A 72,089-nucleotide genomic window follows, 5' to 3' on the forward strand; every position below is an offset into this window, starting at 1 on the left:
TATGGGAAAAACGCAAATATGGGAAAAACGCAAATATGGCTAAAACGTAAATATGGCAAAGACGCAAATATGGCAAAGACGCAAATATAGCAAAGACGCAAATATGGCAAAGACGCAAATATGGCAAAGACGCAAATATGGGAAAGACGCAAAAATAGGAAAGACGCAAATGTGGGAAACACGCAAAAATAGGAAAGACGCAAATATGAGAAGGCCGCAAATATGGGAAAAACGCAAATATGGGGAAAACGCAAAGATGAGGAAAACGAAAAATGGGGAAATGCAAATATGGGGAAAACGCAAATATGGGGAAAATGCAAATATGGGGAAAACGCAAATATGGGAAAAACGCAAATTTGGGAAAAACGCAAATATGGGAAAAATGCAAATATGGGAAGAACCCAAATATCGCAAAAACGCAAATATCGGAAAAACGCAAATATCGGAAGAACACATATATCGGAAAACCGCAAATATTGGAAAATCGCAAAAATGGGAAAAACGCAAATATGGAAAAAACGCAAATATGGCAAAAACGCAAATATGGCAGAAACGCAAATATGGCAAAAGCGCAACTATGGGAAAAAGGAAAATATGGGAAAAATGAAAATATGGGAAAAACGAAAATATGGCAAAAACGCAAATATGTGAAAAACGCAATTATGGCAAAGACGCAAATATGGCAAAGACGCAAATATGGAAAGACGCAAATATTGCAAAGACGCAAATATGGCAAAGACGCAAATATGGCAAAGACGCAAATATGGGAAAGACGCAAATAAGGGAAAGACGCAAATTTTGGAAAGACGCAAATATGGGAAACACGCAAATATGGGACAAAAGGCAAATATGGGATAAACGCAAATATGGGAAAAACGCAAATATGGGAGAAACGCAAGTATGGGAAAAACGCAAATATGGGAAAAAAGCAAATATGGGAAAAAAGCAAATATGGGAAAAAAGCAAATATGGGAAAAACGCAAATATGGGAAAAACGCAAATATGGGAAAAATGCAAATATGGGAAAAACGCAAGAATGGCAAATACGCAAATATGGCAAAAACGTAAATATGGGAAAAACGAATATATGGGGAAAACGAAAATATGGGAAAAACGAAAAATGGGAGAAGATAAACTTGTGGTACAACTTGACAAGACAAAAGAATCGGTTGGTAGGACATAGTCTGAATAGTCAAAGGTTCACGAAATATATGAGAAACGCAAATATGGGAAAAACGCAAATATGGGAAGAACGCAAATATGGTTAAAACGCAAATATGGTTAAAACGCAAATATAGGAAAAACCCAAATATGGGAAAAAACCAAAATATGGAAATCGCAAATATGGCAAAATCGCAAATATGGCAAAAACGCAAATATGGCAAAAATGCAAATATGGCAAAAACGCAAATATGGCAAGGAAACAAATATGGCAAAAACGCGAAGATGGCAAAAATGCGAAAATGACAAAAACGCAAATATGGCAAAAACGCAAATACGGGAAAAACGCAAATATGGGAAGAACGCAAATATGGCAAAAACGCAAATATGGCAAAAACGGAAATATGAAAAAACGCAATTATGGGAAAAACGCAAATATGGGAAAATCGCAAAAATGGGAAAAACGCAAATATTGGAAAAACACAAATATGGGAAAAACGCAAATATGGGAAAAACGCAAATATGGGAAAAACGCAAATATGGCAAAAACGCAAATATGGCAAAAACGCAAATATGGCAAAAACGCAAATATGGGAAAAACGCAAATATTGCAAAAACCCAATTATGGCAAAAATGCAAATATGGATAAAACGCAAAATGGCAAATACGCAAATATAGCAAAAACGCAAATATAGCAATAACGGCAATATGACAAAAACGGAAATATGGCAAAAACGGAAATATGGCAAAAAAGAAAATATGGCAAAAACGAAAATATGGCAAAAACGGAAATAAAGGCAATAACGGAAATATGGCAAAAACGCAAATATGGCAAAAACGCAAATATGGCAAAAACGCAATTATGGCAGAAACGCAAATATGGCAGAAACGCAACTATGGGAAAAGATAAACTTGTGGTACAACTTGACAAGAGGAAAGAATCGGTTTGTAGGACATAGTCTGAATAGTCAAAGGTTCACGAAATATATGAGAAACGCAAATATGGGAAAAACGCAAATATGGCAAAACAGCAATATGGGAGAGACGCAAATATGGGAAAGACGCAAATATGGCAAAAACGCAAATATGGCAAAGACGCAAATATGGCAAAGACGCAAATATGGGAAAGACGCAAATAAGGGAAAGACGCAAATTTTGGAAAGACGCAAATATGGGAAACACGCAAATATGGGACAAAAGGCAAATATGGGAAAAACGCAAATATGGGAAAAACGCAAATATGGCAAAAACGCAAATATGGGAAAAACGCAAAAATGGGAAAAACACAAATATGGCAAAAACCCAAATATGGCAAAAAACCAAATATGGCAAAAACCCAAATATGGCAAAAACGCAAATATGGCAAAAATACAAATATGGATAAAACGCAAATTGGCAAAAACGCAAATAAAGCAAAAACGCAAATATAGCAAAAACGGAAATATGACAAAAACGGAAATATGGCAAAAACGGAAATATGGCAAAAAAGAAAATATGGCAAAAACGAAAATATGGAAAAAATGGAAATAAGGCAATAACGGAAATATGGCAAAAACGCAAATATGGCAAAAACGCAAATATGGCAAAAACGCAAATATGGCAGAAACGCAAATATGGCAAAAGCGCAACTATGGGAAAAAGGAAAATATGGGAAATATGAAAATATGGGAAAAACGAAAATATGGCAAAAACGCAAATATGTGAAAAACGCAATTATTGCAAAGACGCAAATATGGCAAAGACGCAAATATGGAAAGACGCAAATATTGCAAAGACGCAAATATGGCAAAGACGCAAATATGGCAAAGACGCAAATATGGGAAAGACGCAAATAAGGGAAATACGCAAATTTTGGAAAGACGCAAATATGGGAAACACGCAAATATGGGACAAAAGGCAAATATGGGAAAAACGCAAATATGGGAAAAACGCAAATATGGGAGAAATGCAAGTATGGGAAAAACGCAAATATGGGAAAAAAGCAAATATGGGAAAAAAGCAAATATAGGAAAAAAGCAAATATGGGAAAAACGCAAATATGGGAAAAACGCAAATATGGGAAAAATGCAAGTATGGGAAAAAGGTAAATATGGGAAAGACGCAAATATGGCAAAATCGCAAATATGGCAGAGAAGCAAAAATGGCAGAGACGCAAATATGGCAAAGACGCAAATATGGCAAGGACGCAAATATGGCAAAAACGCAAACAGGCAAAAACGCAAATATGGCAAAAACGCAAATATGGGAAAAAGGAAAATATGGGAAAAATGAAAATATGGGAAAAACGAAAATATGGGGAAAACGAAAATATGGGAAAAACGAAAAATGGGAGAAGATAAACTTGTGGTACAACTGCACAAGGCGAATGAATCGGTTGGTAGGACATATTCTGAATAGTCAAAGGTTCACGAAATATATGAGAAATGCAAATATGGGAAAAACGCAAATATGGGAAAAACGCAAATATGGGAAGAACGCAAATATCGGAAGAACACAATTATGGGAAAAATGCAATTATGGGAAGAACGCAAATATGGGAAGAACGCAATATGGGAAGAACGCAAATATGGGAAAAACGCAAATATGGGAAAAACGCAAAAATATGGGAAAAACGCAAATATGGGAAAAACGCAAATATGGTAAAAACGCAAATATGGCAAAGACGCAAATATGGCAAAGACGCAAATATGGCAAAGACGCAAATATGGCAAAGACGCAAATATGTCAAAGACGCAAATATGGCAAAGAGGCAAATATGGCAAAGACGCAAATATGGCAAAGACGCAAAAATGTCAAAGACGCAAATATGGGAAAGACGCAAATATGGGGAAAACGCAAATATGAGGAAAACGCAAATATGGGGAAAATGCAAATATGGGGAAAATGAAAATATGGGAAAAACGCAAATATGCGAAAATCGCAAATATGCGAAAATCGCAAATATGGGAAAAACGCAAATATTGGAAAAACGCAAATATGGGAAAAACGCAAATATGGGAAAAACGCAAATATGGGAAAAACGCAAATATGGCAAAAACGCAAATATGGCAGAAACGCAAATATGGCAAAAACGCAAATATGGGAAATACGCAAATATTGCAAAACCCAATTATGGCAAAAATGCAAATATGGATAAAACGCAAAATGGCAGAAACGCAAATATAGCAAAAACGCAAATATAGCAATAACGGCAATATGACAAAAACGGAAATATGGCAAAAACGGAAATATGGCAAAAAAGGAAATATGGCAAAAACGAAAATATGGCAAAAACGGAAATAAGGCAATAACGGAAATATGGCAAAAACGCAAATATGGCAAAAACGAAAATATGGCAAAAACGCAAATATGGCAGAAACGCAAATATGGCAAATACGCAACTATGGGAAAAGATAAACTTGTGGTACAACTTGACAAGAGGAAAGAATCGGTTTGTAGGACATAGTCTGAATAGTCAAAGGTTCACGAAATATATGAGAAACGCAAATATGGGAAAAACGCAAATATGGCAAAACAGCAATATGGGAAAGACGCAAATATGGGAAAGACGCAAATATGGCAAACACGCAAATATGGCAAAAACGCAAATATGGCAAAAACGCAAATATGGCAAAAACGCAAATATGTGTAAAACGCAATTATGGCAGAGACGCAAATATGGCAAAGACGCAAATATGTAAAGACGCAAATATTGCAAAGACGCAAATATGGCAAAGACGCAAATATGGCAAAGACGCAAATATGGGAAAGACGCAAATAAGGGAAAGACGCAAATTTTGGAAAGACGCAAATATGGGAAACACGCAAATATGGGACAAAAGGCAAATATGGGAAAAACGCAAATATGGGAAAAACGCAAATATGGCAAAAACGCAAATATGGGAAAAACGCAAATATGGGAAAAACACAAATATGGCAAAAACGCAAATATGGCAGAAACGCAAATATGGCAAAAGCGCAACTATGGGAAAAAGGAAAATATGGGAAAAATGAAAATATGGGAAAAACGAAAATATGGCAAAAACGCAAATATGTGAAAAACGCAATTATGGCAAAGACGCAAATATGGCAAAGACGCAAATATGGAAAGACGCAAATATTGCAAAGACGCAAATATGGCAAAGACGCAAATATGGGAAAGACGCAAATAAGGGAAAGACGCAAATTTTGGAAAGACGCAAATATGGGAAACACGCAAATATGGGACAAAAGGCGAATATGGGAAAAACGCAAATATGGGAAAAACGCAAATATGGGAGAAACGCAAGTATGGGAAAAACGCAAATATGGGAAAAAAGCAAATATGGGAAAAAAGCAAATATGGGAAAAAAGCAAATATGGGAAAAATGCAAATATGGGAAAAACGCAAATATGGGAAAAATGCAAATATGGGAAAAACGTAAATATGGGAAAGACGCAAATATGGCAAAATCGCAAATATGGCAGAGACGCAAAAATGGCAGAGACGCAAATATGGAAAAGACGCAAATATGGCAAAGACGCAAATATGGCAAAAACGCAAATAGGCAAAAACGCAAATATGGCAAAAACGCAAATATGGGAAAAAGGAAAATATGGGAAAAATGAAAATATGGGAAAAACGAAAATATGGGGAAAACGAAAATATGGGAAAAACGAAAAATGAGAGAAGATAAACTTGTGGTACAACTTCACAAGGCGAATGAATCGGTTGGTAGGACATATTCTGAATAGTCAAAGGTTCACGAAATATATGAGAAATGCAAATATGGGAAAAACGAAAATATGGAAAACGCAAATATGGGAAGAACGCAAATATCGGAAGAACACAATTATGGGAAAAATGCAATTATGGGAAGAACGCAAATATGGGAAGAACGCAAATATGGGAAGAACGCAAATATGGGAAAAACGCAAATATGGGAAAAACGCAAAAATATGGGAAAAACGCAAATATGGGAAAAACGCAAATATGGGAAAAACGCAAATATGGCAAAGACGCAAATATGGCAAAGACGCAAATATGGGAAAGACGCAAATATGGCAAAGACGCAAATATGTCAAAGACGCAAATATGGCAAAAACGCAAATATGGCAAAGACGCAAATATGGCAAAGACGCAAATATGGCAAAGACGCAAATATGGGAAAGACGCAAATATGGGGAAAACGCAAATATGAGGAAAACGCAAATATGGGGAAAATGCAAATATGGGGAAAATGAAAATATGGGAAAAACGCAAATATGCGAAAATCGCAAATATGCGACAATCGCAAATATCGCAAAAACGCAAATGTCGGAAAAACGAAAATATCGGAAAAACGCAAATATTGGAAAAACGCAAATATTGGAAAAACGCAAATATGGGAAAAACGCAAATATGGAAAAAACGCAAATATGGGAAAAACGCAAATATGGCAAAAACGCAAATATGGCAGAAACGCAAATATGGCAAAAACGCAAATATGGGAAAATCGCAAATATTGCAAAAACCCAATTATGGCAAAAATGCAAATATGGATAAAACGCAAAATGGCAGAAACGCAAATATAGCAAAAACGCAAATATAGCAATAACGGCAATATGACAAAAACGCAAATATGGAAAAAACGGAAATATGGCAAAAAAGGAAATATGGCAAAAACGAAAATATGGCAAAAACGGAAATAAGGCAATAACGGAAATATGGCAAAAACGCAAATATGGCAAAAACGAAAATATGGCAAAAACGCAAATATGGCAGAAACGCAAATATGGCAAATACGCAACTATGGGAAAAGATAAACTTGTGGTACAACTTGACAAGAGGAAAGAATCGGTTTGTAGGACATAGTCTGAATAGTCAAAGGTTCACGAAATATATGAGAAACGCAAATATGGGAAAAACGCAAATATGGCAAAACAGCAATATGGGAAAGACGCAAATATGGGAAAGACGCAAATATGGCAAACACGCAAATATGGCAAAAACGCAAATATGGCAAAAACGCAAATATGGCAAAAACGCAAATATGGCAAAAATTCAAATATGGATAAAACACAAAATGGCAAAAACGCAAATAAAGCAAAAACGCAAATATAGCAAAAACGGAAATATGACAAAAACGGAATATGGCAAAAACGGAAATATGGCAAAAAAAAGAAAATATGGCAAAAACGAAAATATGGCAAAAATGGAAAAAAGGCAATAACGGAAATATGGCAAAAACGCAAATATGGCAAAAACGCAAATATGGCAAAAACGCAAATATGGCAGAAACGCAAATATGGCAAAAGCGCAACTATGGGAAAAAGGAAAATATGGGAAAAATGAAAATATGGGAAAAACGAAAATATGGCAAAAACGCAAATATGTGAAAAACGCAATTATGGCAAAGACGCAAATATGGCAAAGACGCAAATATGGAAAGACGCAAATATTGCAAAGACGCAAATATGGCAAAGACGCAAATATGGGAAAGACGCAAATAAGGGAAAGACGCAAATTTTGGAAAGACGCAAATATGGGAAACACGCAAATATGGGACAAAAGGCGAATATGGGAAAAACGCAAATATGGGAAAAACGCAAATATGGGAGAAACGCAAGTATGGGAAAAACGCAAATATGGGAAAAAAGCAAATATGGGAAAAAAGCAAATATGGGAAAAAAGCAAATATGGGAAAAATGCAAATATGGGAAAAACGCAAATATGGGAAAAATGCAAATATGGGAAAAACGTAAATATGGGAAAGATGCAAATATGGCAAAATCGCAAATATGGCAGAGACGCAAAAATGGCAGAGACGCAAATATGGAAAAGACGCAAATATGGCAAAGACGCAAATATGGCAAAAACGCAAATAGGCAAAAACGCAAATATGGCATAAACGCAAATATGGGAAAAAGGAAAATATGGGAAAAATGAAAATATGGGAAAAACGAAAATATGGGGAAAACGAAAATATGGGAAAAACGAAAAATGAGAGAAGATAAACTTGTGGTACAACTTCACAAGGCGAATGAATCGGTTGGTAGGACATATTCTGAATAGTCAAAGGTTCACGAAATATATGAGAAATGCAAATATGGGAAAAACGAAAATATGGAAAACGCAAATATGGGAACAACGCAAATATCGGAAGAACACAATTATGGGAAAAATGCAATTATGGGAAGAACGCAAATATGGGAAAAACGCAAATATGGGAAAAACGCAAAAATATGGGAAAAACGCAAATATGGGAAAAACGCAAATATGGGAAAAACGCAAATATGGCAAAGACGCAAATATGGCAAAGACGCAAATATGGGAAAGACGCAAATATGGCAAAGACGCAAATATGTCAAAGACGCAAATATGGCAAAAACGCAAATATGGCAAAGACGCAAATATGGCAAAGACGCAAATATGGCAAAGACGCAAATATGGGAAAGACGCAAATATGGGGAAAACGCAAATATGGGAAAATTGCAAATATGGGAAAATTGCAAATATGGAAAAATTGCAAATATGGGAAAATCGCAAATATGGGAAAAACGCAAATATGGGAAAAACTCAAATATGGAAAAAACGCAAATATGGGAAAAACGCAAATATGGGAGAAATTAAACTTGTGGTACAACTTGACAAGACGAAAGAATCGGTTGGTAGGACATATTCTGAATAGTCAAAGGTTCACGAAATATATGAGAAACGCAAATATGGGAAAAACGCAAATATGGGAAGAACGCAAATATGGTTAAAACGCAAATATGGTTAAAACGCAAATATAGGAAAAACCCAAATATGGGAAAAACCAAAATATGGCAAAATCGCAAATATGGCAAAATCGCAAATATGGCAAAAACGCAAATATGGCAAAAATGCAAATATGGCAAAAACGCAAATATGGCAAGGAAGCAAATATAGCAAAAATGCGAATATGGTAAAAACGCGAAAATGACAAAAACGCAAATATGGCAAAAACGCAAATATGGGAAAAACGCAAATATGGGAAGAATGCAAATATGGCAAAAACGCAAATATGGCAAAAACGGAAATATGAGAAAAACGCAATTATGGGAAAAACGCAAATATGGGAAAATCGCAAATATGGGAAAAACGCAAATATTGGAAAAACGCAAATATGGGAAAAACGCAAATATGGGAAAAACGCAAATATGGGAGAAACGCAAATATGGCAAAAACGCAAATATGGCAAAAACGCAAATGTGGTAAAAACGCAAATATGGGAAAAATGCAAATATTGCAAAAACCCAATTATGGCAAAAATGCAAATATGGATAAAACGCAAAATGGCAAAAACGCAAATATAGCAAAAACGCAAATATAGCAATAACGGAAATATGACAAAAACGGAAATATGGCAAAAACGGAAATATAGCAAAAAAGAAAATATGGCAAAAACGAAAATATGGCAAAAACGGAAATAAGGTAATAATGGAAATAAGGGAAAAACGCAAATATGGCAAAAACGCAAATATGGCGAAAACGCAAATATGGAAGAAACGCAAATATGGCAAAAACGCAACTATGGGAAAAGATAAACTTGTGGTACAACTTGACAAGAGGAAAGAATCGGTTTGTAGGACATAGTCTGAATAGTCAAAGGTTCACGAAATATATGAGAAACGCAAATATGGGAAAAACGCAAATATGGCAAAACAGCAATATGGGAAAGACGCAAATATGGGAAAGACGCAAATATGGCAAAAACGCAAATATGGCAAGAACGCAAATATGGCAGAAACGCAAATATTGCAAAAACGCAAATATGTGAAAAACGCAATTATGGCAGAGACGCAAATATGGCAAAGACGCAAATATGGAAAGACGCAAATATTGCAAAGATGCAAATATGGCAAAGACGCAAATATGGCAAAGACGCAAATATGGGAAAGAAGCAAATAAGGGAAAGACGCAAATTTTGGAAAGACGCGAATATGGGAAACAGGCAAATATGGGATAAAAGGCAAATATGGGAAAAACGCAAATATGGGAAAAACGCAAATATGGCAAAAACGCAAATATGGGAAAAACGCAAATATGGGAAAAACACAAATATGGCAAAACCCCAAATATGGCTAAAAACCAAATATGGCAAAAACCCAAATATGGCAAAAACGCTAATATGGCAAAAATGCAAATATGGATAAAACGCAAAATGGCAAAAACGCAAATAAAGCAAAAACGCAAATATAGCAAAAACGGAAATATGACAAAGACGGAAATATGGCAAAAACGGAAATATGGCAAAAAAGAAAATATGGCAAAAACGAAAATATGGCAAAAATGGAAATAAGGCAATAACGGAAATATGGCAAAAACGCAAATATGGCAAAAACGCAAATATGGCAAAAACGCAAATATGGCAGAAACGCAAATATGGCAAAAGCGCAACTATGGGAAAAAGGAAAATATGGGAAAAATGAAAATATGGGAAAAACGAAAATATGACAAAAACGCAAATATGTGAAAAACGCAATTATGACAAAGACGCAAATATGGCAAAGACGCAAATATGGAAAGACGCAAATATCGCAAAGATGCAAATATGGCAAAGAAGCAAATATGGCAAAGACGAAAATATGGGAAAGACGCAAATAAGGGAAAGACGCAAATTTTCGAAAGACGCAAATATGGGAAACACGCAAATATGGGACAAAAGGCAAATATGGGAAAAACGCAAATATGCGAAAAACGCAAATATGGGAAAAACGCAAGTATGGGAAAAACGCAAATATGGCAAAAACGCAAATATGGCAAAAACGGAAATATGGCAAATACGCAAATATGGCAAAAACGCAAATATGGCAAAAACGCCATTATGGGAAAAACGCATATGTGGGAAAATCGCAAATATTGGAAAAACGCAAATATTGGAAAAACGCAAATATGGGAAATACGCAAATATGGGAAAAACGCAAATATGGGAAAAACGCAAATATGGCAAAAACGCAAATATGGCAAAAACGCAAATATGAGAAAAACGCAAATATTGCAAAAACCCAATTATGGCAAAAATGCAAATATGGCAAATACGCAAATATGGCAAAAACGCAAATATAGCAAAAATACAAATATAGCAAAAAGGGAAATATGACAAAAACGGAAATATGGCAAACACGGAAAAAAAGAAAAAAAATGCCAAAAACGAAAATATGGCAAAAACGGAAATAAGGCAATAACGGAAATATGGCAAAAACGGAAATATGGCCAATATGCAAATATGGCAGAGACGCAAATATGGCAGAAACGCAAATATGGCAACAACGCAAATATGAAAAAAACACAATTATGGCAGAAACACAATTATGGCAAATACGCAAATATGCAAAAACGCAAATATGGCAAACCGCAAATATGACAAATCGCAAATATGGGAAAAATGCAAATACGGGAAAAAAGCAAATATGGGAAAAACGCAAATATGGGAAAAATGCAAATATGGGAGAAGATAAACTTGTGGTACAACTTGACAAGAGGAAAGAATCGGTTGGTAGGACATAGTCTGAATAGTCAAAGGTTCACGAAATATATGAGAAACGCAAATATGGGAAAAACTCAAATATGGGAAAAACGCTACTACGGGAAAAACGCAAATACGGGAAAAACGGAAAAATGTGAAATACACAAATACGGCAAATACGCAAATATGGGACAAACGCAAATATGGGAAAAACGCGATTATGGGAAAAACGTGAATATGGGAAAAACGCGAATATGGGAAAAACGCGAATATGGGAAAAACTCGAATATGGCAAAAACGTGAATATGGCAAAAACGCGAATATGGCAAAAACGCGAAAATCGTAAAAACGCGAATATGGCACAAACGCGAATATGGTAAAAACGCAAATATGGCAAAAACGCGAATATGGGAAAAACGCAAATATGGGAAAAACGCAAATATATGAAAAACGCAAATATGGCAAAAACGCAAATATGGCAATAACGCAAATATGGCAAAAACGAAAATATGGCAAAAATGCAAATATAGCAAAAACGCAAATATAGCAAAAACGGAAATATGACAAAAACTTAAATATGGCAAAAACGGAAATATGGGAAAAAAGAAAAAATGGCAAAAACGGAAATAAACCAATAACGGAAATATGGCTAAAACGGAAATATGGCAAAGACGCAAATATGGCAGAAATGCAAATATGGCAAAAACGCAAATATGGGAAAAATGCAAATATGGTAAAAAGGCAAATACGGTTACATTGCACATATGGTTAAAACGCAAATATAGGAAAAACCCAAATATGGGAAAAACCATAATATGGCCAAACGCAAATATGGCAAAAACGCAAATATCGGAAAAACGCAAATATCGGAAAAACGCAAAAATTGGATAAACGCAAATATGGAAAAAACGCAAATATGGTAAAAATGCAAATATGGGAGAAGATGACCTTGTGGTACAACTTGACAAGAGGAAAGAATCGGTTGGTAGGACATAGTCTGAATAGTCAAAGGTTCACGAAATATATGAGAAACGCAAATATGCGAAAAACGCAAATATGGGAAAAACGCAAGTATGGGAAAAACCCAAATATGGGAAAAACGCAAATATGGGAAAAACGCATAATATGGGAAAAACGCAAATATGGTTAAAACGCAAATACAGGATAAACGCAAATATGGCAAAAACGCAAATTCGGGAAAAACGCAAATATGGCAAAAACGCAAATATGGCAAAAACGCAAATATGGCAAAAACGCAAATATGGCAAAAACGCAAATATGGCAAAAAAGCAAATATGGCACAAACACAAATATGGGAAAAACGCAAATATGGCGAAAACGCAAATATGGGAAAAACGCAAATATGGTTACAACACACATATGGTTAAAACGCAAATGTAGGAAAAACCCAAATATGGGAAAAACCATAATATGGCCAAATGCAAATATGGCAAACACGCAAATATGGCAAAATCGCAAATATGGCAAAAACGCAAATATGGCAAAAAAGCAAATATGTCAAAAAAGCAAATATGGCAAAAACGCAAATATGGCAAAAAAGCAAATATGGCAAAAAAGCAAATATGGCAAAAAACCTAATATGGCAAAGAAGAGAATATGGCAAAAAGGCGAATATGGCATAAACGTGAATATGGTAAAAACGCAAATATGGGAAAAACGCAAATATGGGAAAAACGCAAATATGGGAAAAACGCAAATATGGGAAAAACGCAAACATCTGAAAACAGCAAATATGGGAAAACCGCAAATATGGGAAAACCGCAAATATGGGAAAACTGGAAATATAGGAAAGACGCAAATATGGGAAAGACACAAATATGGGAAAAACGCAAATATGGGAAAAACGCAAATATGGTTAAAACGCAAATATAGGAAAAACCTAAATATGGGAAAATCCAAAATATGGCAAAAACGCAAATATTGCGAGGTGCCGGGGCTAGCAGTGTATTTAACACTCAATTCTTCTAGAATCTACATGTGTACATGATGCTCTAAGCCCCCCCCTATTCTAACTCCCACTTTTGCTGTTACACAAGGATAAAAAAAATACGCGAACTGACTCTAATCAACCCTGCCAGTGGAGTAGAAGAGAGTTTATCACCTGCAATAATTTAATTTGATAAATAAGTTAAATAAACGAAGATTTCATTAACATAGTGAGGAATGATGGGGTTGCTCTACTGATTAACAGAATGAAAGTTCTGTCCAAAATAACAAACTGATTTATTAAGACTAAACACAAAATAATAAACAAAAACACATGAAACAATTCATCAAATTGGCTCAAATTGGATGCTCAAACAAATGCTGTGAATGTGAAGTTGTCCCTAAACTAGATTGTGAGGATTATGACGAAGTGGTATGTGCAGCCAATTCCTTGCAACTCAAATCTTAGAGAAAACACATAGCCAACCCAACATTAATTGCTGCTACCCAAGTCAGCACAAAGTTAGAAAAAAAAGATGAACAGGCGCGCTCTGCTGAGCTCTGATTATCACCTAGCAAAATCCCTATCTGCCGGTGCTGCGGACATACATTACCAGACTGTCTTGTTGACTGCCAGGACACGATCTTGCGTACTGGAGCTGTTGGCTGGTTGCTTCGACGTCCTCGACCGAGAGGCGAGAGCCGACTACTTACAAGAGCACCCGTACAAAAACCGAACACAGAACATTCCCGCCCCCACGACAGTGGCCGTGGTTAAACGTTCCAATCCGCAACTCGAAAACCGGCGGAAAATTCCACTCCATTGCCGGAATGCTACCATTCCACCAATGGAGATTCTTGGCGCCAATTTCTGCGCCGATCTTGCTACGTCACGGAGCTATGCCCTGAGCAAGCCAATCACAGTTACTATGTTGCAGAAAGTGCGGGAATTTTCCCGCCACAGCTGCCTGGGTACACAAGTCATTCCCACGCCTCGCTGGTAGCCCGCCAGAAAGTGTTTTCGCTAAGTTTCTGCGAAGTAACGGAACCTCTAGCCCAGCCGCTACTTCAGGCTCTGCGGGCGTGCCTATTGACAATGTCGGTGTCTGCAAAGCATTCACTCGACTTCCTCACACCCGTCGGCTTAAAGCTTTCCAGATCAGCAGAGCCCGCCTGTCACCGGACCACCCGGGTGACGAGAGACGCTGCGTGGGAAGTCCGCGTGTGAAGGAATAGCAACTTTCCACCGCATGCAATTAGAGAGGAGAATCGTAAGGTAGAAATATGGGAGGGGGCTCATGCCACTTATCATAGCCCCTACGCCATTTTAGATTGTAATTGGTGAGCGGTTGGCTCATTTAGGAGCAAGGTAGTGAGTCAATCGCCCAAGAACAATCTCGCAAACTGGCTGCACATGCCGCACTCTATAAAGAAAATAACTGCAACTGAGAAATGCAGCTCATAGAGGGAGGATTATTTATGATGTAGCCAACTTCACCTTCTTAATATGGAACACTAACACTCACATCACACATCCATACCCAGGGAGCCCCTTCCAAACACCGATTCACACAGACATTCACTCTCTAAATATGGCCCGGGCATGTGAGCCAAATATGGAGCAATATATTCTTTACAATCAGAGTTGGAGTGCTCCCCAATTAAATGCCCAAGATGTTACAACAATTTTAATCATTAAACTAACCTGAACTCACTCACACATGATACTATTAAAGTTAACAATCTCTTTGTGAGCTTTCAGAATCTAATTACAACCTCCGATTCATTCTGTCTCCCTGCAGCAAGAATAACCTTTACAAAATGTTCCCTGAACTGATGATCCATTCACAATGACAGTGGTGGTATCTGCTTCAGTTTATGGGGACTTCAGGCACACTGTTTCCATACACTCAACAATAAATACAAGATAAAAAAAATGGTGTGGAGAACAATACAGTAATTTGTAATAAGAATTACAGTGTAAAACAAACACATACAAGGTATCACATACATTACAAAAACAACACTAGAGAAAGAAATTTAAAAAAACAAGGTTCATGGGACATTAAGTTGTGCGTGGACATTGCACACTGTTCACGACTGTGCTGAGAATGAGGCACTAAATCACATTGTTAGAAATGTTCGAAGCACTTCAGAAATTCATTAGTTTCTCTGAGGGGGTTGGCATGTTGAGTCATATGCATTGATGCACGTGGTTCCATGTCTTGAGCATTGGAGGGGGGCTTTTGGGATGGGGCCACAGTACTGACATCACATAGGGCTAAACGTCGGGTGTTGTTGCTACGTTGTTGCAACAGCAATAGGGAGTGCTGGAGCGTCTGCAGTACGCTGTTGAGGTTGTAGTCAGACCCACGCATATGATCACGGCAGTACAGTAGGAAGACACAGTGATAGGCCCTCTTGACGTCGATTAATTGTCTCTGAGGTCTACTTGTTGGGATACATCACTAGTCTAGGTCTCTTCTCTCGCTGGACAGTACTTTACGTTTCCCAATATTGCAGTTCGACGAGGGATGATGGCACGTGGAGTGACTCCACAAGTGTGTGAGGTCATCCATACAGGATCGAACTAGGAGCGACGATTGCTAAAACTGCTCTCTAATAGAGAGGATAAGTTAGAAATGAGACCATACATTTGTTAGTGTGGCGCGATACTGCTTTGTGTATGCAGATCGGCCTATGCTAGTGAGTTGTAAAAACCCAAACAGGTGAGTATATAGCGTCCCTTTCTGTCCTGAGGCACATGAGGCGCAGGTTCTGACACGATATGTGATCTTCTTCGTGTACTCACGACAACGTGGCCTGCCGCAGGGAATCCCTCCAAACGGCCGCCGCGTCCGGAGAGCTAACGGGCTGTCGCACGTGGGTCGCGTGTCAGTGTCAACGGCCAGCCTCACTTTCGCTTGTGGCCCGGCGAGGATCCCGCCTAATCCCTCAGGTACACGGCCCGGTGACTGTCAGCTTGTAGGACCGGACGCCCTCGCGCCCCTCACGTCAGGTAGCGCGCCGACGCTCTCCTCCTGCAGGTAGCCGATGACCTCCGGCTGGCCTCTGCAATGCCACAATCCCCGTCCTCTGCACAATTCTTACAAAAATCCTATGCCTAACTTTTCCCCATGACCTTCTATGTTATAATAAATTTACATGATACATTGATGGTCTGTCATTTCAGACACTGTAATTTTAATTTTATAGTTATTTATCTGTAGCTATCATAACAAAAAATGGAAATAATTTATCTTGATATTTTGAAACGTCCCCTTAGAACAACTTATACAAGACTGTGCTTAACCTGGCACACAATAATTTTAGCGCAACGCAATCTGACTATCAAAAATCCCTGCAAAAGAATGGCCCTGAGTAACATTAAACTATACCTTTCAGAAATCACTTACCTCCAAAAATCTTCGTTACTCGAACTACTGCAATACAGCGAGCGCCACTACTGCCAGCTAAATAAAAGATTCAAACCACAGAAGGCACTAACTACTGATAGGGATAGTTAGCAAATGAAAGATATTAATAGAGATCAAACAATGTATTTACCTTAATATTCATAATTGACATCCAGTCCTACAGATTATCAAAACTCCGCCATCTCTCTCCCCACATCCACCACTGCTGGCGGCTCACCTCCAACTGCGCAACGCTATGCGCTGTTCACATCCAGCTATAGCAGTTCATGACAACAATGGCAGGCAACAATGCAAACTAGCCACATACTGCACACAGCACAGCCAGTGATTTTCATATGGAGCGCTACGTGGCATTACCCATATAAAAATCTAAACAGCCTACTTACAATTTGTGTAGAGAGATCACTATTGTACATGGTGTGTGACGCTATATTGGATGAAGAACTAAATGTGCGGGCCCGCACTAATATTACTATTAATTATATACATCAACAGTAGACATGCTCAAGTATTAACTACCATTTGCCAACGATCTACATTCAATGTCTTTTAATTAAATTATGTTGTTACGCAGGTCTAAGTTTTACTGAGCTATAAAGAACATGCAACTTCGCTCGCCGGTCGTCCCTCCATCTCGGGTCTGTGATTTGATGACCTGAAAAATAGCATCCCAACAGGCGCGCGCCACACTTGTGGTAGAAAACCCCCACAATATTAATCTAGTAATTGTTAATCCTACAGTTTAACTTATCCTAGTATAACGTACTTTCCCTTTTATTTATTTATTTATCTATTTTATTTATTTATTTTTTTGTTTACCTTATACAATACTCTTACATATTTCCTGTTACGTTGAGATGTCTCGCTGCTCGCCGCTATTGACGACAGTGATGTGTGCGCCGTACGACATGACCTCCAAGTTTTCACTACGCCTCACTGAAACTCCGACCGAGAGGCGAGAGCAGACTACTTACAAGAGCACCCGTACAAAAACCGAACACAGAACATTCCCGCCGTGGCCGTGGTTAAACGTTCCACTCCGCAACTCGAAAACCGGCGGAAAATTCCACTCCATTGCCAGAATACTACCATTCCAACAATGGAGATTCTTGGCGCCAATTTCGGCGCCGATCTTGCTACGTCACGGAGCTATGCCCTGAGCAAGCCAATCACAGTTACTATTTTTCAGAAAGTGCGGGAATTTTCCCGCCACAGCTGCCTGGGTACACAAGTCATTCCCACGCCTCGCTGGTAGCCCGCCAGAAAGTGTTTTCGCTAAGTTTCTGCGAAGTAACGGAACCTCTAGCCCAGCCGCAACTTCAGGCTCGGCGGGCGTGCCTATTGACAATGTCGGTGTCTGCAAAGCATTCACTCGACTTCCTCACACCCGTCGGCTTAAAGCTTTCCAGATCAGCAGAGCCCGCCTGTCACCGGACCACCCGGGTGACGAGACACGCTGCGTGGGAAGTCCGCGTGTGAAGGAATAGCAACTTTCCACCGCATGCAATTAGAGAGGAGAATCGTAAGATAGAAATATGAGAGGGGGCTCATGCCACCTCTCAATATGGCAAAAACGAAAATATTGCAAAAACGCAAATATGGCAAAAACGCAACTATGGCAAAAACGCAAATATGGGAAAAACGCAAATATGGAAAAAACGCATATATGGGAAAAACGCATATATGGGAACAACGCATATATCGGAAAAACTCTAATATTAAAAAAACGCAAATATTGGAAAAACGCAAATATTGGAAAAATGCGAACATTGGAAAAACGCAAACATTGGAAAAACGTAAATATTGGAAAAACGCAAAAATGGGAAAAACGCAAATATGGGAGAAACACAAATATGGGAAAAATGCAAATATGGGAGAAGATAAACTTGTGGTACAACTTGACAAGAGGAAAGATTCGGTTGGTAGGACATAGTCTGAATAGTCAAAGGTTCACGAAATATATGAGAAACGCAAATATGGGAAAAACGCAAATATGGCAAAAACGCAAATATGGCAAAAACGCAAATATGGCAAAAATGCAAATATGGCAAAAACGCAACTATGGCAAAAAAGCAAATATGGCACAAACACTAATATGGGAAAAACGCAAATATTGCAAAAACGCAAAAATGGCAAAAATGCAAAAATGGCAAAAACACAAATATGGCAAAGACCTAAATATGGCAAAGACGCAAATATGGAAAAGACGCAAATATGGCAAAGATGCAAATATGGCAAAGACGCAAATATGGCAAAGACACAAATATGGCAAAGATGCAAATATTGGAAAGACGGAAATATGGCAAACACGCAAATATGGGAAACACGCAAATATGGGAAACACGCAAATATGGGAAATACGCAAATATGGGACAAAAGGCAAATATGGGAAAAACGCAAATATGGGAAAAACGCAAATATGGGAAAAACGCAAATATGGGAAAAATGCAAATATGGGAGAAGATAAACTTGTGGTACAACTTGACAAGAGGAAAGATTTGGTTGGTAGGACATAGTCTGAATAGTCAAAGCTTCACGAAATATATGAGAAACGCAAATATGGGAAAAACGCAAATATGGGAAAAACGCAAATATGGCAAAACCGCAAATATGGGAAAGACGCAAAAATGGGAAAGACGCAAATATGGGAAAGACGCAAATATGGGAAAGACGCAAATATGGGGAAAGACGCAAATATGGGAAAGACTCAAATATGGGAAAGACTCAAATATGGGAAAGATGCAAAATTGGGAAAGATGCAAATATGGTTAAAACGCAAACACAGGAAAAACTCAAATATGGCAAAAACGCAAATGCGGGAAAAACGCAAATATGGCAAAAACGCAAATATGGCAAAAACGCAAATATGGCAACATCACAAATATGGCAAAAACGCAAATATGGGAAAAACCCAAATATGGGAAAAACGCGAATATGGGAAAAGATTAACTTGTGGTACAACTTGACAAGAGGAAAGAATCGGTTGGTAGGACATAGTGTGAATATTCAAAGGTTCACGAAAAATATGAAAAACGCAAATATGGGATAAACGCAAATATGGGAAAAACGCGAATATGGCAAAAACGCAAATACGGCAAAAACGCAAATGTGGTAAAAACGCAAATATGGCAAAAACGCACATATGGCAAAAACGCAAATATGGTAAAAACGGAAATATGGCAAAAACGGAAATATGACAAAAACGGAAATATGACGAAAACGGACATATGTCAAAAATGGAGAAATGGCAAAAACGAAAATATGGCAAAAACGAAAATATGGCAAAAACGGAAATAAGGCAAAATGGAAGTATGGCAAAAACGCAAATATGGCAAAGACGCAAATATGGCAGAAACTCAAATATGGCAAAAACGCAAATATGGCAGAAATGCTAATATGGCAAATACGTAAATATGGCAAAAACCGAAATATAGCAAAAATGGAAATATGTCAAATCGCAAATATGACAAATCGGAAATATGGGAAAAACGCAAATATGGGAAAAAAATATGGCAAAACCTCAAATATTGGAAAAAGGCAAATATGGGAAAAACGCAAATATGGGAAAAACGCAAAAATGGGAAAAACGCAAAAATGGGAAAAAATGCAAATATGGGAAAACTAAAATATGGGAAAAACGAAAATATGGGAAAAACGCAAATATGGCAAAAACGCAAATATGGCAAAAACGCAAATATGGCAAAAACGCAAAAATGGCAAAGACCTAAATATGGCAAAGATGCAAATATGGCAAAGACACAAATACGGAAAAGACGCAAATATGGCAAAGACGCAAATATGGCAAAGATGCAAATATGGCAAAGACGCAATTATGGGAAAGACGCAATTATTGGAAAGACGCAAATATGGGAAACATGCAAATATGGGATACACGCAAATATGGGAAATACGCAAATATGGGACAAAAGGCAAATATGGGAAAAACGCAATTATGGGAAAAACGCAAATATGGGAAAAAGGCAAATATGGGAAAAATGCAAATATGGGAAAAACACAAATATGGGAAAAACGCAAATATGGGAAAAATGCAGATATGGGAGAAGATAAACTTGTGGTACAACTTGACAAGAGGAAAGAATCGGTTGGTAGGACATAGTGTGAATAGTCAAAGGTTCACGAAATATATGAAAAACGCAAATATGGGAAAAATGCAAATATGGGAGAAGATAATACGCAAATATGGGAAAGACGCAAATATGGGAAAAACGCAAATATGGTAAATACGCAAATATGGGAAAGACGCAAATATGGGGAAGTCGCAAATATGGGAATGACGCAAATATGGGAAAAACGCAAATATGGGAAATACGCAAATATTGGAAAAACGCAAATATGGGAAAAACGCATAATATGGGAAAAACGCAAATATGGTTAAAACGCAAATACAGGAAAAACGCAAATATGGCAAAAACGCAAATACGGGAAAAACGCAAATATGGCAAAAACGCAAATATGGCAAAAACGCAAATATGGCAAAAACGCAAATATGGCAAAAACGCAAATATGGCAAAAAAGCAAATATGGCACAAACACAAATATGGGAAAAACGCAAATATGGCGAAAACGCAAATATGGCAAAAACGCAAATATGGGAAAAACGCAAATATGGGAAAAACGCAAATATGGGAAAAGGTAAACTTGTGGTACAACTTGACAAGAGGAAAGAATCGGTTGGTAGGACATAGTCTGAATAGTCAAAGGTTCACAATATATATGAAAAACGCAAATATGGGAAAAACGCAAATATGGGAAAAATGCAAATATGGGAAAAACACAAATATGGGAAAAACGCAAATATGGGAAAAATGCAGATATGGGAGAAGATAAACTTGTGGTACAACTTGACAAGAGGAAAGAATCGGTTGGTAGGACATAGTGTGAATAGTCAAACAGTTCACGAAATATATGAAAAACGCAAATATGGGAAAAATGCAAATATGGGAGAAGATAATACGCAAATATGGGAAAGACGCAAATATGGGAAAAACGCAAATATGGTAAATACGCAAATATGGGAAAGACGCAAATATGGGGAAGTCGCAAATATGGGAACGACGCAAATATGGGAAAAACGCAAATATGGGAAATACGCAAATATTGGAAAAACGCAAATATGGGAAAAACGCATAATATGGGAAAAACGCAAATATGGTTAAAACGCAAATACAGGAAAAACGCAAATATGGCAAAAACGCAAATATGGGAAAAACGCAAATATGGCAAAAACGCAAAAATGGCAAAAACGCAAATATGGCAAAAACGCAAATATGGCAAAAACGAAAATATTGCAAAAACGCAAATATGGCAAAAACGCAAATATGGCAAAAACGCAACTATGGCAAAAACGCAAATATGGGAAAAACGCAAATATGGAAAAAACGCATATATGGGAAAAACGCATATATGGGAACAACGCATATATCGGAAAAACTCAAATATTAAAAAAACGCAAATATTGGAAAAACGCAAATATTGGAAAAATGCGAACATTGGAAAAACGCAAACATTGGAAAATCGTAAATATTGGAAAAACGCAAAAATGGGAAAAACGCAAATATGGGAGAAACACAAATATGGGAAAAATGCAAATATGGGAGAAGATAAACTTGTGGTACAACTTGACAAGAGGAAAGATTCGGTTGGTAGGACATAGTCTGAATAGTCAAAGGTTCACGAAATATATGAGAAACGCAAATATGGGAAAAACGCAAATATGGCAAAAACGCAAATATGGCAAAAACGCAAATATGGCAAAAATGCAAATATGGCAAAAACGCAACTATGGCAAAAAAGCAAATATGGCACAAACACTAATATGGGAAAAACGCAAATATTGCAAAAACGCAAAAATGGCAAAAACGCAAAAATGGCAAAAACACAAATATGGCAAAGACCTAAATATGGCAAAGACGCAAATATGGAAAAGACGCAAATATGGCAAAGATGCAAATATGGCAAAGATGCAAATATGGCAAAGACACAAATATGGCAAAGATGCAAATATTGGAAAGACGCAAATATGGCAAACACGCAAATATGGGAAACACGCAAATATGGGAAACACGCAAATATGGGAAATACGCAAATATGGGACAAAAGGCAAATATGGGAAAAACGCAAATATGGGAAAAACGCAAATATGGGAAAAACGCAAATATGGGAAAAATGCAAATATGGGAGAAGATAAACTTGTGGTACAACTTGACAAGAGGAAAGATTCGGTTGGTAGGACATAGTCTGAATAGTCAAAGCTTCACGAAATATATGAGAAACGCAAATATGGGAAAAACGCAAATATGGGAAAAACGCAAATATGGCAAAACCGCAAATATGGGAAAGACGCAAAAATGGGAAAGACGCAAATATGGGAAAGACGCAAATATGGGAAAGACGCAAATATGGGGAAAGACGCAAATATGGGAAAGACTCAAATATGGGAAAGACTCAAATATGGGAAAGATGCAAAATTGGGAAAGATGCAAATATGGTTAAAACGCAAACACAGGAAAAACTCAAATATGGCAAAAACGCAAATGCGGGAAAAACGCAAATATGGCAAAAACGCAAATATGGCAAAAACGCAAATATGGCAAAAACGCAAATATGGCAACATCACAAATATGGCAAAAACGCAAATATGGGAAAAACCCAAATATGGGAAAAACGCGGATATGGGAAAAGATTAACTTGTGGTACAACTTGACAAGAGGAAAGAATCGGTTGGTAGGACATAGTGTGAATATTCAAAGGTTCACGAAAAATATGAAAAACGCAAATATGGGATAAACGCAAATATGGGAAAAACGCGAATATGGCAAAAACGCAAATACGGCAAAAACGCAAATGTGGTAAAAACGCAAATATGGCAAAAACGCACATATGGCAAAAACGCAAATATGGTAAAAACGGAAATATGGCAAAAACGGAAATATGACAAAAACGGAAATATGACGAAAACGGAAATATGTCAAAAATGGAGATATGGCAAAAACGAAAATATGGCAAAAACGAAAATATGGCAAAAACGGAAATAAGGCAAAATGGAAGTATAGCAAAAACGCAAATATGGCAAAACACGCAAATATGGCAGAAACTCAAATATGGCAAAAACGCAAATATGGCAGAAATGCTAATATGGCAAATACGTAAATATGGCAACAACCGAAATATAGCAAAAATGGAAATATGTCAAATCGCAAATATGACAAATCGGAAATATGGGAAAAACGCAAATATGGGAAAAACGCAAATATGGGAAAAACGCAAAAATGGGAAAAAATGCAAATATGGGAAAACTAAAATATGGGAAAAACGAAAATATGGGAAAAACGCAAATATGGCAAAAACGCAAATATGGCAAAAACGCAAATATGGCAAAAACGCAAAAATGGCAAAGACCTAAATATGGCAAAGATGCAAATATGGCAAAGACACAAATACGGAAAAGACGCAAATATGGCAAAGACGCAAATATGGCAAAGATGCAAATATGGCAAAGACGCAATTATGGGAAAGACGCAATTATTGGAAAGACGCAAATATGGGAAACATGCAAATATGGGATACACGCAAATATGGGAAATACGCAAATATGGGACAAAAGGCAAATATGGGAAAAACGCAATTATGGGAAAAACGCAAATATGGGAAAAAGGCAAATATGGGAAAAATGCAAATATGGGAAAAACACAAATATGGGAAAAACGCAAATATGGGAAAAATGCAGATATGGGAGAAGATAAACTTGTGGTACAACTTGACAAGAGGAAAGAATCGGTTGGTAGGACATAGTGTGAATAGTCAAAGGTTCACGAAATATATGAAAAACGCAAATATGGGAAAAATGCAAATATGGGAGAAGATAATACGCAAATATGGGAAAGACGCAAATATGGGAAAAACGCAAATATGGTAAATACGCAAATATGGGAAAGACGCAAATATGGGGAAGTCGCAAATATGGGAACGACGCAAATATGGGAAAAACGCAAATATGGGAAATACGCAAATATTGGAAAAACGCAAATATGGGAAAAACGCATAATATGGGAAAAACGCAAATATGGTTAAAACGCAAATACAGGAAAAACGCAAATATGGCAAAAACGCAAATACGGGAAAAACGCAAATATGGCAAAAACGCAAATATGGCAAAAACGCAAATATGGCAAAAACGTAAATATGGCAAAAACGCAAATATGGCAAAAAAGCAAATATGGCACAAACACAAATATGGGAAAAACGCAAATATGGCGAAAACGCAAATATGGCAAAAACGCAAATATGGGAAAAACGCAAATATGGGAAAAACGCAAATATGGGAAAAGGTAAACTTGTGGTACAACTTGACAAGAGGAAAGAATCGGTTGGTAGGACATAGTCTGAATAGTCAAAGGTTCACAATATATATGAAAAACGCAAATATGGGAAAAACGCAAATATGGGAAAAACGCAAATATGGGAAAAACGCAAAAATGGGAAAAAATGCAAATATGGGAAAACTAAAATATGGGAAAAACGAAAATATGGGAAAAACGCAAATATGGCAAAAACGCAAATATGGCAAAAACGCAAATATGGCAAAAACGCAAAAATGGCAAAGACCTAAATATGGCAAAGATGCAAATATGGCAAAGACACAAATACGGAAAAGACGCAAATATGGCAAAGACGCAAATATGGCAAGGATGCAAATATGGCAAAGACGCAATTATGGGAAAGACGCAAATATTGGAAAGACGCAAATATGGGAAACATGCAAATATGGGATACACGCAAATATGGGATATACGCAAATATGGGACAAAAGGCAAATATGGGAAAAACGGAATTATGGGAAAAACGCAAATATGGGAAAAAGGCAAATATGGGAAAAATGCAAATATGGGAAAAACACAAATATGGGAAAAACGCAAATATGGGAAAAATGCAGATATGGGAGAAGATAAACTTGTGGTACAACTTGACAAGAGGAAAGAATCGGTTGGTAGGACATAGTGTGAATAGTCAAAGGTTCACGAAATATATGAAAAACGCAAATATGGGAAAAACGCAAATATGGGAAAAAAGCAAATATGGGAAAAACGCAAATATGGGAAATACGCAAATATGGCAAATACGCAAATATGGCAAAAACGCAAATATGTGAAAGACGCAAATATGGCAAAATCGCAAATATGGCAAAGACGCAAATAAGGAAGAGACGCAAATATGGCAAAGACGCAAATATGGCAAAGACGCAAATATGGGAAAAACGCAAATATGGCAAAAACGCATATATGGGAAAAACGCAAATATGGGAAAAACGCAAATATGGGAAATACGCAAATATGGCAAATTCGCAAATATGGCAAAAACGCAAATATGTGAAAGACGCAAATATGGCAAAATCGCAAATATGGCAAAGACGCAAATATGGAAGAGACGCAAATATGGCAAAGACGCAAATATGGCAAAGACGCAAATATGGGAAAAACGCAAATATGGCAAAAACGCATATATGGGAAAAACGCAAATATGGGAAAAACGCAAATATGGGAAAAACGCAAATATGGGAAAAACGCAAATATGGCAAAGACGCAAATATGGCAAAGACGCAAATATGGCAAAGACGCAAATATGGGAAAGACGCAAAAATAGGAAAGACGCAAATATGGGAAAGACGCAAATATGGGAAAATTGCAAATATGGGAAAATTGCAATTATGGGAAAATTGCAAATATGGGAAGAATGTAAATATGGGAAAAACACAAATATGGGAAAAACGCAAATATTGGAAAAACGCAAATATGGGAAAAACGCAAAAATGGGAAAAACGCAAATATGGGAAAATCGCAGATATGGGGAAAACGCAAATATGGGAAAGACACAGATATGGGAAAAACGCACATATGGCAAAATTGCAAATATGCGAAAATTGCAAATATGGAAAAATTGCAAATATGGGAAAATCGCAAATATGGGAAAAACGCAAATATGGGAAAAACTCAAAATATGGGAAAAACACAAATATGGCAAAAACGCAAATATGGCAAAAACACAAATATGGGAAAAACGCAAATATGGTAAAAACGGAAAAATTAGAAAAACCGCAAATGTTGGAAAAACGCAAATGTTGGAAAAACGGAAATATTGGGAAAACGCAAAAATGGGAGAAACGTAAATATGGGAGAAGATAAACTTATGGCACAACTTGACAAGAGGAAAGAATCGGTTGGTAGGACAGTCTGAATAGACAAAAGTTCACGAAATATATGAGAAACGCAAATATGGCAAAAACGCAAATACGGCAGAAACACAAATACGGCAGAAACGCAAATACGGCAAAAACGCAAATACGGCAAAAACGCAAATACGGCAAAAACGCAAATACGACAAAAATGCAAATACGGCAGAAACGCATATACGGCAGAAACGCAAATACGGCAGAAACGCAAATACGGCAGAAACGCAAATATGGAAAAAACGAAAAAGGCAAAAACGCAAAAAAGCGAAAACGCAAAAAAGGCAAAGACGCAAAAAAGGCAAAAACGAAAAAAAGGCAAAAAACCAAAAAAAGCAAAAACGCAATAAAGGCAAAACCGCAATAAAGGCAAAAACGCAAAAAAGGCAAAAACACAAAAAAGATAAAAACGCAAAAATGACAAAAACGCAAAAATGACAGAAACGCAAAAATGGCAAAAACGCAAAGATGACAAAAACGCAAATATGCCAAAAACGCAAATATGGCAAAGTCACAAATCTCGCAAAAACGTAAATATGGCAAAAACACAAATATGGAAAAAAAGCAAAAAAGGCAAAATCGCAAAAACGCAAAAGTGGCAAAAACGCAAAAAAGGCAAAAACACAGAAAAGGCAAAAACGCAAAAGTGGTAAAAACGCAATAATAGCAAAAACGCAAAATGGCAAAAACGAAAAAATTGCAAAAACGCAATGAAGGCAAAAACGCAAAATGGCAAGAACGCAAAAAAGGCAAGAATGCAAAAAAGGCAAGAACGCAAAAATGACAAAAACGCAAAGATGGCGTAAACACAAATATGGCAAAAACACAAATAGGGCAAAAACACAAATTTGGCAAAAACGCAAATATGGAAAAAACGCAAATATGGCAAAAACAAAAATATGGCAAGTCACAAATATGGGAAAAACGCAAATATGGCAAAAACAAAAATATGGAAAAAAACGCAGATATTGGAAACACGCAAATATGGGAAAATGCACATATGGGAAAAACGCAGATATGGGAAAAACGCAGATATGGGAAAAACGCAGATATGGGAGAAATGCAGATATGGGAGAAACGCAGATATGGCAAGAACGCAGCTTTGGGAAAACCGAAATATGGAAAAACGCAAATATGGGAAAAATGCAAATATGGGAAAAACGCAAGTATGGGATTAACGCAAATATGGGAAAAACGCAAATTTGGGAGAGGATCAACTTGTATCACAACTTGGCAAGAGGCAAAAATCGGTTGGTAGGACATAATCTGAAGCATCAAAGGTTCACGAAATATTAGAGAAATGCAAATGTGGGAAAAACGCAAATGTGGGAAACGCAAATGATTGAAAAACGCAAACATGGCAAAAAAGCTAACATGGCAAAAACGCAAACATGGCAAAAACGCAAACATGGCAAAAACGAAAATATGGCAAAAACGAAATTATGGCAAAAACGAAATTATGGCAAGAACGAAATTATGGCAAAAACGAAATTATGGCAAAAACGAAATTATGGCAAAAACGAAAATATTGCATAAACGAAAATATGGCAAAAACGATAATATGGAAAAAACGAAAATATTACAAAAACGGAAATATGGCAAAAAAAAAATATGGCAAAAACGAAAACATGGCAAGAACAAAAGCATTGCAAAAACGAAAACATGGCAATATCGAAAATATGGCATAATCGAACATATGGCAAAACAAAATATGGCAAAAACGCAATATGCCACAAATGCAATATGGCAAAAACGCAATATGGCAAAAACGCAGTATGGCAAAAACACAAAAATGGCAAAAACTAAGATATCGGAAAAACGCGAATGTGGGAAAAACGCAGATATGGGAAAAACGCAAATATGGGAAAAACGAAGATATGGGAAAAACGCAAATATGGGAAAAACGCAGATATGGGAAACGCAGATATGGGGAAAACGCAGATATGGGAAAAACGCAGATATGGAAAAACGCAGATATGGGAAATACGCAAGTATTAGAGAAGATCAACTTGTGGCACAACATGGCAAGAGGCATGAATCAGATGGTGGGACATAATCTGAAGCATCATAGGTTCACGAAATATTAGAGAATCGCAAATGAGGGAAAGACGTAAACGAGGAAAGATGTAAACGAGGGAAAGACGTAAACGAAGGAAAGACGAAAACGATGGAAAGACGTAAACGATGGAAAGACGTAAACGAGGGAAAGACGTAAACGAGGGAAAGTCGTAAACGAGGGACAGACGTAAACGAGGGAAAGATGTAAACGAGGGAAAGTCGTAAACGACGGTAAGACGTAAACGAGGGAAAGAGGTAAACGAGGGAAAGACGTAAACCAGGGGGAAGACGTAAACGAGGGAAAGACGTAAACGAGTGAAAGACGCAAATGAGGGAAAGACGCAAATGAGGGAAAGACGCAAATGTGGGAAAGACGCAAATGAGGGAAAGACGCAAATGAGGAAAAGAAGCGAATGAGGGAAAGACGCAAATGAGTGAAAGACGCAAATGAGGGAAAGACGCATATGAGGGAAAGACGCAAATTTGGGAAGGACGCAAATGTGGGAAGGACGCAAATGTGGGGAGGACGCAAATGTTGGGAAAGACGCAAATGTTGGGAAAGACGCATATGTTGGGAAAGACGCAAATGTTGGGAAAGACGTAAATGTTGGGAAAGACACAAGTGTTGGGAAAGACGCTAATGTTGGGAAAGACACAAATGTGGGAGAAGGTAAACCTTTGGCACAACTTGACAACAGGAAAGAATTGGTTGGTAGGACATAGTCTGAAACGTTAAAGGTTCACGAATTATATGAGAAAGGTAAATATGGCAAAAACCCAAGTATGGCAAAAACCCAAGCATGGCAAAAACCCAAGTATGGCAAAAACACAAGTATGGCAAAAACCCAAGTATGGCAAATACCCAAGTATGGCAAAAACCCAAGCATGGCAAAAACCCAAGAATGGCAAAAATGCAAATATGGCAAAAACGCAAATATGGCAAAAACGCAAATATGGCTAAAACGCAAATATGGCAAAAACGGAAATATGAAAATAACGGAAATATGCAAAAACGGAAATATGGCAAAAACGAAAATATGGCAAAAACGAAAATATGGCAAAAACGAAAATATGGCAAAAACGAAAATATGGCAAAAACGGAAATAAGGCAAAAACGGAAAATGGCAAAAACGGAAATATGGCAAAGACGGAAATATGGCAGAAACGCAAATATGGCAGAAACGCAAATATGGCAAAAACGCAAATATGACAGAAACGCAAATATGGCAAAAACGCAAATACGGCAAAAACACAAATATGGCAAATCGCAAATATGACAAATCGCAAATATGGGAAAAACGCAAATATGCGAAAAAATATGGCAAAACCGGAAATATTGGAAAAACGCAAATATGGGAAAACGCAAATTTGGGAAAAATGCAAATATGGGAGAAGATAAACTTGTGGTACAACTTGACAAGAGGAAAGAATCGGTTGGTAGGACATTGTCTGAATAGTCAAAGGTTCACGAAATATATGAGAAACGCAAATTTGGGAAAAACGCAAATATGTGAAAAACGCAAATATGGGAAAAACGCAAATATGGCAAACCCGCAAATATGGCAAAGACACAAATATGATAAAGACAGAAATATGGCAAAGTCACAAATATGGCAAAGAGGCAAATATGGGAAAGACGCAAATATGGGAAAAACGCAAATATGGGAAAAACGCAAATATGGGAAAAACGCAAATATGGGAAAAACCAAATATGGGGAAAAACGCAAATATGGGAAAAACGCAAATATCGGAAATATGCAAATATCGGAAAACGCAAATATGGAAAAACGCAAATATGGCAAAAACGGAAATATGAAAGAAATGGAAATATGGCAAAAATAGAAATATGGCAAAAACTAAAAAATGGCAAAAACGGAAATATGGCAAATACGGAAATAAGGCAAAATCGGAAATATGGCATAAACGGAAATATGGTAAAGACGCAAATATGGCAGATACGCGAATATGGCAGAAATGCAAATATGGCGAAAACGCAAATATGGCAGTAACGAAAATATGGCAAAAACCCAAATATGGCAAATCGCAAGTATGACAAATCGCAAATATGGGAAAACCGCAAATATGGGAAAAAAATATGGCAAAACCGCAATATTTGGAAAAACGCAAATATGGCAAAAATGCAAATATGACAAAAACGCAAATATAGCAAAAACGCAAATATGGCAAAGACACAACTATGGCAAAGACACAAATATGGCAAAGACATAAATATGGCAAAGATGCAAATATGGGAAAGACGCAAATATGGGATAAACACAAATATGGGAAAAACGCAAATATGTGGAAAACGCAAATATGGGAAAAACACAAAAATGGGAAAAACCAAATATGGGAAAAACGCAAATAGGGGAAAGACGCAAATATGGGAAAAACGCAAATATGGGGAAAACGCAAATATGGGAAAAACGCAAATAGGGGAGAAACACAGATATGGGAAAAACGCAAATATGGGAAACACGCAGATATGGGAAAAACGCAAATATGGGATAAACATAATATGGGAAAAACGCAGATATGGGAAAAACGCAGATATGGGAAAAACGCAGATATGGGAAAAACGCAAATGTGGAAAAAACGCAAATATGGGAAAAACGCAAATATGGGAAAAATGCAAATATGGGAAAAACACAAATAAGGGAAGAGCGCAAATATGGGAAAAATGCAAATATGGGAAAAACGCAAATATGGGAAGAACGCAAATATGGGAAAAACGTAGATATGGGAAAATGCAGATATGGGAAAGACTCAGATATGGGAAAGACACATATATTGGAAAAACGCACACATGGGAAAATTGCAAATATTGGAAAATTGCAAATATGGGAAAAACGCAATAATGGGAGACGATCAACTTGTGGCACAACTTGGCAAGAGGCAAGAATCGTTTGGTAGGACATAATCCGAAGCGTCATAGGTTCACGAAATATTAGACAATCGCAAATGTGAGAAAGACGCAAACATGGGAAAGACGCAAACATGGGAAAGACGCAAACATGGGAAAACGCAAACATGGGAAAAACGCAAATATGGGAAAAACGCAAATATGGGAAAAACGCAAACATGGGTAAAACGCAAACATGCGGAAAACGCAAACATAGGGAAAATGCAAACATGGGAAAAACGCAAACATGGGAAAAACGCAAATATGGGAAAAACCAAATATGGGGAAAAACGCAAATATGGGAAAAACGCAAATATCGGAAATACGCAAATATCGGAAAACGCAAAAATGGGATAAACGCAAATATGGGAAAAACGCAAATAGGGGAAAAACCAAATATGGGGAAAAACGCAAATATGGGAAAAACGCAAATATCGGAAATATGCAAATATCGGAAAACGCAAATATGGCAAAAACGGAAATATGAAAAAAACCGAAATATGGCAAAAATAGAAATATGGCAAAAACGAAAAAATGGCAAAAACGGAAATATGGCAAAAACGGAAATAAGGCAAAATCGGAAATATGGCAAAAACGGAAATAATGCAAAGACGCAAATATGGCAGATACACGAATATGGCAGAAATGCAAATATGGCGAAAACGCAAATATGGCAGTAATGAAAATATGGCAAAAACCCAAATATGGCAAATCGCAAATATGACAAATCGCAAATATGGGAAAACCGCAAATATGGGAAAAAATATGGCAAAACCGCAATGTTTGGAAAAACGCAAATATGGCAAAAATGCAAATATGACAAAAACGCAAATATAGCAAAAACGCAAATATGGCAAAGACACAAATATGGCAAAGACACAAATATGGCAAAGACATAAATATGGCAAAGATGCAAATATGGGAAAGACGCAAATATGGGATAAACACAAATATGGGAAAAACGCAAATATGGGGAAAACGCAAATATGGGAAAAACACAAAAATGGGAAAAACCAAATATGGGAAAAACGCAAATATGGGAAAGACGTAAATATGGGAAAAACGCAAATATGGGAAAAACGCAAATATGGGAAAAACGCAAATATGGGAGGAACGCAGATATGGGAAAAACGCAAATATGGGAAACACGCAGATATGGGAAAAACGCAAATATGGGATAAACATAATATGGGAAAAACGCAGATATGGGAAAAACGCAGATATGGGAAAAACGCAGATATGGGAAAAACGCAGATATGGGAAAAACGCAAATATGGGAAAAACGCAAATATGGGAAAACGCAAATATGGGAGAGGATCAACTTGTGGCACAACTTGGCAAGAGGCAAGAATCGTTTGGTAGGACATAATCCGAAGCATCATAGGGTCACGAAATATTAGACAATCGCAAATGTGAGAAAGACGCAAACATGGGAAAGACGCAAACATGGGAAAGACGCAAACATGGGAAAGACGCAAACATGGGAAAACGCAAACATGGGAAAAACGCAAGTATGGGAAAAACGCAAATATGGGAAAAACCAAATATGGGGAAAAACGCAATTATGGGAAAAACGCAAATATCGGAAATACGCAAATATCGGAAAACGCAAAAATGGGATAAACGCAAATATGGGAAAAACGCAAATATGGCAAAGACGCAAATATCGGCAAACGCAAAAGTGGGATAAACGCAAATATGGGAAAAACGCAAATATGGGAAAAACGCAAATATGGGAAAAATGCAAATATGGGAGAAGATAAACTTGTGGTACAACTTGACAAGAGGAATGGATCAGTTGGTAGGACATAGTCTGAATAGTCAAAGGTTCACGAAATATATGAGAAACGCAAATATGGAAAAACTCAAATATGGGAAAGACGCAAATATGGTAAAAACGCAAATATGGGAAAAACGCAAACATGGGAAAAATGCAAATATGGGAAAAACGCAAATATGGGAAAACGCAAATATGGGAGAGGATCAACTTGTATCACAACTTGGCAAGAGGCAAAAATCGGTTGGTAGGACATAATCTGAAGCATCAAAGGTTCACGAAATATTAGAGAAATGCAAATGTGGGAAAGACGCAAATGTGTGAAACGCAAATGTTTGAAAAACGCAAACATGGCAAAATCGCTAACATGGCAAAAACGCAAACATGGCGAAAACGCAAACATGGCAAAAACGAAAATATCGCAAAAACGAAATTATGGGAAAAACGAAATTATGGCAAGAACGATATTATGGCGAAAACGAAATTATGGCAAAAACGAAATTATGGCAAAAACGAAAATATTGAATAAACGAAAACATGGCAAAAACGAAAATATGGAAAAAAAGAAAATATTACAAAAACGAAAATATGGCAAAAACAAAAATATGGCAAAAACGAAAACATGGCAAGAACAAAAACATTGCAAAAAAGAAAACATGGCAATATCGAAAATATGGCATATTCGAACATATGGCAAAACAAAATATGGCAAAAACGCAATATGCCACAAATGCAATATGGCAAAAACGCAATATTGCAAAAACGCAGTATGGCACAAACACAAAAATGGCAAAAACTAAGATATCGGAAAAACGCGAACGCGAATGTGGGAAAAACGCAGATATGGGAAAAACGAAACATATGGGAAAAACGAAGATATGGGAAAAACGCAAATATGGGAAAAACGCGGATATGGGAAAAACGCAGATATGGGAAAAACGCAGATATGGGAAAAACGCAGATATGGGAAAAACGCAGATATGGGAAATACGCAAGTATGGGAGAAGATCAACTTGTGGCACAACATGGCAAGAGGCATGAATCTGTTGGTGGGACATAATCTGAAGCATCATAGGTTCACGAAATATTAGAGAATCGCAAACGAGGGAAAGACGTAAACGAGGTAAAGGCGTAAACGATGGAAAGACGTAAACGATGGAAAGACGTAAACGATGGAAAGACGTAAACGAGGGAAAGACGTAAACGGGGGAAAGACGTAAACGAGGGAAAGTCGTAAACGAGGGAAAGACGTAAACGAGGGAAAGTCGTAAACGACGGAAAGACGTAAACGAGGGAAAGAGGTAAACGAGGGAAAGACGTAAACGAGGGAAAGACGTAAACGAGGGAAAGACGTAAACGAGTGAAACACGCAAATGAGGGAAAGACGCAAATGAGGGAAAGACGCAAATGTGAAAAAGACGCAAATGAGGGAAAGACGCAAATGAGGGAAAGAAGCGAATGAGGGAAAGACGCAAATGAGTGAAAGACGCAAATGAGGGAAAGACGCAAAAGAGGGAAAGACGCAAATTTGGGAAGGACGCAAATGTGGGAAGGACGCAAATGTGGGGAGGACGCAAATGTTGGGAAAGACGCAAATGTTGGGAAAGACGCATATGTTGGGAAAGACGCAAATGTTGGGAAAGACGTAAATGTTGGGAAAGACACAAGTGTTGGGAAAGACGCTAATGTTGGGAAAGACACAAATGTGGGAGAAGATAAACCTTTGGCATAACTTGACAACAGGAAAGAATTGGTTGGTAGAACATAGTCTGAAACGTTAAAGGTTCACGAATTATATGAGAAAGGTAAATAAGGCAAAAACCCAAGTATGGCAAAAACCCAAGTATGGCAAAAACCCAAGTCTGGCAAAAACCCAAGTATGGCAAAAACCCAAGTATGGCAAAAACCAAAGTATGGCAAAAACCCAAGAATGGTAAAAATGCAAATATGGCAAAAACGCAAATATGGCAAAAACACAAATATGGCAAAAACGGAAATATGAAAAAAACGGAAATATGGCAAAAACGGAAATATGGCAAAAACGGAAATATGGCAAAAACGAAAATATGTCAAAAACGAAAATATGGCAAACACGGAAATAAGGCAAAAACGGAAAATGGCAAAAACGGAAATATGGCAAAGACGCAAATATGGCAGAAACACAAATACGGCAGAAACGCAAATATGGCAAAAACCCAAATATGACAGAAACACAAATATGGCAAAAACGCAATTACGGCAAAAACACAAATATGGCAAATCGCAAATATGACAAATCGCAAATATGGGAAAAACGCAACCATGCGAAAAAGTATGGCAAAACCGGAAATATTGGAAAAACGCAAATATGGGAAAAACGCAGATATGGGAAAAACGCAAATATGGGAAAAACATAATATGGGAAAAACGCAGATATCGGAAAATAGCAGATATGGGAAAAACGCAGATATGGGGAAAACGCAAATATGGAAAAAACGCAAATATGGGAAAAACGCAAATATGGGAAAATTGCAAATATGGGAAAAACGCAAATAAGGGATAAGCGCAAATATGGGAAAAATGCAAATATGGGAAAAACGCAAATATGGGAAGAACGCAAATATGGGAAAAACGCAGATATGGGAAAATGCAGATATGGGAAAGACTCAGATATGGGAAAGACACATATATTGGAAAAACGCACACATGGGAAAATTGCAAATATGGGAAAATTGCAAATATGGGAAAAACGCTAATATGGGAAAAAGGCAAATATGGGAAAAACGCAAACATGGGGAAAATGCAAACATGGGGAAACGCAAACATGGGAAAAACGCAAACATGGGAAAAACGCAAACATGCGAAAAACGCAAATATGGGAAAAACCAAATATGGGGAAAAACGCAAATATGGGAAAAACGCAAATATCGGAAATACGCAAATATCGGAAAACGCAAAAATGGGATAAACGCAAATATGGGAAAAACGCAAATATGGCAAAGACGCAAATGTCGGAAAACGCAAAAATGGGATAAACGCAAATATGGGAAAAACGCAAATATGGGAAAAACGCAAATATGGGAAAAATGCAAATATGGGAGAAGATAAACTTGTGGTACAACTTGACAAGAGGAATGGATCAGTTGGTAGGACATAGTCTGAATAGTCAATGGCTCACGAAATATATGAGAAACGCAAAGATGGGAAAACTCAAAAATGGGAAAGACGCAAATATAGGAAAAACGCAAATATGGGAAAAATGCAAATATGGGAAAAACGCAAATATGGGAAAAACCCAAATATGGGAAAAACGCAAATAGGGGAAAAACGCAAATATGTCAAAGACGCAAATATGGCAAAAACGCAAATATGGCAAAAACGGAAATATGAAAAAAACGGAAATATGGCAAAAACGGAAATATGGCAAAAACGAATATATGGCAAAAACGAAAAAATGGCAAAAACGGAAATATGGCAAAAACGGAAATAAGGCAAAATCGGAAATATGGCAAAAACGGAAATATGGCAAAGACGCAAATATGGCAGAAACGCAAATATGGCAGAAATGCAAATATGGCGAAAACGCAAATATGGCAATAATGCAAATATGGCAAAAACGCAAATATGGAAAATCGCAAATATGACAAATCGCAAATATGGGAAAACCGCAAATATGGGAAAAAAGATGGCAAAACCGCAATATTTGGAAAAACGCAATTATGGCAAAAATGCAAATATGACAAAAACGAAAATATAGCAAAAATGCAAATATGGCAAAGGCACAAATATGGAAAAGACACAAATATGGCAAAGACATAAATATGGCAAAAATGCAAATATGGGAAAGACACAAATATGGGATAAACGCAAATATGGGAAAAACGCAAATATGGGAAAAACGCAAATACGGGAAAAACGCAAATATGGGAAAAACGCAAATAAGGGAAAAACACAAATATGGGAAAAACCAAATATGGGAAAAACGCAAATATGGGAAAGACGCAAATATGGGAAAAACGCAAATATGGGAGAAACGCAGATATGGAAAAAACGCAAATATGGGAAAAACATAACATGGGAAAAACGCAGATATGGGAAAAACGCTGATATGGGAAACACGCAGATATGGGAAATACGCAGATATGGGAAAAACGCAAATATGGAAAAAACGCAAATATGGGAAAAACGCAAATATGGGAAAAATGCAAATATGGGAAAAACGCAAATAAAGGAAGAGCGCAAATATGGGAAAAATCCAAATATGGGAAAAACGCAAATATGGGAAGAACGCAAATATGGGAAAAACGCAGATATGGGAAAACGCAGATATGGGAAAGACTCAGATATGGGTAAGACACATAAATTGGAAAAACGCACACATGGGAACATTGCAAATATGGGAAAATTGCAAATATGGGAAAAACGCAAATATGGGAAAATTGCAAATATGGGAGAAGATCAACTTGTGGCACAACTTGGCAAGAGGCAAGAATCGTTTGGTAGGACATAATCCGAAGCATCATACGTTCACGAAATATTAGACAATCGCAAATGTGAGAAAAACGCAAACATGGGAAAGACGCAAACATGGGAAAGACGCAAACATGGGAAAGACGCAAACATGGGAAAGACGCAAACATGGGAAAAACGCAAGCATGGGAAAAACGCAAATATGGGAAAAACGCAAATATTGGAAAAACGCAAACATGGGAAAAACGCAAACATGGGGAAAACGCAAACATGGGGAAAACGCAAACATGGGAAAAACGCAAACATGGGAAAAACGCAAACATGGGAAAAACGCAAACATGGGAAAAACGCAAACATGGGAAAAACGCAAACATGGGAAAAACGCAAACATGGGAAAAACGCAAACATAGGAAAAACGCAAACATGGGAAAAACGCAAACCTGGGAAAAACGCAAACAGGGGAAAAACGCATATACGGGAAAAACGCAAACAGGGGAAAAACTCACATATGGGAAAAACGCACATTCGGCAAAAAACGCATATGTGGGAAATACGCATGCCGGCCAGTGTGGCCGTGCGGTTAAAGGCGCTTCAGTCTGGAACCACGTGACCGCTACGGTCACAGGTTCGAATCCTGCCTGGAGCATGGATGTGTGTGATGTCATTAGGTTAGTTAGGTTTAATTAGTTCTAAGTTCTAAGCGACTGATGACCTCAAAAGTTAAGTCACATAGTGCTCAGAGCCGTTTGAACCGTTTTTGGAAAACGCACATGTGGAAAAAACGCACATGCGGAAAAAACGCACATGCGGGAAAAACGCACATACGGGGAAAACGCACATACGGGGAAAACGCTGATATGGGAAAAACGCAAATATGGGAAAAACGCAAATATGGAATAAATTCAAATATGGGATAAACGCACATATGGGGTAATCGCAAATATGGGAAAAACGCTAATATGGGAAAAACGCAGGTAGGGGAAAAACGCAAATATGGGAAAAAACGCAGGTAGGGGAAAAACGCAAATATGGGAAAAACGCAAATATTTGAAAAACGCAAATATGGGAAAAACGCAAATATTTGAAAAACGCCAATATGGGAAAAACGTAAATCTGAGAAAATCGCAAAAGGGGAAAAACGAAAATTTGGGAGAAGATCAATTTGCATCACAACTTGCCAAGAGGCAAAAATAGGTTGGTAGGACATAATCAGAAGCATTGAAGGTTCACGTAATATTAGAGAAACGCAAATATGGGAAAGATGCAATTATTGGGAAAGACGCAATTATTGGGAAAGATGCAATTATGGGGAAAGACGCAAATATGGGGAAAGACGCAAATATGGGGAAAGACGCAAATATGGGAAAAACGCAAATATGGGAAAAACGCAAATAAGGCAAAAACGGAAAAATGGCAAAAACGCAAATATGGCAAAAACGCAAATATGGCAAAAATGCAAATATGGCACAAATGCAAATATGGCAAAAACGCAAGTACGGCAACAACGCAAATATGGCAAAAACGTAAATATGGCAAAAACGCAAATATGACAATACGCAAATACGGCAAAAACGCAAATTTGGCAAAAATGCAAATTTCGCAAAAACGCAAATATGGCAATGTCGCAAATATGGCAAAAACGCAAATATGGCAAAAACGCAAATATGGCAAAAACGCAGTTATGGCAAAAACGCAGCTATGGCAAAATCGCAAATATGGAATGAACACAAATATGGGATAAATGCAAATATGGGATAAACGCAAATATGGGTTAAACGCAAATATGGGATAAACGCTAATATGGGAAAATCGCAAATATAGGAAAAACGCAAATATGGGAAAAACGCAAATATGGGAAAATCGCAAATTTAGGAAAAATGCAAATATGGGAAAATCGCAGATATGGGAAAAACCCAGATATGGGAAAGACACAGATATGGGAAATATCGTTAAACGTTCACGAATTAAATGAGAAAGGTAAGTATGGCAAAAACCCAAGTATGGCAAAAACCTAAGTATGCCAAAAACCCAAGGATGGCAAAAACCCAAGTATGGCAAAAACCCAAGTTTGGCAAAAACAAAAGTATGGTAAAAACCCAAGTATGGCAAAAACCCAAGTGTGGCAAAAACGCAAGTATGGCAAAAACCCAAGTTTGGCAGAAACCCAAGTATGGCAAAAACCCAAGTATGACAAAAATCCAAGTATGGCAAAAACCCTAGTAAGGCAAAAACATAAGTATGGCAAAAACCCAACTATGGCAAAAATCCAAGTATGGCACAAAATCAAACATGGCAAAAACGCAAATATGGCAAAAACGCAAATATGGCAAAAACGCAAATATGGCAAAAACTCAAATATGGCAAAATCGCAAATATGGGATAAACGCAAATATGGGATAAACGCAAATATGGGATAAACGCAAAAATGGGATAAACGCAAATATGGAATAAACGCAAATATGTGATAAACGCAAATATGGGATAAACACAAACATGGGATAAACGCAAAATATGGGATAAACACAAATATGAGATAAACGCAAATATGGGATAAACGCAAATGTGGGATAAACGCTAATATGGGATAAACACAAATATGGGATAAACGCAAATATGGGATAAACGCAAATATGGCAAAAACGCAAGTATGGGAAAAACGCAAGTATGGGAAAAACGCAAGTATGGGAAAAACGCAAGTATGGGAAAAACGCAATTATGGGAAAAACGCAATTATGGGAAAAACGCAAGTATGGGAAAATCGCAAGTATGGGAAAAACGCAAGTATGGGATAAACGCAAATATGGGATAAACGCAAAAATGGGATAAACGCAAATATGGGATAAACGCAAGTATGGGAAAAACGCAAATATGGGAAAAACGCAAATATGGGAAAATCGCAGATGTGGGAAAACGCAGACATGGGAAAAACGCAGATATGCGAAATACGCATATGTGGGAAAGACGCAGATATGGGAAAGACACAGATATGGGAAAAACGCACATATGGGAAAATTGCAAATATGGGAGGAGATAAACTTGTGGTACAACTTGACAAGAGGAAAGAATCGGTTGGTAGGACAGTCTAAATAGTCAAAAGTTCACGAAATATATGAGAAACGCAAATATGACAAAAACACAAATACGGCAGAAACGCAAATACGGCAGAAACGCAAATACGGCAGAAACGCAAATATGTCAACAACGCAAATACGGCAAAAACGCAAATACGGCAAAACCGCAAATACGGCAGAAACGCAAATACGGCACAAACACAAATACGGCACAAACGCAAATACGGCAGAAACGCAAATACGGCACAAACGCAAATACGGCAGAAACGCAAATACGGCAGGAATGCAAATACGGCAGAAACGCAAATATGGAAAAAACGAAAAAGGCAAAAATGCAAAAAAAGGAAAAACCCAAAAAAGGCAAAAACGCAAAAACGCAAAAAAGGCAAAAACGCAAAAAAGGCAAAAACGCAAAAAGGCAAAAACGCAAAAAAGACAAAAATGCAAAAAAGACAAAAACGCAAAAAAGACAAAAACCCAAAAATGACAAAAACGCAAAAAAGGCAAAAAAGTAAAAATGGCAAAAACGCAAAAATGGCAAAAACGCAAAGATAGCATATTCACAAATATGGCAAAAACGCAAGTATGGCAAAATCACAAATCTGGCAAAAACGCAAATATGGCAAAAACGCAAAAATGGCAAAATCGCAAAAAAAGGAAAAACGCAAAAAAGGCAAGAACGCAAAATACGCAAGAACGCAAAAAAGGCAAGAATGTAAAAAAGGCAAGAACGCAAAAAGGCAAGAATGCGAAAATGACAAAAACGCAAAGATGGCGATAACACGACTATGGCAAAAACACAAATATGGCAAAAACGCAAATATGGCAAAAACGCAAATATGGCAAAAACACAAATATGGAAAAAACGCAGATATCGGAAACACGCAGATATGGGAAAACGCACATATGGGAAAAACGCTGATATCGGAAAAACGCAGATATGGGAGAAATGCAGATATGGGAGAAACGCAGATATGGGAGAAACGCAGATATGGGAAAAACGCAGATATGGGAAGAACGCAGCTTTGGGAAAAACGCAAATATGGAAAAACGGAAATATGGCAAAAAATGCAAATATGGGAAAAACGCAAATATGGGAATAACGCAAATTTGGGAAAAACGCAAATTTGGGAGACGATCAACTTGTGGCACAACATGGCAAGAGGCATGAATCGGTTGATGGGATAATCTGAAGCATAATAGGCTCACGAAATATTAGAGAATCGCAAATGAGGGAAAGACGTAAACGAGGGAAAGACGTAAACGAGGGAAAGACGTAAACGAGGGAAAGACGTAAACTAGGGAAAGACGTAAACGAGGGCAAGACGTAAACGAGGGAAAGACGTAAACGAGGGAAAGACGTAAACGAGGGAAAGACGTAAACGAGGGAATGACGTAAACGAGCGAAAGACGTAAACGAGGGAAAGACGTAAACGAGGGAAAGACGTAAACGAGGGAAAGACGTAAACGAGGGAAAGACGTAAACCAGTGAAAGATGCAAATGAGGGAAAGACGCAAATATGGAAAGACGCAAATGAGGGAAAGACGCAAATGAGGCAGAAGATAAACCTCTGGCACAACTTGACAACAGGAAAGAATTGGTTGGTAGGACATAGTCTGAATAGTCATAGGTTCACGAAATATATGAGAAACACAAATATGGGAAAAACGCAAATATGGGAAAAACGCAAATATAGGAAAAAAGCAAATATGGGAAAAACGCAAATATGGCAAAATCGCAAATGTGGCAAAAACGCAAATATATCAAAACGCAAATATGGGAAGAATGCAAATATGGGAAAAACGCAAATATAGGAAAAACCCAAATATGGGAAAAACCAAAATATGGCAAAAACGCAAATATGGCAAAAACGCAAATATGGCCAAATATGAGAAAAACGCAAATATGGGAAAAAAGCAAATATGGGAAAAACCAAAATATGGAAAAAACCAAAATATGGAAAAAACGCAAACATGGCAAAAACGCAACTATGGCAAAAACGAAAATATGGCAAAACGCAAATATGGGAAGAATGCAAATATGGGAGAAACGAAAAAAAAATATAGGAAAAACCCAAAAATGGGAAAAACCAAAATATGGCAAAAACGCAAATATGGCAAAAACGCAAATATGAACAATTATGAGAAAAACGCAAATATGGGAAAAACGCAAATATGGTTAAAACGCAAATATGGGAAAAACCAAAATATGGGAAAAACCAAAATATGGAAAAAACCAAAATATGGAAAAAACGCAAACATGGCAAAAACGCAAATATGGCAAAAACGCAAATATGGCAAAAACGCAAATATGGCAAAAACGCAAATATGGCAAAAACGCAAATATGGGAAAAACGCAAAAATGGGAAACACGCAAACATGGGAAAAACTCAAATATGAGAAAAACTCAAATATAGGAAAAGCGCAAATATGGGAAAAATGCAAATGTGGGAATAACGCAAATATGGGAAAAACGCAAGTATGGCAAAAACGCAAATATGGCAAAAACACAAATATGGGAAAATCGCAAATATGGCAAAAACGCAACTATGGCAAAATCGCAACTATGGCAAAAAACGCAACTATGGCAAAAACGCAAATATGGCAAAAACGCAAATATGGCAAAAACGCAAATATGGGAAAAACGCAAATATGGGAAAAACACAATTACGGGAAAAACGCACTTACGGGAAAAACGCAAATCTGTGAAAAACGCAAATATGGGAAAACGTAAATATGGGAAAAACGGAAATATGGGAAAAACGCAAATATGGTTAAGACGCAAATATGGTTAAAATGCAAATATGGGAAAAACCCAAATACGGGAAAAGCCACAATATGGAAAAAACGCAAACATGGCAAAAACGCAAATATGGCAATAACGCAAATATGGCAAAATCGCAAATATGGAAAAATCGCAAATATGGCAAAACGCAAATATGGCAAAAACGCAAATATGGCAAAAACGCAAATATGGCAAAATCGCAAATATGGCAAAATCGCAAATATGGCAAAACGCAAATATGGCAAAAACGCAAATATGGCAAAAACGCAAGTATGGCATAAACGAAAATATGACAAAAACGTAAATATGGGAAGAACGCAAATATGGGAAAAACGCAAATATGGGAAAACTGCAAATATGGGAAAACCGCAAATATGGGAAAACCGCAAATATGGGAAAAACGGAAATATGGGAAAAACGCAAATATGAGCAAAACGCAAATATCGGCTAAACGCAAATATAGGCAAAACGCAAATATGGTTAAGACGCAAAAATGGTTAAAATGCAAATATGGGAAAAACCCAAATACGGGAAAAGCCACAACATGGAAAAAACGCAAACATGGCAAAAACGCAAATATGGCAAAAACGCAAATATGGCAAAATCGCAAATATGGCAAAACGCAAATATGGCAAAAACGCAAGTATGGCATAAACGCAAATATGACAAAAACGTAAATATGGGACAAACGCAAATATGGGAAAAACGCAAATGTGGGAAAAACGCAAATATGGGAAGAACTCAAATATGGGAAAAGTGCAAATATGAGAAAAACGCAAATATGGGAAAAAAACAAATATGGGAAAAACGCAAATATGGGAAAAACGCAAATATGGCAAATACGCAAATATTGCAAAAACGCAAATATGGCAAAAACGCAAATATGGGAAAAACGCAAATATGGGAAAGACGCAAATATGGGAAAAACGCAAATATGGGAAAAACGCAAATATGGGAAAATTGCAAATATGGGAGAAGATAAACTTGTGGTACAACTTCACAAGAGCAAAGAATCGGTTGGTAGGACATATTCTGAACAGTCAAGGGTTCACGAAATATATGAGAAACGCAAATATGGGAAAAACGCAAATATTGGAAAAACGCAAATATGGGAAAAACGCAAATATGGGAAAAACGCAAATATGGGAAAAACGCAAATATGTGAAAATTGCAAATATGGAAAGAACGCGAATATGGGAAAAACGCAAATATGGGAAGAAGGCAAATATGGGAAAAACGCAAATATGGGAAAAACGCAAATATGGGAAAAACGCAAATATGGGAAAAACGCAAATATGGCAAAAATGTAAATATGGGAAAACGCAAATATGCCAAAAACGCAAATATGGGGAAAACGCAGATATCGGAAACACGCAGATATGGGAAAACGCACATATGGGAAAAACGCATATATCGGAAATACGCAGATATGGGAGAACTGCAGATATGGGAGAAACGCAGATATGGGAGAAACGCAGATATGGGAAAAACACAGATATGGGAAGAACGCAGCTTTGGGAAAAATGCAAATATGGAAAAACGGAAATATGGGAAAAAATGCAAATATGGGAAAAACGCAAATATGGGAATAACGCAAATATGGGAAAAACGCAAATTTGGGAGACGATCAACTTGTATCACAACTTGGCATGAGGCAAAAATCGGTTGGTAGGACAAAATCTAAAGCATCAAAGTTTCACGAAATATTAGAGAAATGCAAATGTGGGAAAGACGCAACTGCGGGAAATGCAAATGTTTGAAAGACGCAAACATGGCAAAAACGCTAACATGGCAAAAACGAAAACATGGCAAAAATGCAAACATGGCAGAAACGCAAACATGGCGAAAAGGAAATAATGGCAAAAACGAAAATATGGCAAAAACGAAAATATGGCAAAAATGAAAATATGGCAAAAACGAAAATATGGCAAAAACGGAAATATGGCAAAAACGAAAACATGGCAAAATCGAAAATATGGCATAATCGAACATATGGCAAATCAAAATATGGCAAAATCGCAATATGCCACAAATGCAATATGGCAAAAACACAATATGGCAAAAACGCAGTATGGCAAAAAAAACTGGCAAAAACGAAGATATCGGAAAAACGTGAATGTGGGAAAAACGCAGATATGGGAAAAACGCAAATATGGGAAAAACGCAGATATGGGAAAGTCGCAAATATGGGAAAAACGCAGATATTTGAAAAACGCACATATGTGAAAAACGCAGATATGGGAAAAATGGAGATAGTGGAAAAATGCAGATATGGGAAAAACGCAGATATGGGAAAAACGCAGATATGGGAAAAACGCAGATATGGGAAAAACGCAAATATGGGAGAAGATCAACTTGTGGCACAACATGGCAAGAGGCATGAATCGGTTGATGGGACTTAATCTGAAGCATCATAGGTTCACGAAATATTAGAGTATTGCAAATGAGGGAAAGACGTAAACGAGGGAAAGACGTAATCGAGGGAAAGACGTAAACTAGGGAAAGACGTAAACGAGGGAAAGACGTAAACGAGGGAAAGACGTAAACGAGGGAAAGACGTAAACGAGGGAAAGACATAAACGAGGGAAAGACGTAAACGAGGGAAAGACGTAAACGAGGGAAAGACGTAAACGAGGGAAAGACGTAAACGAGGGAAAGACGTAAACGAGGGGAAGACGTAAACGAGGGAAAGACGTAAACGAGGGAAAGACGTAAACGAGGGAAAGACGTAAACGAGGGAAAGACGTAAACGAGTGAAAGATGCAAATGAGGGAAAGACGCAAATGAGGGAAAGACACAAATGAGGGAAAGATGCAAATGAGGGAAAGACGCAAATGAGGGAAAGACGCAAATTTGGGAAGGACGAAAATGCGGGAAGGACGCAAATTGTGGGAAGGACGCAAATGTGGGAAGGTCGCAAATGTTGGGAAATACGCAAATGTTGGGAAAGACGCATATGTTGGGAAAGACGCAAATCTTTGGAAAGACGCAAATGTTGGGAAAGACGCAAATGTTGGGAAACACGCAAATGTTGCTAAAGACGCAATGTTGGGAAAGACACAGTTGTGGGAGAAGATAAACCTCGGGGACAACTTGACAACAGGAAAGAATTGGTTGGTAGGACATAGTCTGAATAGTCAAAGGTTCACGAAATATATGACAAACGCAAATATGGGAAAAACGCAAATATGGGAAAAACGCAAATATGGGAAAAAAGCAAATATGGGAAAAACGCAAATAAGGCAAAAGCGCAAATATGGCAAAAACGGAAATATGGCAAAACGCAAATATGGCCAAATATGAGAAAAACGCAAATATGGGAAAAACGCAAATATGGGAAAAACGCAAATATGGGAAAATCGCAAATATGGGAAAAACCAAAATATGGAAAAAACCAAAATATGGAAAAAACGCAAACATGGCAAAAACGCAAATATGGCAAAAACGCAAATATGGCAAAACGCAAATATGGGAAGAATGCAAATATGGGAAAAACGAAAAAAAAAATTTAGGAAAAACCCAAAAATGGGAAAAACCAAAATATGGCAAAAACGCAAATATGGCAAAAACGCAAGTATGAACAAATATGAGAAAAACGCAAATATGGGAAAAACGCAAATATGGTTAAAACGCAAATATGGGAAAAACCCAAATATGGGAAAAACCAAAATATCGAAAAAACCAAAATATGGAAAAAACGCAAACATGGCAAAAACGCAAATATGGCAGAAACGCAAATATGGCAAAAACGAAAAATATGGCAAAAACGCAAATATGGCAAAAACGCAAATACGGGAAAAACGGAAAAATGGGAAAAACGCAAATATGGGAAAAAATCAAATATGAGAAAAACTCAAATATGGGAAAAACGCAAATATGGGAAAAAAGCAAATATGGGAAAAACGCAAATAAGGCAAAAGCGCAAATATGGCAAAAACGGAAATATGGCAAAACGCAAATATGGCCAAATATGAGAAAAACGCAAATATGGGAAAAACGCAAATATGGGAAAATCGCAAATATGGGAAAAACCAAAATATGGAAAAAACCAAAATATGGAAAAAACGCAAACATGGCAAAAACGCAAATATGGCAAAAACGCAAATATGGCAAAACGCAAATATGGGAAGAATGCAAATATGGGAAAAACGAAAAAAAAATTTAGGAAAAACCCAAAAATGGGAAAAACCAAAATATGGCAAAAACGCAAATATGGCAAAAACGCAAGTATGAACAAATATGAGAAAAACGCAAATATGGGAAAAACGCAAATATGGTTAAAACGCAAATATGGGAAAAACCCAAATATGGGAAAAACCAAAATATCGAAAAAACCAAAATATGGAAAAAACGCAAACATGGCAAAAACGCAAATATGGCAAAAACGCAAATATGGCAAAAACGAAAAATATGGCAAAAACGCAAATATGGCAAAAACGCAAATACGGGAAAAACGGAAAAATGGGAAAAACGCAAATATGGGAAAAAATCAAATATGAGAAAAACTCAAATATGGGAAAAGCGCATATATGGGAAAAACGCAAATATGGGAAAAACGCATATATGGGATAAACACAAATATGGCAAAAACGCAAATATGGCAAAAACACAAATATGGGAAAATCGCAAATATGGCAAAAACGCAACTATGGCAAAAACGCAACTATGGCAAAAAACGCAACTATGGCAAAAAACGCAAATATGGCAAAAACGCAAATATGGCAAAATCGCAAATATTGGAAAAACGCAAATATGGGAAAAACGCAAATATGGGAAGAACGGAAATATTGGAAACACGCAAATATGGGAAAAACGCAAATATCGGAAAATTGCAAATATGGCAGAAGATAAACTTGTGGTACAACTTGAAAAGAGGAAAGAATCGGTTGGTAGGACAGATTCTGAACAGTCAAAGGTTCACGAAATATATGAGAAACGCAAATATGGGATAAGCGCAATTATGGGAAAAACGCAAATATGGGAAAAACGCAAATATGGGAAAAAGGCAAATATGGGAAAAACGCAAATATGGGAAGACCGCAAATATGGGAAGAACGCAAATATGTGAAAAACGCAAATATGGGAAAAACGCAAATATGGGAAAAACGGAAATATGGGAAAAACGCAAATATGGCAAAATTGCAAATATGGCAAAAACGCAAATATGGCAAAAACGCAAATATGGGAAAGACGCAAATATGGCAAAAACGCAAATATGGCAAAAACGAAAATATGGGAAAAACGCAAATATGGGAAAACACAATTACGGGAAAAACGCAATTACAGGAAAAACGCAAATCTGTGAAAAACGCAAATATGGGAAAACGCAAATATGGGAAAAATGTAACTATCGGAAAAACGCAAATATGGGAAAAACGCAAATATGGGAAAACCGCAAATATGGGAAAAACAGAAATATGGGAAAGACGCAAATATGTGAAAAACGCAAATATGGGAAAATCGCAAATATGGGAAGAACGAGACTATGGGAAGAACACGAATATGGGAAAATCGCAAATATGGGAAGAACGCAAATATGGGAAAAACGCAAATATGGGAAAAACGCAAATATGGGAAAAACGCAAATATGGCAAAAACGTAAATATGGGAAAACGCAAATATGCCAAAATGCAAATATGTGGAAAACGCAAATATGGGGAAAACGTAAATATGGGAAAACCGCAAATATGGGAAAACCGCAAATATGGGAAAAACGCAAATATGGTTAAAACGCAAATATAGGAAAAACCCAAATATGGGAAAAACCAAAATATGGCAAAAACGCAAATATGGCAAAAACGCATATATGGCAAAAAAGCAAATATGGCAAAAACGCAAATCTGGCATAAAAGCAAATATGCCAAAAACCCAAATATGGCAAAAACGCAAATATGGCAAATCGCAAATATGGCAAATCACAAATATGGCAAATCGCAAATATGGGAAAAACGCAAATACGGGAAAAACGCAAATACGGGAAAAACGCAAATATGGCAAAGACGCAAATATGGGAAGACACGAATATGGCAAAATCGCAAATATGGCAAAAACGCAAATATGGGAAAAACGCAAATATGGGAAAAACGCTAACTAGGGAAAAACGCAATATGGGAAAAACTCAAATATGGGAAAAACGCAAATGTGGCAAAAACGCAAATACAGCAAAAACGCAAATATGGCAAAACGCAAATATGGCAAAAACGCAAATATGTCAAAAACGCCGATAAGACAAAAAAGGAAATATTGCAAAAACGGGAATATGGCAAAAACGGAAGAATGGCAAAATCGCAAATCTGTCAAAAGCGGAAATATGGCAAATGCGGAAATATGGCAAAGTCGGAAATATGGCAATGACGCAAATATGGCAGAAACGCAAATATGGGAAAAACGCAAAATGGGAAAATCGCAAAACGGAAAAATCGCAAATATGGTTAAAACGCAAATATGGGAAAAACCCAAATATGGAGAAAACCAAAATATGGAAAACACGCAAACATGGCAAAAACGCAAATATGGCAAAAACGCAAATATGGCAAAACGCAAATATGGCAAAAACGCAAATATGACAAAAACGCAAATATGGCAAAAACGCAAATATGGCAAAAACGATAATATGGCGAAAACGCAAATATGGCAAAAACGCAAATATGGCAAAATCGCAAATATGGCAAAAACGCAAATATGGAAAAAACGCAAATATGGAAAAAACGCAAATATGGGAAAAACACAAATATGGGAAAAACGCAAATATGGGAAAAACTCAAATATGGGAAAAACTCAAATATGGGAAAAACGCAAATATGAAAAACACGCAAATATGGGAAAAACGCAAATATGGCAAAGACGCAAATATGGGAAAATCGCAAATATGGAAAAACGCAACTATGGCAAAAATGCAACTACGGCAAAAAATGCAACTATGGCAAAAAATGCAAATATGGCAAATTCGCAAATATGGGAAAAACGCAAATATGGGAAAAACGCAAATATGGGAAAATCGCAAATATGGGAAGACCGCAAATATGGGAAGAACACAAATATGGGAAGAACGCAAATATGGGAAAAACGCAAATATGGGATAACGCAAATATAGGAAAAACGCAAACATGGCAAAACGCAAATATGGGAAAAACGCAAATATGGCAAAATCGCAAATATGGGAAAAACGCAAATATGGCAAAAACGCAAACATGGGAAAAACGCAAATATGGCAAAAACGCAAATATGGGAAAAACCAAATATGGCAAAAACGCAAATATTGCAAAAACGCAAAATGGGAAAAACGTAAATATGGGAAAAACGCAAATATGGGAAAACGCAATTACGGGATAAACGCAAATCTGGGAAAAACATATATATGGGAAAAACGCAAATATGGGAAAACACAAATATGGGAAAAACGCAAATATGGGAAAAACGCAAATATGGGAAAAACAAAATTATGGGAAAACCGCAAATTTGGGAAAAACGCAAATATGGGCAAAACGCAAATATGGTTAAGACGCAAATATGGTTAAAACGCAAATATGGCAAAAACCCAAATATGGGAATAACCAAAATATGGAAAAAACGCAAACATGGCAAAAACTCAAATATGGCAAAAAGGCAAATATGGCAAAACGCAAATATGGCAAAAACGCAAATATGACAAAAAAGCAAATATGGCAAAGACGGAAATATGGCAAAAACCCAAATATGGGAAAAACGCAAATATGGGAAAGACGCAAATATGGGAAAAACGCAAATATGGGAAAAACGCAAATATGGGAAAAACTCAAATATGGGAAAAACTCAAATATGGGAAAAGCGCAAATATGGGAAAAACACAAATATGGCAAAAATGCAACTATGGCAAAAACGCAACTATGGCAAAAAACGCAACTATGGCAAAAAACGCAAATATGGCAAAAACGCAAATATGGCAAAAACGCAAATATGGCAAAAACGCAAATATGGGAAAAACGCAAATATAAGAAAAACGCAAATATGGATAAAACGGAAATATGGGAAAAACGCAAAAATGGGAAAATTGCAAATATGGGAGAAGATAAACTTGTGGTACAACTTGACAAGAGGAAAGAATCGGTTGGTAGCACATATTCTGAACAGTCAAGGGTTCACGAAATATATGACAAACGCAAATATGTGAAAAACGCAAATATGGCAAAAACGCAAATATGGGAAAGACTCAAATATGGGAAAGACGCAAATATGGGAAAAACGCAAATATGGGAAAAACGTAAATATGGGAATAACGGAAATATGGGAAAAACGCAAATATGGGAAAAACGCAAATATGGCAAAATCGAAAATATTGCAAAGACGGAATATGGCAATGACGCAAATATGGGAAAAACGCAAATATGGGAAAAACGCAAACATGGGAAAAACGCATATATGGGAAAAACGCAAAGATGGGAAAATCGCAAATATGGGAAGAATGCAAATATGGGAACAACGCAAATATGGGAAAAATGCAAATATGGGAAAAACGCAAATATGGGAAAAACGCAAATATGGGAAAAACGCAAATAATGGAAAAACGGAAATATGGGAAGAACGCAAATATAGCAAAAACGCAAATATGGCAAAAACGCAAGTATGGCAAAAACGCAAATATGGCAAAAACGCAAACATGGCAGAAACGCAAATATGGCAAAAACGCAAATATGGCAGAAGCTCATATATGGCAAAAACCCAAATATGGGAAAAACCCAAATATGGGAAAAACGCAAATATGGTAAAAACGTAAATATGGGAATAACGCAAATATGGGAAAAACGCAAATATGGGAAAAACGCAAATATGGCAAAATCGCAAATATTGCAAAGGCAGAAATATGGCAGTGACGCAAATATTGGAAAGACGCAAATATGGGAAAGACGCAAATATGGGAAAGACTCAAATATGGGAAAGACGCAAATATGGGAAAAACGCAAATATGGGAAAAACGCAAATATGGGAAAAACGCAAATATGGGAAAAACGCAAGTATGGGAAAAACGCAAATATGGGAAAAACGCAAATATGGGAAAACCTCAAATATGGGAAAAACGCAAATATGGGAAAAACGCAAATATGGGAAAAACGCAAACATGGGAAAACCGCAAATATGGGAAAACCGCAAATATGGGAAAATCGCAAATATGGGAAAACCGCAAATATGGGAAAACCGCAAATATAGGAAAGACGCAAATATGGTTAAAACGCAAATGTAGGAAAAACCCAAATATGGGAATAACCAAAATATGGCAAAAACGCAAATATTGCGAGGTGCTGGGGCTAGCAGTGTATTTAACACTCAATTCTTCTAGAATCTACATGTGTACATGATGCTCTAAGCCCCCCCCAATCTAACTCCAACTTTTGCTGTTGCACAAGGATAAAAAAAATATGCCAACTGACTCTAATCAACCCTGCCAGTGGAGTAGAAGAGAGTTTGGCACCTGCAATAATTTAATTTGATAAATAAGTTAAATAAACGAAGGTTTCATTAACATAGTGAGGAATGATGGGGTTGCTCTACTGATTAACAGAATGAAAGTTCTGTCCAAAATAACAATATGATTTATTAAGACTAAACACAAAATAATAAACAAAAACACATGAAACAATTCATCAAATTGGCTCAAATTGGATACTCAAACAAACGCTGTGAATGTGAAGTTGTCCCTAAACTAGATTGTGAGGATTATGACGAAGTGGTATGTGCAGCCAATTCCTTGCAACTCAAAACTTAGAGAAAACACATAGCCAACCCAACATTAATTGCTGCTACCCAAGTCAGCACAAAGTTAGAAAAAAAAGACGAACAGGCGCGCTCTGCTGAGCTCTGATTATCACCTAGCAAAATCCCTATCTGCCGGTGCTGCGGACATACATTACCAGACTGTCTTGTTGACTGCCAGGACACGATCTTGCGTACTGGAGCTGTTGCCTGGTTGCTTCGACGTCCTCGACCGAGAGGCGAGAGCCGACTACTTACAAGAGCACCCGTACAAAAACCGAACACAGAACATTCCCGCCCCCACGACAGTGGCCGTGGTTAAACGTTCCAATCCGCAACTCGAAAACCGGTGGAAAATTCCACTCCATTGCCGGAACGCTACCATTCCACCAATGGAGATTCTTGGCGCCAATTTCTGCGCCGATCTTGCTACGTCACGGAGCTATGCCCTGAGCAAGCCAATCACAGTTACTATTTTGCAGAAAGTGCGGGAATTTTCCCGCCACAGCTGCCTGGGTACACAAGTCATTCCCACGCCTCGCTGGTAGCCCGGCAGAAAGTGTTTTCGCTAAGTTTCTGCGAAGTAACGGAACCTCTAGCCCAGCCGCTACTTCAGGCTCTGCGGGCGTGCCTCTTGACGATGTCGGTGTCTGCAAAGCATTCACTCGACTTCCTCACACCCGTCGGCTTAAAGCTTTCCAGATCAGCAGAGCCCGCCTGTCACCGGACCACCCGGGTGACGAGAGACGCTGCGTGGGAAGTCCGCGTGTGAAGGAATAGCAACTTTCCACCGCATGCAATTAGAGAGGAGAATCGTAAGATAGAAATATGAGAGGGGGCTCATGCCACCTCTCATAGCCCCTACGCCATTTTAGATTGTAATTGGTGAGCGGTTGGCTCACTTAGGAGCAAGGTAGTGAGTCAATCGCCCAATAACAATCTCGCAAACTGGCTGCACATGCCGCACTCTATAAAGAAAATAACTGCAACTGCAAAATGCAGCTCATAGAGGGAGGATTATTTATAATGTAGCCAACTTCACCTTCTTAATATGGAACACTAACACTCACATCACACATCCATACCCAGGGAGCCCCTTCCAAACACCGATTCACACAGACATTCACTCTCTAAATATGGTGTAACGTTGTAACTTTAATTTTGTATGCTGATGTGTAATATTGTTACTTTAATTTTTGTATACTGAAATCGGTGCTAATTGACAATGAAAGTGGGTTAAAACCCGTGATCTGTCTGGGGACGTTAACCGTGGATTACTGGGCAACTGTTTCATCAGATATTTAGTCTAGGTTTACCAAGCAGACTAACATGAATGCTAATCTTTTAATAGTCATACAAAACCGGTAATATATATATATATATATATATATATATATATATATATATAAAGGAGAATTTAAATAAAAGGAAAGAAATCAGTTTATATTTGGAAATTTATTTTAAGATTGTTCATTGAAATTTCAGCATATTATGCGTGAGTTATAACTGAGCTGGTGCCTTATTTACGATTTAAAAAAATGTGAGATTGTAATTTTACGGAACACATAAAATATGGACCCAAGATTGGGAGACTGGATACAACACTGCATTCATAAAATAACACACGAAGAACATTGAAACATAAGCAAGAAGAAATTAACCACAACCAACAGATTCAGTTTTTACCCAAAGAAATTACGTTCATACCACAATCCTGTCCGTCATGTAATTACCACACACTGGTATACTAAATTCATATTAACTCTTTGTGAAGTCTTCGCAAAAAGAATAGCTGAGGGCTACTTTGATGATTACACCACATGCTTCACGTGGTCAACTTGGTTTACACAAAGCGTACAACTCCACAATAATTTTGATAATTAAAATACATTAGATCGAAAAGCAATTGACAAAAGAAAAACCTTGAACTGGTTACTAACGTCTTACTATTAACCTGATGGGTCAAACAGTTATATAAGCACGTGGTACTGGTCTCGCAAAGTACACCCCATGTGGGTTGAACATAAAGAAAAGCATAAAGAAAAGTTGCTATATTAAAAAAATATTCTCAAGACGAGACGTTATAATCTCACGCACATTCGGATTTAAGATTGATGAACTTAGTTAGAGTTACTGATCAACACATGGTTCCACTTTACTCACAAAGTAGTAACAAAGCAACTACCAAAAAATAATCTGAACTTCACACGATAATTACACTGCCCTGCAATTTAAGATAACATCGGATATTTTAGACCTAAACCCGAAATAAAGGTGATTAAATTTTCAGTTAGGCTGAACTTAAGAAATCCATTGTCCTACGGACAGACACGCGCTTAGCCGGAGATCTTACCACTTCAGACGCTCGCCACGGCCACACTGCAACTGCCCTACTGCCGAGCGTGCTTCCTGAGGGAGGCTCACAAAGACCAACGGAAGTGGCCAGAGGGGCAGCTTCCTATACCAACATGACAACGGACGGACAGGACCATACTAAGGATAGAAACCTCTTTGCTTTTAGGAAGCGTAGCTACCTGTTCCGACGTTGGTCCTACTGTTCTCTAGCAGACAGCCTTGTCTGCTACCCTCAAGCATGCAACTAGAAATACATATGCTCATTCATCCTCTCACACAAAAGGGAAGGGGGATGACAGTATCTTATCATATACAGTATATAAAAGAAAGCGGATGTAGGTTCCGTATGAGACTGTGTGACCTGTATTACATATAAGAATTACATATAAACTGTGCTTTAAAGTGTAGTAGTGTGACAGATCGTTCTTGTTTATGTGTAAAAGTAACACGTTCCACTGCTCAGTCTCCTCCCAGATAGTCAGAAACGCCACAGTACATTTAGAAGAGGAATTTATTCCATAAATGGCAACAGATTTAAGAAATTAAGCATGAAAGGAATCCAACAGAGACCTTTCATAACCCCAACGCTCCGGGAAAAGACTGTGCAGGGAATTTTCTGGCCATGCTAGGACATTCCCAAGCAGGCTTCTCACACCCTACTTAAACCAAAAGTGTAAAAGAAAAGGCAAAAGGACACCAGCTACTTGCTAAAACACAATAATTTCAACACATCTTTAGAATCTACCAATTTCAAACAGAAAAAAAACACAATCTGTGACACCTATTTAAAAGGTAGTGTAGACCTAATTCGGTCAGCAAGTAAAAACAATGGTTCCTGTGTCATTAATATGAAAACAATTTCTGGTTGTTACCCTTATGGAGTTCACCAGTATTTGCTCATTGCAAGAGCCAACTGATCACAGGAAAGTTTATGACTGTTTATTAACAAGCAAAATTTATGAAAATAGCAAAGGTGCCACAGCAATTAAAAAAAAGAACATCAAATAACATCGGTATTAAAAACAGAACATAACAATGCACAATTTGCAAAAGCAACAAAATGATAAGAGAAAAAACATGTTTTACAAAGTGGTTATAGCAAAAAAATTCTATATCGTATAAAACTAATAATTTGTAGAATTAAAATAACTATGTGGCACTCATTTAATCACTCTACTATATTTCAATTAACTAGCAAACAATGATCACTGTCATTATACTGAAACTACAATAATTATGTGATTGTTACCCTTAAGGGGTTCCTCACAGTAAATATGCCCCATGCAAAGGCTAATCGATCACAGTTCAATGAGAATAAAAAGCTATCTGACTGATAAACGAAGCAAGGCCACAGCAATGAATTTACGAAACAAAATATCACAAATCTAATACAACACACAAAAACAAACATTGATAAATAAAACAGTACAATAGTCAACATCTAAAACAAAAAAAACACCTATAAATAAAACACCTGCTAATACAAGAGTCAAAGTCTAAAAAAGATAAATAGAACACCTGCAAAATACAAGAGTCAGTCTAATAAACACCAATAAATCGAACTCCTGCAAAACACACGAGTCAGAGTTTCTCTGACAGAAACACACGTATATGCACTGGACTAAGAACCGTATAATCACTGTTCACTGACACACTCAGTACTTCCACTGTTCCGAGGCACAATATAGGGGAAAGAGGGGGGGTTCGTCGCCGCAGCTGTCAGTAGGGATTTTTTCGTCCATTTGTTGCGTGCGATCCCGCTGTCTCTGCCCTCTCATGAAGTTTCTCCCGTGTCACATCATCTCGATTTGGTTCCATGTCTGTGTTGTCAAATTCGTGCGGTATCCTCGTTTGACACGCCAGGTTGATATTCCTGGGCAAGGATGACGCTTAATGGCTCTTCTTTTGTGCCACCCTTAGCGACCAGAGAACATCGAACCATGATTTACTGTCGCTTGACAGTAGGCATCCATCAGGAAATGTCGATAGGCGTCGTTGACGTCTGCAAGTTTCTCTGGGCAGTACCTGTCAAAAGGCTCCACGCCCCTTTTGTTGTTTCACCGCGGCCGTCTCGTCACGGTCGCGTGGTCGCGTGCGTGTGGTGCGTTGCCAGCAGATGGACTTCCGCGCGGTGGACCGCTCGCCCATCTCAGGTCATCGCCTCGAGGAAGGGTCGCCCGGGGCGGCCGCCCTTTAGCTCCAGGTACAAGGGAAAGTGTTTGCCGCGTACCTTCTTTTGTTGTCGGCCGCGCTCCCAAAGTGGCCTGGCTGACAGCGTGTCCTGCTGGGAAACCCGCCAGTTTACAACTAGTCCGGCTGCTCCCGCTGTCTCTTAAGAGTTTTGCCGGTTCGCTTTCACGTTCTCAACTGCATTCACAGAAATTTTTCATCATCTTTATGTGATTACACAATGTCATACATAATACCACTTAGTATTGTCTTTCACAATTTTTAAGAACAAAGTGAGACTTAATATTTTTTTTTAAATAAAAAAATTAGATGAATCGACAATATAAAGTAAAATTTAAATGACTTGACAATGTAAAAAAAATAAAAGTGAAATGACTTGACAGTATAAAAATAAAAATTTAAATGAACTGACAATATAATATTTAAATCCACATCACTAATGTGGTTCACTTACGTTTTAATAAATCAAATGCTATTTATTAATTCACTAAAATGAATAGGATTATGCCTTGTGCAATTATAGGTCAGGACAGCATAGGTTTCACATGTTATTTACACACACATACATGCACACCTGTTGTCTATTCTACAAACTAACTACCCATAAACATGCATTACTCAATATTCTACTTCTATCCACTACTAGTTAAGCCAATAAGCTACTTCAATGCTATTTCAACACCGTGTATATACCACTACAACATTGTTCTAATTCGTCCTCTTCTTGACGCTCGCGGCATACGTCTTGTCACATGATAAATATGGAAAACTTTCCTTAAACATACACATTAAAAAGAACAATGGTTATTTACACGCCAAAACATTTATACCAGTTCGCGCACCTGAAAAGAGACTCGCAATTATACATTTATCATACTCATATATTCACACATAAAACAGTAAGAAAATTTCACCTAAAATTACGTTATCACAACAATTAATCACGCAGATGACTCTGAGAAGGTTAAAAATATTTGCATTATACAGGTTATATTACATTTTCTTACCCATTTTGCTGCGATTTCGTTCCTTCTTTACGTTACCTTTCGCTTCCAAATCAGTTATTTCGCCTGTGGTGGTTATTCTGGATTCATTTCTCATGAATGGCAAAATTGTGGTCACCTCTATTCTGTAAAGCAGTATCATCTTAACATATTGAACTTACAACAGACACAAAAGATCCGAATCCTCCTGTAGTTTAAATGACAAATGTTTTGCTTTATCCTTATTACCTTAAACCAAGCTTTCCTTCGTTCCCATAATCAAAATTATTTAATCATCCTCTACCTTCAAGAGGGAAATTTCCTCAGTACAAATCATATAGGCTGCAGTGCATCCCGCACCAGCGAAAACAGTAAGCTGTAATGCTCACAGCATCAGCAAAACACATAAACGTCGCTTTTCTAGGACGAGTATTAACGCAGAATAATTTTTTTAGGCTTAGGCTCAACATCAATCAAGACTACAAAAAAGGATCCATATTTCCGTTCCATTCTCCATTTGCTGAAAAGCTGCTCGTATTTGACTACCACAATAATATTTCAGAGCCACGTAAATTACACAAACCACAATTCTTCTTTCACCTTGAAGGGAATCAATATACTTACGAAATCCACTGACAGCACTTTACGTACTCAGCTATAAAGAACAAAAAAGACATATATCATCAATATTAACATATCATCGCATATTGGAAGCCAATGGTTTAACAATCGTATTATCGCATCCTGTTTTCAAGATTCCAAACTTACTCATTCCTTTCTCAGAGTTCTCCTATCTTAAAATATTCATACAGCACGCATACTATAGTAAGAGATCCTCATTTATACTGACAGATATAGAATAGTAATAGATAGATAGTAGCACTGAAAGCAGAAAATCGGAAACAAGGCTACTAACAGCTGGGGACCTGGGTTTGCCAGACCCATAATACCCACAGATCGGATATTCCCCTGAGTTTTCCTATCTTAAAATTTTCATACTGCACGCATACTATAGTAAGAGATCCTCATTTACACTTACAGATATAGAATAGTAATAGATAGATAGTAGCACTGAAAACAGAAAATCGGAAACACGGCTACTAACAGCTGGGGACCTGGGTTTGCCAGTCCCATAATACCCACAGATCGGATATTCCCCTGAGTTTTCCTATCTTAAAATTTTCATACTGCACGCATACTATAGTAAGAGATCCTCATTTACACTTACAGATATAGAATAGTAATAGATAGATAGTAGCACTGAAAACAGAAAATCGGAAACACGGCTACTAACAGCTGGGGACCTGGGTTTGCCAGTCCCATAATACCCACAGATCGGATATTCCCCTGAGTTTTTTGCACTAATTCAGCAACGATCTTGCTTTCCTCAGGAGCGACTCTTTTCAATTTACACACAAAAAAAAAACATAAACAGCATTTTACTCGTTCACAAAGAAACCTTTTATCTTCACGTTTGAATCAAACTAAATCCTAATTGCACAAAGAGAGAAAAAAATTAAAACATCACTTCAATCCATCACATAGAAACATCTTTATCATTAATTTTTACCAACATATTATTCAAAATGCATGTTATAAATTTAAACTAATCAATTGTCTCTCTTCACCGTCCTCTCCACTCCTCACTGCTCTTTCTACTCAATGTATGGTTTTACATTTGACACATGGTGTAGTCCTTTTGATTTCTTCGATCGAAGAGTTTCCACTTCTATGGCGTTTGTATGGGGAATCTTCCTTATACGATACGGGCCGTTAAAGAGATTAAAAAATTTCTTGCAGACACCTGACCGTTTGTTAGACAGCTTGTGTGATCTGATAAGAACTTTTTGTCCTACATGAAACACTGTTTTTCTCACGTGTTTCTTATACGCCTTGACTCTGGCTTCTGCTGCACGCTTGATGTTGCGTAAAGCTAAGTCAACAATTGCGTTCCGGCGTAGTCTCGGCTCTAGTGGCCAAGGCACCACCTCTTTGAATTTGCTTGGGGGCTCCTTGTTTTTTAGCACAGTGATTGGCAGAAGCTTTGTTGACGTATTAGGCAACTCATTAATTATGTTCTGAAATCCTTTTAGGTGTATGTCCCACGATCGGTGATCACGACTGCAGTATAACCTACATAATTTTCCTAATTCACGCATAATACGCTCACTGGGGTTCGAGCTGGGATGAAAGAGAGATATATATATATATAGGTTTAATTCTTCTTCTTCGAAGCATCCGCTGCCAGTATTGCGATCTAAATTGTGGTCCATTATCCGAGATAACCCTTTTCACGCTCCCAACTTCATGCAGAAACTGCTTTGCAAATGCAGTTGCCACTGCCCTTCCTGTGGCTCGCTTCAACGGAGTCAGACACACAAACTTGGAGGTTAGCTCCACCGCTACGAAAACATATGCAAAACCTGCTTTAGATCGTATTAGTGGCCCAAATAGATCCACGGCCGCGAGGTCACAAAGTTTGCTTGGTATTATCGGGTGCAATGATGCAGCATAAGTCACTGTGGTCGCCTTTGCTCGCTGACAAGGTCCGCACACTCTAAGTACACCACGAATACGCCGTAGCATGTTATTAAAATAGCATGTCTCTTTCAGTTTTTCACAACATTTCTGTGCTCCGAAGTGACCATAACTCAAGTGTATGTACCATATAATTTTGTTTACGAGTTCCTCCGGAATCACCAACACCCATCTGGAGTCGTCCGGGGCTCGTTTCTTGAATAATATTCTATTGCGCACTAAGTAGTACTGGCGTATTCCTACATTCTCCTTGTCCTCCCACTTCGTCTTTATATCTTTCAGTACAGCGTCCTTATCCTGTTCGTCCGCTATACTCCCTAAAGAGGTGGTAACAGAATTCTCGAACGCTACATTCTGTAAGTATAGGATGCTAAAATTATTTTCACCCAGTTCCCTTTCTTCTGTGTGAAGCAAACCTATAGGAATGCGCGATAGAGCGTCAGCAATTACATTTTTTTTGTCCAGGAATGTATTCTACAGTGAAGTTATATTCTAGTAGGTATAGTGCCCAGCGTCCTAGTCTCCCATGCGTGATTTTTGTGCTCATAAGAAATTGGAGTGCACGATGGTCAGTGTACACCTTGGTGGTCCTCCCAAATAAAAAATACCTAAATTTTGAGAATGCCCAAACTATCGCGAGTGCTTCGAGTTCCGTCACAGAATAATTTTTTTCACATCGAGAGAGCACCCTGCTCCCAAACGAGAATGTTTTCCAAGTTGTAATATCATCATTTCCTTCCGTTTGAAACAGTACCGCACCTAATCCTGACAAGGAACTGTCCGTCATTAAATAGAATTCTTGTGTCAGGTCGGGATGCACGAGGATGGGAGCCTCTACCAATGCCTTTTTCAATTTATAAAATTCATCCTGTGCCTCTTGATCCCAGACCCACAAAGCGTTCTTCCCTGTTAGTCCACATAGACGGGGTGTACCAAGTACACTAAAATTTATAAATCGCTTATAAAAGTTACACAGGCCTAAGAATGCGCGCAACTGTTTTTTATTTGTCGGCATTGCACACTCCGCTATCGCCGCAATTTTCTCCGGGTCAGGTTGTATTCCATTTGCTGAGACAATATGGCCTAAGAATTATATGTTCTCTCGTCCGAACTGTGACTTATCTAAGTTGACTGTTACACCTGCCTTCTCAAAAACATCCAGTAGTCTGTTCAGAACGTCATTATGGTCCTCCCACGACTTTTCCGCAATTAATATGTCATCCACGTAAATTGTCACTCGCTGTTTCAAATCATCAGGTAAAATGCTATTTAATCCCCTTATAAAAGCAGCTGATGAGACATTTAGTCCGAACGGGAGGCGCCGGAATTGGAAACAATTACCGTAACACAGGAACGCTGTATATAATCTGCAAGATGGGTGTAGCACGATTTGCCAAAAACTCGAACGGAGGTCGACAGATGATAGTACCTTTACCCCGTGGAAACGTTGTAAGAGTTCCTCAAGGCTCTCAGGCCTGTCCGTTTCCGACATAATAATTGTGTTTATCTGTCTCGAGTCTAGCACCAAACGAACCGAGTTGTCGCGTTTTGGCACGACAAGCAAGGGTGAGTTGTACAAGCTTACTGCCCGCTCAATTATTCCTTGTTCTAACATCTTGTTTATTTCCTTCTCCACCTGGGCTTTATATGCCACGGGAATAGGGTATGGTCTAACAGAAAACTTCTGATGTTCACGTACCCTGAATTGGTAAGTAAAACCCTTAATCGCCCCGGGAGTCTCAGAAAATACCCGTTCATGATTCCTAAGTAGGCAATACAATTTCTCCTTTTCCCTGTCCGTGGTTCTGACACCCGCGATGCTCTTTCTCAGTGCATCAGCAAAAGCAACATCTTTTCCCTGCTCACCAGACGTAGAGCACGACTCGCTTACATAGTTCACGAGTAGCTCCAGTCTGGGTTGCGACTCGGTTTGAGTTTGAAATTTTAGGCAACTAATTTCTGATTCGGCACGTAATATGCATTCATCAAATACTAAATTAATTGGCTGATCCCCAACATGAACTGTCATTACTCCTCCACCCATGTCAATTACTGCATGGTGGGCATTCATGAAGTCATTTCCTAAAATCATTGCCACATTCAGCATTGGGAGCACAAAGAAATTGTACTCAAACTCTCTTCCCTGGCAGGTAAAATTAAGCCGAGTCTGCCTTCGGATTTCTATGCTCTTACCGTAAATTGCGCCCTTCACCTTTATTCCTCGCACTTGAAAAACGGGCCAAGTCCCAGTCCCTTCGCATTTTTGAAATGCTGCCTCGCTCACTATCGAGAAAGGGCTTCCAGTGTCAATGACACACTTAAAACATATTTCGTTTACTGCAACTGTCACGACTGGATTTATGCCAGAAATTTTAGCACTCGTAGTTTCTTGCAACAAATCCTCTCTAATATCTTCCCTCTCTATATACCGTATGCAGTCCTTTGCCATGTCGCTCATTTGTTCCGATTGGGCGCCTTCTGCGCTGATCGTTTGTCATTGCCGGTTTTGTTCATTTCCATTTGCTGGATTATGTCTAGGGTTAGCCGGCCGAATTTCAACATCATGAGGTGCTCCGCCTACAGTCCTGTTCCCACCGTGTTCACCGTAATATCGATTCTGGTTGCCGTAACTGTTCCGTTAACGATTCTGTCCACGTCCTCGATCATTTCTGTTGTTCCACCTGTGTTCGCGACTGTTACCCCAGTTTCTATACGGCCTGTCCCAATTATTGTTCCGTTCGCGTCGCGACGACCAGTCACGCCCTTGATTAGTACTACGGCCATGACTGCGATCGTGCTGCTGTGCCCCGTAATAACTTTGTGCCTGATTAGGCGGGCATTCTGCTGTATTATGTTCCAAATCTTGGAGAAGTGTTTTAAACGTTTCCACGTCCTCTTTGCATCGTCCCGCAAGAATGACGTGCCGCAAGTGCATCGGCAATTTGGTGATGCATATCCTAATTAGTTCCGCAGGCCCGTATGGGTCGTATAAAAACTGATTTGCCTGCAGCATGTGGTCGAATAGACGTGCAGGGCTGCCGAAACCAGACTGGTTCAAATTTGGCAGCATAATTATGCCATGTTTGACCCTATCTTGTGCCGCTTCCGACCAATAGGCGGACAGAAAGGCTTGTCGAAACTCCCGAGTGGAGTTGCAGTGACGCGCTGCCGACCTCATGCGAATCGCCGGTTCGCCTTCCAAATAGCCACACATATATTCTATCTTATGTGAACTTGCCCAGTCGGGAGGAAGACAGAACTCAAATTGCTCGAGCCATGCTCGTGGATGTATTCCTTTTTGCGAATTTCGGAATATCTCAAACTTTCTCACCGTAAGGAAATGTTTGAAATCAAATCCCCGCATTTCCTCCTGGCGAGGCCCTTGAATGTTTCTATTATTCTCATGTCTGCCCCTCAAATTACATTCTTCCCTGTCGTCATAATCTCCCTCGTGGCTGGAGTCCCTCTCTGCACTGTTCGTACGGCTATTTTTAATGCTATTGACGAGTTCGGAATCACACGCCATGCGGTTTTCCAGATGCGCCACGCGTCCTTGCAATTCGCCTGTTACAGCTCTGTTTTGCCTGTTCACTTCGAACTGTCCCTTCTGAAATCTCAGAAGAGAACGCACTCCTTCGGTCTCTGCGGCCGCTACCGGTGTAGTATTGTTCTCGCTTTCCGTCAGCTTCATCGTGCCTACAATGTCCGCTAATGCCGAAATCTTATCATCAATTTGTCTCTTGTCCTCCGCCCCAGTCTGCTTCAATTGTTCTATTTGCTGTTCCAACGCGTGGATCGCTAAACTGTTGTCCGCTATTGTGTTTCTAACGGACGTGGGACAATGCGTTTCCGCCTCTTGGACACTCGAGAGTACCTGCTGGTGCTCCCTTTGGCATTCTTCCCTCAGCTCTAGGAAATTCCTAAGCAGCCGTTCTTCGCTTTCTTTAGATTCGGCATCGCCCCTCCGCTTGCTCTGTTCTAAGGCTTGCAGACGATCATCGATTTGTTCAAATGTACGGCCTAATTCTTTCATAATATCACTTTTTATCTCACTTGCCAGATTGTTTATTCTTTGCGAGATATCATCGGACACTCTCTGCATCGACTTGTCGACTTTATTTGTCTGCTGGATTAGTTTTTCGTCTATTTGTTCCCCTAGCTCCCGGATCGATTTTTCAGATTTCTGCGTCATTTGTTCCCCTAGCTCTCGGATCGATTATTCAGATTTCTGCGTCATTTGTTCGCCTAGCTCGCGGATCGATTTTTCGGATGATTCTTTTTGTTCTCGGAACGATTTTTCAAATGATTCTTTATTTTGTTGCAATAAGGCTTTCATGAGTTCTGCCAAATCAATTTGGTTAGTTGGAGGCAAATTAATTTGTGGCTCTGATGTGAGCCCGTTCGTCCTGTCTTGCATTTCGTCTGAAGTATTCCCCATTGCATTTTCGGAACCGCCCGACGCGTTAACATTCGAAATTAAATTATCCCCTTGGTCCATGTTGGTTAGGTTGTCGGACCGCTTACTTTTAGTTTGGTTACGTGTCTGCATTAGTGCAATTTATAACCGGTATGCGACACACTAATCAAAATAAATGTGTCCCACAAAAATTACGACTGTCACACGAAAGATACCCAACCTAGTACGCACTTTTTCACACGCAAAACAAATTTTTATCTTAGATCGAAACAGTGGAATTTACAAGCGAGAATAAAAAAACACACAGACATATAAAACACACAATTATAAAAAAAACACAACAAGACAAACAACGCAACGCCGATCAACAACGCCGTGAATCTTTTGAAAGTCTGCTCAGAAACAACGCAGAAGTTGTTTGAGCGCTGTAAGGAAAAAAAATTAAGATTATAACACGCTCGCAATCTAACATTTCAGAGATTCCAGAGTCTAGCGGAATCACAGAACAGGGTCGCCATGTGTAACGTTGTAACTTTAATTTTGTATGCTGATGTGTAATATTGTTACTTTAATTTTTGTATACTGAAATCGGTGCTAATTGACAATGAAAGTGGGTTAAAACCCGTGATCTGTCTGGGGACGTTAACCGTGGATTACTGGGCAACTGTTTCATCAGATATTTAGTCTAGGTTTACCAAGCAGACTAACATGAATGCTAATCTTTTAATAGTCATACAAAACCGGTAATATATATATATATATATATATATATATATATATATATAAAGGAGAATTTAAATAAAAGGAAAGAAATCAGTTTATATTTGGAAATTTATATTAAGATTGTTCATTGAAATTTCAGCATATTATGCGTGAGTTATAACTGAGCTGGTGCCTTATTTACGATTTAAAAAAATGTGAGATTGTAATTTTATGGAACACATAAAATATGGACCCAAGATTGGGAGACTGGATACAACACTGCATTCATAAAATAACACACGAAGAACATTGAAACATAAGCAAGAAGAAATTAACCACAACCAACAGATTCAGTTTTTACCCAAAGAAATTACGTTCATACCACAATCCTGTCCGTCATGTAATTACCACACACTGGTATACTAAATTCATATTAACTCTTTGTGAAGTCTTCGCAAAAAGAATAGCTGAGGGCTACTTTGATGATTACACCACATGCTTCACGTGGTCAACTTGGTTTACACAAAGCGTACAACTCCACAATAATTTTGATAATTAAAATACATTAGATCGAAAAGCAATTGACAAAAGAAAAACCTTGAACTGGTTACTAACGTCTTACTATTAACCTGATGGGTCAAACAGTTATATAAGCACGTGGTACTGGTCTCGCAAAGTACACCCCACGTGGGTTGAACATAAAGAAAAGCATAAAGAAAAGTTGCTATATTAAAAAAATATTCTCAAGACGAGACGTTATAATCTCACGCACATTCGGATTTAAGATTGATGAACTTAGTTAGAGTTACTGATCAACACGTGGTTCCACTATACTCACAAAGTAGTAACAAAGCAACTACCAAAAAATAATCTGAACTTCACACGATAATTACACTGCCCTGCAATTTAAGATAACATCGGATATTTTAGACCTAAACCCGAAATAAAGGTGATTAAATTTTCAGTTAGGCTGAACTTAAGAAATCCATTGTCCTACGGACAGACACGCGCTTAGCCGGAGATCTTACCACTTCAGACGCTCGCCACGGCCACACTGCAACTGCCCTACTGCCGAGCGTGCTTCCTGAGGGAGGCTCACAAAGACCAACGGAAGTGGCCAGAGGGGCAGCTTCCTATACCAACATGACAACGGACGGACAGGACCATACTAAGGATAGAAACCTCTTTGCTTTTAGGAAGCGTAGCTACCTGTTCCGACGTTGGTCCTACTGTTCTCTAGCAGACAGCCTTGTCTGCTACCCTCAAGCATGCAACTAGAAATACATATGCTCATTCATCCTCTCACACAAAAGGGAAGGGGGATGACAGTATCTTATCATATACAGTATATAAAAGAAAGCGGATGTAGGTTCCGTATGAGACTGTGTGACTTGAATTACATATAAGAATTACATATAAACTGTGCTTTAAAGTGTAGTAGTGTGACAGATCGTTCTTGTTTATGTGTAAAAGTAACATGTTCCACTGCTCAGTCTCCTCCCAGATAGTCAGAAACGCCACAGTACATTTAGAAGAGGAATTTATTCCATAAATGGCAACAGATTTAAGAAATTAAACATGAAAGGAATCCAACAGAGACCTTTCAATGGCCCGGGCATGTGAGCCAAATATGGAGCAATTTATTCTTTACAATCAGAGTTGGAGTGCTCCGCAATTAAATGCCCAAGATGTTACAACAATTTTAATCATTAAACTAACCTGAACTCACTCACACATGATACTATTTAAGTTAACAATCTCTTTGTGAGCTTTCAGAATCTAATTACAACCTCCGATTCATTCTGTCTCCCTGCAGCAAGAATAACCTTTACAAAATGTTCCCTGAACTGATGGTCCATTCACAATGACAGTGGTGGTATCTGCTTCAGTTTATGGGTACTTCAGGCACACTGTTTCCATACACTCAACAATAAATACAAGATAAAAAAATGGTGTGGAGAACAATACAGTAATTTGTAATAAGAATTACAGTGTAAAACAAACACATACAAGGTATCACATACATTACAAAAACAACACTAGAGAAAGAAATTTAAAAAAACAAGGTTCATGGGACATTAAGTTGTGCGTGGACTTTGCACACTGTTCACAACTGTGCTGAGAATGAGGCACTAAATCACATTGTTAGAAATGTTCGAAGCACTTCACAAATTCATTAGTTTCTCTGAGGGGGTTGGCATGTTGAGTCATATGCATTGATGCACGTGGTTCCATGTCTTGAGCATTGGAGGGGGGCTTTTGGGATGGGGCCACAGTACTGACATCACATAGGGCTAAACGTCAGGTGTTGTTGCTACGTTGTTGCAACAGCAATAGGGAGTGCTGGAGTGTCTGCAGTACGCTGTTGAGATTGTAGTCAGACCCACGCATATGATCACAGCAGTACAGTAGGAAGACACAGTGATAGGCCCTCCTCACGTCGATTAATTGTCTCTGAGGTCTACTTGTTGGGATACATCACTAGTCTAGGTCTCTTCTCTCGCTGGACAGTACTTTACGTTTCCCAATATTGCAGTTCGACGAGGGATGATGGCACATGGAGTGACTCCACAAGTGTGTGAGGTCATCCATACAGGATCGAACTAGGAGCGACGATTGCTAAAACTGCTCTCTAATAGAGAGGATAAGTTAGAAATGAGACCATACATTTGTTAGTGTGGCACGATACTGCTTTGTGTATGCAGATCAGCCTATGCTAGTGAGTTGTAAAAACCCAAACAGGTGAGTATATAGTGTCCCTTTCTGTCCTGAGGCACATGAGGCGCAGGTTCTGACACGATATGTGATCTTCTTCGTGTACTCACGACAACGTGGCCTGCCGCAGGGAATCCCTCCAAACGGCCGCCGCGTCCGGAGAGCTAACGGGCTGTCGCGCGTGGGTCGCGTGTCAGTGTCAACGGCCAGCCTCACTTTCGCTTGTGGCCCGGCGAGGATCCCGCCTAATCCCTCAGGTACACGGCCCGGTGACTGTCAGCTTGTAGGACCGGACGCCCTCGCGCCCCTCACGTCAGGTAGCGCGCCGACGCTCTCCTCCTGCAGGTAGCCGATGACCTCCGGCTGGCCTCTGCATTGCCACAATCCCCGTCCTCTGCACAATTCTTACAAAAATCCTATGCCTAACTTTTCCCCATGACCTTCTATGTTATAATAAATTTACATAACGATACATTGATGGTCTGGCATTTCAGACACTGTAATTTTAATTTTATAGTTATTTATCTGTAGCTATCATAACAAAAAATGGAAATAATTTATCTTGATATTTGTGTAGAGACCGATCTCACTATTGTACATGGTGTGTGACGCTATATTGGATGAAGAACTAAATGTGCGGGCCCGCACTAATATTACTATTAATTATATACATCGACAGTAGACATGCTCAAGAATTAACTACCATTTGCCAACGATCTACATTCAATGTCTTTTAATTAAATTATGTTGTTACGCAGGTCTAAGTTTTACTGAGCTATAAAGAACATGCAACTTCGCTCGCCGGTCGTCCCTCCATCTCGGGTCTGTGATTTGATGACCTCAAAAATAGCATCCCAACAGGCGCGCGCCACACTTGTGGTAGAAAACCCCCACAATATTAATCTAGTTATTGTTAAATCCTATAGTTTAACTTATCCTAGTATAACGTACTTTCCCTTTTATTTATTTATTTATTTATTTTATTTATTTATTTTTTTGTTTACCTTATACAATACTCTTACATAATTCCTGTTACGTTGAGATGTCTCGCTGCTCGCCGCTATTGACGACAGTGACGTGCACGCCATACGACATGACCTCCAAGTTTTCACTACGCCTCACTGAAACTCCGACCGAGAGGCGAGAGCCGACTACTTACAAGAGCACCCGTACAAAAACCGAACACAGAACATTCCCGCCCCCATATGGCCGTGGTTAAACGTTCCAATCCGCAACTCGAAAACCGGCGGAAAATTCCACTCCATTGCCGGAAAGCTACCATTCCACCAATGGAGATTCTTGGCGCCAATTTCTGCGCCGATCTTGCTACGTCACGGAGCTATGCCTTGAGCAAGCCAATCACAGTTACTATTTTGCAGAAAGTGCGGGAATTTTCCCGCCACAGCTGCCTGGGTACACAAGTCATTCCCACGCCTCGCTGGTAGCCCGGCAGAAAGTGTTTTCGCTAAGTTTCTGCGAAGTAACGGAACCTCTAGCCCAGCCGCTACTTCAGGCTCTGCGGGCGTGCCTCTTGACATTTGTAAGTAGGCTGTTTAGATTTTTATATGGGTAATGCCACATAGCGCTCTGTATGAAAATCACTGGCTGTGCTGTGTGCAGTATGTGGCTAGTTTGCATTGTTGCCTGCCATTGTTGTCATGAACTGCTATAGCTGGATGTGAACAGCGCGTAGCGTTGCGCAGTTGGAGGTGAGCCGCCAGCAGTGGTGGATGTGGGGAGAGAGATGGCGGAGTTTTGTAATTTGTCATGAACTGATATATATATTATGACTTGATGATATTAAGGTAAATACAGTGTTTGTTCTCTATTAATATCTTTCATTTGCTAACTATCCCTATCAGTAGTTAGTGCCTTCAGTAGTTTGAATCTTTTATTTAGCTGGCAGTAGTGGCGCTCGCCGTATTGCAGTAGTTCCAGTAACGAAGATTTTTATGAGGTAAGTGATTTGTGAAAGGTATAGGTTAAAGTTAGTCAGGGCCATTGTTTTGTAGGGATTATTGAAAGTCAGATTGCGTTCCGCTAAAAACATTGTGTGTCAGGTTAAGCACAGTCTTGTATAAATTGTTCTAAGGGGACGTTTCATATGTCGACCCTTAGCCTAGGATACCTCACTGGAATCTTCTGATTTTTTCTTGTAGTTTGTGTATTTAGTGTAGCTTTTGTTTATTGCTAGCGCGTAATT

General features: G+C 38.2%; 5 protein-coding genes across 5 annotated transcripts; all 5 read left to right on the forward strand.

Moving 5' to 3' along the window:
* Window positions 1-5,908: 5,908 nt before the first annotated feature.
* Window positions 5,909-6,664, forward strand: LOC126184139 (uncharacterized). Its single transcript, XM_049926509.1, has one exon. It carries the CDS (start codon window positions 5,909-5,911, stop codon window positions 6,662-6,664), a length of 756 nt encoding a protein of 251 aa, XP_049782466.1.
* A 1,543-nt stretch (window positions 6,665-8,207) lies between these two features.
* LOC126184140 (uncharacterized) lies at window positions 8,208-9,051 on the forward strand. The gene is made up of 2 exons (XM_049926510.1): window positions 8,208-8,738; window positions 8,896-9,051. The coding sequence occupies exons 1-2, from the start codon at window positions 8,208-8,210 to the stop codon at window positions 9,049-9,051; spliced, it is 687 nt and encodes a 228-aa protein (XP_049782467.1).
* Window positions 9,052-36,505: 27,454 nt separating this feature from the next.
* Window positions 36,506-37,042, forward strand: LOC126184143 (uncharacterized). Its single transcript, XM_049926511.1, has one exon. The coding sequence runs from the start codon at window positions 36,506-36,508 to the stop codon at window positions 37,040-37,042; it is 537 nt and encodes a 178-aa protein (XP_049782468.1).
* Window positions 37,043-37,721: 679 nt separating this feature from the next.
* Window positions 37,722-38,814, forward strand: LOC126184144 (uncharacterized). The gene is made up of 2 exons (XM_049926512.1): window positions 37,722-38,375; window positions 38,476-38,814. Exons 1-2 carry the CDS (start codon window positions 37,722-37,724, stop codon window positions 38,812-38,814), a joined length of 993 nt encoding a protein of 330 aa, XP_049782469.1.
* Window positions 38,815-41,528: 2,714 nt separating this feature from the next.
* On the forward strand, window positions 41,529-41,990 carry LOC126184145 (nucleolar protein 58-like). Its single transcript, XM_049926513.1, has one exon. The coding sequence runs from the start codon at window positions 41,529-41,531 to the stop codon at window positions 41,988-41,990; it is 462 nt and encodes a 153-aa protein (XP_049782470.1).
* The last annotated feature ends 30,099 nt before the right edge of the window (window positions 41,991-72,089 follow it).

Source organism: Schistocerca cancellata, chromosome 4, assembly GCF_023864275.1.
Source record: "Schistocerca cancellata isolate TAMUIC-IGC-003103 chromosome 4, iqSchCanc2.1, whole genome shotgun sequence".
NCBI classification, from domain to species: Eukaryota; Metazoa; Arthropoda; class Insecta; order Orthoptera; family Acrididae; genus Schistocerca; species Schistocerca cancellata.

What these genes read in the sequence shown, in the direction of transcription:
- LOC126184144 (XM_049926512.1), top strand. Translation starts at nt 37,722, where the DNA reads ATGGAAAAGACACAAATATGGCAAAGACATAAATATGGCAAAAATGCA. An exon ending in AACGCAAATATGGGAAAATT is followed by an intron (nt 38,376 to 38,475) that starts GCAAATATGGGA and finishes ACGAAATATTAG; the next exon opens with ACAATCGCAAATGTGAGAAA.
- LOC126184140 (XM_049926510.1), top strand. Translation starts at nt 8,208, where the DNA reads ATGGGAAAAACGAAAATATGGAAAACGCAAATATGGGAACAACGCAAA. An exon ending in TGGGAGAAATTAAACTTGTG is followed by an intron (nt 8,739 to 8,895) that starts GTACAACTTGAC and finishes ACGCAAATATAG; the next exon opens with GAAAAACCCAAATATGGGAA.
- LOC126184143 (XM_049926511.1), top strand. Translation starts at nt 36,506, where the DNA reads ATGGGAAAAATGCAAATATGGGAAAAACGCAAATATGGGAAGAACGCA.
- LOC126184139 (XM_049926509.1), top strand. Translation starts at nt 5,909, where the DNA reads ATGGGAAAAACGAAAATATGGAAAACGCAAATATGGGAAGAACGCAAA.
- LOC126184145 (XM_049926513.1), top strand. Translation starts at nt 41,529, where the DNA reads ATGACAAAAACACAAATACGGCAGAAACGCAAATACGGCAGAAACGCA.